This window comes from Falco peregrinus, chromosome 2 (assembly GCF_023634155.1).
Source record: "Falco peregrinus isolate bFalPer1 chromosome 2, bFalPer1.pri, whole genome shotgun sequence".
NCBI lineage: Eukaryota > Metazoa > Chordata > Aves > Falconiformes > Falconidae > Falco > Falco peregrinus.
Window position 1 is genome coordinate 79,220,017 of NC_073722.1, and position 72,089 is coordinate 79,292,105.

General features: G+C 41.2%; 2 protein-coding genes across 7 annotated transcripts in view; both read left to right on the forward strand.

The window, feature by feature from the left end:
• Positions 1 to 1,939: 1,939 nt before the first annotated feature.
• On the forward strand, positions 1,940 to 53,990 carry GLRB (glycine receptor beta). Of its 2 annotated transcripts, XM_055797980.1 has the most exons (10): positions 1,940 to 2,053; positions 3,425 to 3,578; positions 15,372 to 15,478; positions 18,170 to 18,237; positions 25,005 to 25,234; positions 28,061 to 28,143; positions 30,841 to 30,981; positions 34,374 to 34,526; positions 41,000 to 41,292; positions 51,300 to 53,990. In XM_055797980.1, exons 2-10 carry the CDS (start codon positions 3,457 to 3,459, stop codon positions 51,594 to 51,596), a joined length of 1,494 nt encoding a protein of 497 aa, XP_055653955.1. In that variant the 5' UTR covers positions 1,940 to 2,053; positions 3,425 to 3,456; the 3' UTR covers positions 51,597 to 53,990. The 2 variants fall into 2 exon arrangements, with proteins under 2 accessions (XP_055653955.1, XP_055653956.1); XM_055797981.1 differs by lacking the exon at positions 34,374 to 34,526.
• A 16,617-nt stretch (positions 53,991 to 70,607) lies between these two features.
• Positions 70,608 to 72,089, forward strand: part of GRIA2 (glutamate ionotropic receptor AMPA type subunit 2) — a 96,486-nt gene continuing 95,004 nt past the window's right edge. For all 5 annotated transcript variants that reach the window (XR_008746039.1, XM_055797318.1, XM_055797315.1 and 2 more), the window contains exons 1-2: positions 70,608 to 71,082; positions 71,456 to 71,596. Coding sequence is in view for 4 of the 5 variants with exons in the window: in XM_055797318.1 (XP_055653293.1) it covers positions 70,995 to 71,082; positions 71,456 to 71,596 (229 nt within the window). In the remaining variant the exon portion in view is untranslated. The remainder of the gene's footprint in view (positions 71,083 to 71,455; positions 71,597 to 72,089) is intronic.

Consider the following 72,089-nt stretch of genomic DNA (forward strand, 5'->3'; position numbering starts at 1 on the left):
GTCAGGTATATTTCACTTTCATTCGCTATAGAAAGATACTGGCTGCTCCTATTTAACCTGAACCTGAGGGGTGGATGGTATTCGTTTATATTTTATGCATTGTCCTGTTGAGTTACCACAAATATTCATCTGTCCTTAGGCGTTTACAAGCGTAGCTGCATCAGGAAGCACCTGCACATGCCAGCGGGTTTGCAGACAGCCTGAAGGGTCAATCAGGTGCTTTGCGGGACGCAGCACGCAGAGCGCGGGGCCTGCCGGGGCTGCAGGGGCTGCCGCTGCTGCTGCCAGCAGTCCTTGTTCCTCTGCTGCTGCTGTACGGCCTATTGGAGATGCTTGTTCTGCTCTACCGTGTTAAGGCTTTCTTGACACAAACAGGGGAGATCTCTGTCCTCACGTCTTAGTCATATTACCGTCGTATTTTTCATGACTCTATCCCCAGTGTCACAATACAAATGCAGAAAAATGGAAAAGGGCAACCAGTGGGTAGCTGGTCTCAAACACATTTATGCCAGTCCTCCTAGAACAACTACAGCACCCTCGTTTGCATTACTGAGATAAAATTCAAAAGGGTTTTAAAGAAATAAGCTTACTTTTTCTTTTTTTTTTTTTTTTTTTTTTTTTTTCCCCATAGAGACAGTGTTATGGGAAGCCTCTGGGCTTTGCTTTCTGTTTCAGGAAACAATTTCACTTTGTTTAATTTGCAAGTTCCTGTGGTTGAGCTGGAAAACTGTGTCTTGAGACACCTGTGGCCTTCAGCTGGCCCATGGCAGGAGATTTCTGCATCATCCACATGCATGTATGTGCACACACACACACGTATATATGTATATGGCAGTATTTTTATACCACATGGCAGCAAATTTTGAAGGGTATGGAATTATTTTCAGTTTGTCTGTGATGCAGTTACAACAGGAACACCACTCAGAAGGCAGAGCTGAGGGTACCTGACCTTTGGGTATTACAGAATCTATACAGTGCTTGCTGCCTGCCGTGGCATACGCACCAGCTCCTGTGCCCACTTACTTCTCGTCCACCAAAGAGGTGCCTTTCTTCTTTTTTTTTTTTTTTTCTGCCATATTATAGCCCAAACCCCAACGGAGCTCCACAGAGAAGCATGATGAGGATTACAGGATGCTGCAGAGAGTCTCTATTACACTTAATCGTTGGATCCATTCTGAAGAATAAAAGGTATTCTCCCGGTGGTGCTGCTCTTCTATCCTGCTGCAGACTGCAGCTCTGAAGCGTGTACTAGGAGTGATGGGAAACAGGCTGGAAGATAAAGAAGACTTCGAAATGGTCTTGATTTTCAGTGACTTGGTCACTAAAAAGAGTGTGAGGCATGTGGGGGGTGGTCAACTAAAATGGGAGGGTGGGTATTTGCTAACCTGCGACTACTCGGCTTTATAATGATGTCTGTCCATTTCCAAAACTTGGGCCAAATAGCTGCTATAAGCAAGAATTCCAGCAAGTACCTGTATTTCTATAAGCTTGAGATACCAGAAACTCCAGAAAGGATTGTATGTATGGAATTTCCCTTCCGTTAGGTCTCTTCATAACGCAGCTAAAGTCTAGTGGAAAGCAACTGGAAAGCCAACACCCTTTGCAACAAGGACGCATGTCCCCCAAACAAACCTCCTAGTTTGTTCTCAGGGACGGCCTGCCGTTTAACTGCTGGCTAAACACGTACATATAGATATATACAGGTACATACAGCCCGCGCAGCATCGCACCCCACCTTGCGCTCACCCTGCTCCTGCCCATCCCACCCTCCCCGCTAACACTGGCTTGCCCCGCACAGCTCTGTCAGATACGCTGGGCACCGCAGAACGCGCCCTGCTCCGCCACAGGCCGGGGAACGCGCCCCCCGCCCCTGCCGTTGCCCCGCCCCCAGGGGCGGAGCTGCCCTCCCCCCCCCCCCCCGCCCCCGCCCTCCCGCCGCCGCTCGCCCAGCGCCCGTGTGTGGGCGGGAGGCCAGGACATGCTCACTGGGAGAGCGTCGCGCCGCGCCGCGGCTACCGCACATGCTCCGTGGGCGCCGAGGGCACCGTCGGAGGTAGGGGCTCGCTCCGCCGCCGGGGCAGCCGCGCTGGCGCGCCCACCGGGCCGCGGCGTGCCCCGCCGCCGGGTGCCCGCTCGCCGCCGGCCCTGGTCGCGGGGGCGGTGCGCGGCGGAGCTGGCGGTAGGCGCCGGGCGCCGGCGGTGCGGGCCGCGGCGGTGGCGTCGGCGGGGCCGCCCGTGCGTGCGGGGCCCGAGCCCGCGGTGGGGCGGCGGGGGAAGGGGCGGCGGCAGCGGAGCGAGGAGCCGCCGGGCCCCGTCAGCACCTCGGCCAGCGGCGGCGGGGCCGGGCGGGCGGCGGGGCTCGGGCTGCTGCCCCGAGGGCAGCGCGGGGCCCGTCCCGCCGCCGCGGGAGGAGCGGGCCATGCCGGGCCCCGCCGATCGCTCAGTCCGCTGCCCCTCCGGTGCGCCGGCAGCGCGGAGGCCGCTCGCTGCGGGGGCCGGTGGGAGGCCTCGGACGGGCCGGGGAGGCCGGGCCGGGGTAGGGGCGGCGGTACCGGGCGGGGGGGGCTGCGGTTCCCGGGGGGCCTGAAGCATCCCGACGGTGCAGGGAGGGTGAGAGAGGCATCCGCCGCTCCTTGGGAGGAATTAAAAGCGATTTCAACAGTAGTGTGAAAGGCAGCTGGTGCTGAGGCACCTGCGAGGTGTCCCCTGGCCCGCGGGGTGCGGGGATGACGGGGGGGGGGGGTGGGCGAGGCACGGGGAACCCCGGGGTGCGGGGTGTGCACCTCGGCCCCCTGCGAGGGCAGAACACTGAACCGCAGGCGGTGTAACGGGTTGTGTCTAGTCATCTTGGCAAGGCCCTGCCCGTGCGGGCTCCACAGCTGGAAAACTTCATGCGAAACAGTAATTTGTGTTTCAGTTCTGCGCAATAAAACTGAATCTGCAACCCCTTCTCGTAGCTAGCATGGGAACGGATGCTGCTTTCTCTGTTAGAGGCCACAGAGGGCTTGCTAGCTGGACGGGGGGGTCACATTTAACCACGTTTAGTGCATCCAATACATGATGGTTTTGGTGATTAATTCTCATTCCAGGTTTCTGAGGACTTTGAGTTAGGCAGACTTTGAAGGATGTCACGTTTGTTTCTTAAACACACTGGAGCAAAATTGCACTTAAATCTGTTCCTCAGTCTCAGTTTCCTAACTTTGCAAAGCTACTTCACTCTTCAGGAAATCACCTCTAAGTTTTTTCCATATCAGAGGCACACCTCAACAGAATTTCTTCCAAGGCAGTTAAGATCAAACTTTTAAAAAAAACCAACAACAAAACAACAGCATAATAAACAGTTGTTTACGTTTTGTAGGTACGTGTTCCCATTAGCCGTATCTAGCCCTACTAACATAAACCTCTTTCTTTTCTTTTGCCACAGACTGGAGGTTTCTCTGAAGCTTAATCCTCAAGATGAGGTTCTTACTAGCAGTTTTCTTTTTCATCTCGTTCTCCTTATGGGTTGAAGACGTCTATTCCAAAGAGAAGTCTTCAAAGAAAGGAAAGGGGAAAAAGAAGCAGTATCTATGTCCATCGTACGTGCCTTGTTTCTTTTATTCTTTTATATGATGGCAATCCTGCCATATTTTTAACAGTGGAAATTATGTGGCAATTGAAGTAGAAGGTGATGCATTCTGCTGAAAGAATGGGATTTGGGGTGAGAAATGGAGGAAGAGGGTTTAAGCAGCATCATAGCTAAGTTCTGTCAATGACTGTTTCTTCTGTAGCAGGTCCGCTGCTTTAATGAAAGGAAAAATCTAAGCCATGGTAAATAGTTTCATTCTCTGGGGGGGATTCCAGTCCAGTGTCTTGCTCTTTATGTGGAAGGAGTGATGTGGTCCTGCAGTGCTGTGCTGCTTGGTGGTGTGTTGCAGGTATACTGAGAAAAGCAAGGAGGATGCAAAGCAGTCGTGCTGAAGTGCAGTTTCTGGTTAGCTTAGTTCTTAAAGAGGAGGATTGTCCTGTGCCTATTCGTATTGCCTGTTGAACAGAACTAAGGTCCTCAGCATCTTCCATCGATGATTACAGTGCTATAACTTTTATGGAGGTGGATTGATTGTTGCTATAAAGCGTGCCCTTATGGAATAATAAGCTGTCTGTAACAATACAGAAATTAAAATCTGCGATTGCTCAGCTGAATAGAGAACAAATTCTGGACACCCATGATTATTTGATGTTAAAAATACTTCCTCTTTCTAACGCCTACCATGTTTGAAGTTGTGATCCATAGGACAATGCAGAAGTTTTATTTGTGAGTGCCTTTTTTGGCATTTTCTTGGCCAGTCTTGCTCATCTTCTTGGTGTTATGGTGTAAACATCTGAGGAAAAGATTGAATGCATATAATGGCTTGCCAATAAGTGTGGAAAAGCACTATGTCTGAAATGATGATAAAATTGTTTAGACAAATTTAAAACACATCTTTTCTTTGACCATAAAAGAAGAAGACTGGAAGGTGAGACTGACTATTTAACATTAATAGACTTCTTCCACATAAATAAATAAAAAAGTAGAATAACCAGATGGAAGCAATGTTTGAATAATACCTTTTCAAGTTTCCACTCTTCAAATATGGACAGTGATGTTTATTTGTAACTCGAAGTTTCTAGAGTTTCTACATATGGTAAATCTTCCCATTCTTTTTTTTTTTTTTTTAATGTCAAACCTAAAAAGTTATGTATCTTTGGATTTGAATACAGTAAGATACAAGTCTCAAATATGATCGTGGCTCATCTGAAATGACCCCTGCCCATTCTTTCCCCTTTGAATCGTTAAGCTGAGCTCTGACTGGAGCCTTTGGTCTGAGCTAAAAAAACATGAGGATTTTAACCAGGAGAGAAATGTTGTGATTGCCAGGACAGGCATCAGGATGAAAGTCCCCAGAAAGTGGGTTACACAGCTGGGAACTGAATCTTGATCTTCCTTGGTCTTGTCAAAGCAGCCAGCAGTTCTTGACTTGGCCTTAATTAAAATTCAAAACACTGATGTCATTTTATCTAGATAAGTGGGTGGATTTGGTTTTTTGTTTGTTTTTCTCTTAAGCACAGTATTTCTTGGTACCCTGTTCTTTATGATACCAGTTGACATTACAACCATTAAATATGAACTCATTTGTCACCAACATACTTGAAAAGCATTGAATAAATGATATAATTTTCAAAGTGATATTTTTGCATTCCAGCCAGTTGAAGCTTTCCACAGATTTGCTAGTGGAATCCAGTATTTGTCTGATGTATCATGTGTACAGTGTTGCTAGCTAGAATTAATTGCAGTAGCAATAAACCCTGTTGGATTTTCTGAATAATGAACAAGTTGTCTATTTCTTACTTGGCTGAAGTTCACAGCTTGAGAGACAGCCACTTGTAGCAGCGGGGTTGCAGGACTGCTGGTTTTCTGTGGTTGGCATCTAGAAGACCTCTCATGTGAATGAGCAATGAAAGTCAGTCCTGTCTTGCAGAGAAATTATCTAATGTCCTCTTAACTCGGGCTACTGATGGCAAACTTTCAATCATCATCGCTTTTTGAATAATCTTTCACAAAACTTTTTGACTTGGTGGCACTCTGCATTATAAAAAAGGCTGCCTGCTCTTAATAATTTTTTTCCTGTGAAAAGAAAATAAGGAATCTTTCCTCAGAAATAAACCAGACCACAAAGCGGTGGAGTGGGAATTAAGTGACACTGTAAGGGTTGACCAAAAATAGTACCAAAGGAAGTGTTTGAATAAAAAATTGCTAGTAAAGCACGAAGGAAATCTTCTAGAAGAATGCACTGTGTCTTTTTTTAAAGAAAATACGTAGGATTGTGCATAGTTTTTAAAATTGAATGGTACAAATTCCTAATGAAAGCATGTATTTATAAGTTAAAATCTTAATCTGTCTTTAATTTGCATAGGTTATTGGTGCAATAGAATTTAAAGCTTAATTGTAACAAATTATTGCCTTTTGTTTCCTTATAACATGTGAAAAGCTAAATTTTACCTCCTCAAGAGAACAAAAAACCCCGCTAGTAATTATATAAGGAACAGTCTTCTCTTTACAAACTTTATAATGAAATTCAGATGTATGCAAATTATTTTCCAGCAAAGATTTATACTGAATGTGATGTTACTGCCTGAGTTTCTTGGTTTGATGTCAAGAAATGCATGCTGAAGTCCCAGGCCAGTCTTATAACCATCCATTTGTTTGTATGAAAACTGAGCATACTTGAACTTTTCCTTTTATGGCTCTCCACAACACAAGCCTTTTGCCAAATGCATCCCTCTGGCATGAAATTAGCTACTATTAGAATAAGCTGAAAACAAGCTGATTAGAAACCCCATTAAAAGTTCATTATTGTCTCATAAACAGATACTTCCTTCCTTCAATTAAGAAAATTCTATTTTATATCTTACAGCATTACGAATAATCACAAGAGGGTTTGCTCTACTTCTCCATGCATTGTGTGATAGTGGCTTGATTGACTGTCTTCATTTGTTTCTAAAACTGTTTCTCCCAGCTTTTCTGTCGATGGGTTTTGTGAAGCTGATGCTTAATCACTTGGTTCTTATTTTGATTTAATGCTTGATCAGAACAGCTGTAAGATTTCACACCTTACATTTAGATCAGTTTTCTTTTTACCTCAGGCTTTCCAAATGAGACAGAGTAATTATACTTGTGTCTGATTCCTGATTGTTGATTAACAAAGAAATTGATATATTAGGCCTAAAATCCTATAATAGGGAGTTCTGCAGCATAAATCTGAGAAACTGGCTTCCACAGATGCATAGTGCAGTAAAATAAAAGCTTTAGTGGAACAAAACTCTTGCCTTTCATCTCCATAGAAAATATATTAAAAAAAACCAAACCAAACAAAACCCAGAAAACCCCAAAAGAAACAGGTCCACCTCTTCAAGAAAAAAAAAAAAGAAATTTGTGTATTACAGTCTTCTGTTTACAAAGGTTATTTTGAAATTCACTATACTGAATACAGATGATTTTGATATAGCTACAGATGGATTTAGTCGCTAGATCTGTTTCTTGATCAAAGACTACCCATCAGCTGTATTACCTCTGTTACTTAATTCCTGTTAACTTCTTCAAAATTTCTCCTAATACCTGAGTTTGGTAAACGTACTGCGCAGCTGTGACTTTTTTTCTAAGAGCACTGCTGAAATATTTTTTTTTTCCCTTTTATTATGTCATAATAAATACTTCAGTTATTTTATGATATTTGAGCTGCTGCTGTTACCCCCCAATCCTTAGTCACCCAGGAGGTCTCTACTCAAAGCTACGTGCAGGATCTGTGGACAAATGACATCATAAGGAAAGCGAAGTTTGTTGGTGGCAATGTTATAGGAGGCATAGAGATATAAGAGTGTCAAAGAGCAGATAAGAAAATCAGTTACAACTGCGCTTGTAATCACAGTTATCCCTGTTAATTATAGTTTTAGTGTGACTCAGCTGTTGGCTTGCACGCTGTTCGGAAGGATCCCACAGCGTCCCTGATGCTCCAGCAGTGCTAAGAGCGTAACCTCAGTCACGTTCTTTTGTCTGGATGTCAGGACGGTGCTCCTCATGGTTATGCATTTGTCCATGTGAAGATTTATATCCCTGTGGATGATTAACTAAATACTGTGTGCTATCTATAGAGACTTCTTTACTCACGAAGCAGGAGCACGGATCATATTTTGGCTTGTGTTCAATACAACGTATCAGCTACTTCAGAAACGGTGAAATGGCCCTCTAAGCCCTCCATAAAACATGACTTGTGCCATCTGCCAGGGCAGAAGCTTAGGAAGGTCACAGATGCCAAGTTTCAATAAATGCTGCCTTTTAAAAAATAACAACAACAGACAGTGGAACTAGAGAAAAAAGCCTTTGATGTGTTTAAAACCTAAAAGTTGTGTGAAAGTCTGTCCTGAAATTTCTCCTGGTTAACTTTCAGCTTCTGGCACAATCTTCCCATAAAGACTAAAGTGGAAGTTCAAAGTGTATCTTGGATCTTCCATGCTCTCCACCTTCTTCTGAACAAGGACTTTTTTAAACTGTTTGAGGCATTTTGGGTGTACGTGGCCTCTCTATCTGTAGTATGTGATCGTCCCTGAAATGTAAACGGCGGGAAAGTGGAATCATCTCTGGCTTCATTCCCATCTTGTAGAAGACACTGTTGATAGTCTGTGAACATTTTCATTTGTAGGTATGATGGGAGGGTTGATACAGTTTGTGGGAGAAGATGGAATGAAGTTGAAAGAAAAGCCTGAATTTGGCTGTGGAGGCAAGTTACATCTCACAGTCATTCTGAAGATAAGTACATTGCAAAGCCCAGGTCTGCTTCCTATAAAAATTCTTTTGCCCCATAGTAACAGCAGTTGGTCAATGGTTTAATTATTCTGTAGCATGTAATTCTCGTGGAAGGCTGTGATCCTGGACAGATAGGGCCACATTCCAGAAGGTTTGGGAATTTGTTTTCAGAGTGATACGTGCTAGGGAGTAAGAGGTAAAGCTATATAAGCAAAACCTAACTTCTCTTGTAAGACAGTAATTAACTGTGGCAGGCTGGTTCTTGTTCAGTAATTCTTCCTTTGTGAGCCACATTTACTCCATTCTGAACACTGTAGTTATGAGACACTACAAGTGTGCGCAAAGGTTCAAGACTTTGTATTACGTATACACCCTCCAGACTGAGAAAAAAACTTGGATCTACAGGTTAAATGACACCCCCCTAAACCTAAACCCAAGGAAAACCATAGGTCTAAATTCGGTTCTCAGATCCACCGAATGGATCTTTAAAGAAAAATTGTATAAAATATATCTCCACTTAAACCACCGTATAGGTGGTTAGATTTTACCAAGATCTATGTGCTGTCACAGTGCTTACCACATGTGGAAGAAAGACTGGGACAAGGAAGTGATGTGGATAAATTATTTTTAAAATATCTGTAGTTCTGCTTAAACATGTGAATGCTGATCATGTTTTGTGTCTGTGTGTGGTACCAGGACACAACAGGATACCCATTAAGCACAAGGGTCACTTAGGTGGTGACACTGGTAGGATGCAGAGATGCCTCAGCTAGGAGCAAAGAGGCTAATTTTAAGAAATTGAAGCATTGTTGTGGGCTTGCTGGGAGCAGTACTGGTCAGGCTGGATGAAGGCACCATCCTAAATAGGTTCTATTGGTTTGGGGGCTGTCATCTCTGTGGTGGGCAGATGAATCAACTGGCTTTTCTCAAACTTAGGGAATAACAATGCACTTCAGATTACCACATAAACACTCCTTAAGGTGTCCACCCCACAATTCAGGGTGCCCAATCTGGGTTTCTCTTTCAAATTCTGCTATGAAGGAACCTTTCTTTCTCTTTGTTTACCACACTGCGTTACTTCCACATTTAGGTACTGAAGTTACGTGTCTAATTTTAAGTCTTTAGCTGTCAACTGCATTTGTGAAGACACATAAACAGTTACTCAGAGTTCCATAGTTTTAATGTAATTGGAGTGATACACTTTGCATTGGAGGCACTGTAGTTATTCTTCCTAGTAATAGAGACGTTACCTGGTATGGTTTGGAAAGGTAGCTGTTAAGCATCCTAGAGATTGTAGAGATCACTCAGAAGGGTTATATCGTATCTCATTGCTTTGTATTAACCCAGTTTTATGCTTTGAGTAGTTATATTCAGAAAATCAAATTTCTGCAAATCAGAACACTGATAGTTCATATCAGGGAAACTGTACTTACAATACATGGTGGGGTAACACATACTCTGTTTCCCAGAACTTAGTTTTACCATTCTCAGATACGCACTGCCATGTTATATGACTAAAATGTCAGTTTCCATCACATAAAGTAGATAAACTGTACTAAAATCTGTTTTTTCAGCATTATATAGGGAATTTTGCTGGAGATAACAGTGTGAATCAGAATACATACTTTTATCTGACACTGAACAGGTTGCCTGGAGAAGTTGGTGCCCCATCCCTGGAAGTGTTCAAAGGCCAAGCTGGATGGGGCTTGGAGCAACCTAGTCCAATGGAAGGTGCTTGTGGCAGGGGGACTGGAACTACATTATCTTTAAGGTCCCTTCCAAACCAGTCTATGATTCTGTGTCTGTCAGACAGTAATTTAGAACTATGCAAAGCAAAGCTTAATGATAGATTACCCAAGCTGTGCACTCTAAGCAAATGCCAGCAATAGAACAAGCATGCTACCTGACTGTCTGGGCTGCAGTGTACTATAAGATGGTTGCGAATACGTCCGTGAGATGTGCTTTGTATTTTTTTTTCCTGATTGTCACGCCATAAGTAAAAAGTACATATGTGTTCTCTTCTAAAATTAGAGATGCTTCAGCATAACGGCATCTTAAGACTAGTAATCAGGGCTGCAGGTGAATTAATACAACAGCAAAGTTTCTGTTTCCCACTTGTGTAGAATATTGTTTATATTTTGTTCTCCAGTCATCTGCCTTTAGCACTGTGTGTCATAAGGACTTGTAACTTCAGTGAGCTCTGAGAGACTACACGTCATGGTAACCTGTAGAGCTATAATGTCTTCTGACAGTTTTGCTTAACATGAACAGTATGAAGCTATATACTTTTAAAACCAAGTGTAATGTATGCTTCCTTTTGCCATGTATACCTGCTTATCTAAAATTCTGGATTTTGATTAGTGAATTATGAAAATAAATATCCATTGCCATCAGTTGAAAATCTTAATCACATTTTTTCAAAGGCAGAGATAAAATGTGTAGAGCTGCATTGGAAGAGGAAGATATCTGCTGATATGCTGAGATTACTGCATATCCTGTGAAATACGGTATTTAAAGTAATTCTTTTATTCATCAGTGATACCAGAAGTAGCCTCCCAAAGACGAGAGAGAGGCCAGTCATATCACACAGAGATGTTATGCGAAAAGACTAACTGTACTTTGTTTTCTTTTGGGCTTTTAAGGACACTTTGCAGAAGTGAGAACACTTCTGAGAATACTGTTTGGGTTTTTTTGCAGAAAAAGAGAAATCATACTTTGGGTTTGGGGTTTTTATGTTGTGGTTTTTGAGTTTGGTTTTCTTTTTTCCAAAATTGTCATTTAGGCAAAATTCTGGATAAGGCAATTTCTAGCTTTACTGTTACTTGCTTTTAAGTTCCCTTTATAGCAACTGTAAGGCTTCTGTTGCCTTACCCTTTTTTATTTACCGTATCTTGTGTAGAACTTGTTGATTACTGTGAAGGCTTCTACTGCGTTTCCACTTCCTAATGCTTTCCAGCAGTTCTGCGTACATTTGATGCAAGCTGAAATTAATGTATTAAAATTACAAGGCTTTCTGCAACTGGTGGAGATCTAAGGGGCATTTTAGGCTAGTTGTCAGCTTTTCACGAGTGTGAAAGTTGTAGGTTGAATAAGAAAAAGTGGTAAGTAACTTCTCACTTGGTGTGAGTGTTGTTATGTGGGAATCAGACAGCCTGCAGCAAATCCATGTACTGTTCTTGTCAGGAAAGGAGACCTGAGCTCAAATGCTTTTTCTTTTATGTAGTCTATACATTTCCCTACCATTAATTCATTCCAGAATGGCCAATTGAGCACAGTGGTAGTGGTTTTAGGTAAATATCTTAGCGGCACAAATAGTCCCAAACTCTTTCTCCAAGCACCTAACTCATTAAGTCATTCTGTTCATCACTCTGAAAGTGGCGTAACCTCTTAACTCAGCAAAAGCTACAGATATGATTTATTGATTTGCAGTTGAAATTTAGGCCTTTTGATCAGCAAGGGTCTCTGAAGACAATCCAGTCCTTGTAATGATGTCACATGAATGCTATTCAGTGATGGCAGTTCAATGTCAGCATGCTGTAAAAGATCACAGTGAATAATATATAACTGATACTCAGCAGAGCTTTTTTTTCCAGTAGCTATTTTAACCACTTTCAAATTCTTTGAAATTCAAAGTCACCTTTAAAAAACAGCAGTTACTGACTCTCTGTATATCTTCTCCAAACTCAAAACAACAGCTGTTGCATTTCACTTAGTTCTTATATAAATGAGGATAAACGTGTGCACATTACACTTGTGTAAGTTCAAAACACTATCCAACAACTTGCAGAAGATGTGATTGTGTTGTTCTTTACCAGAAAGCAGTGCTGCCACCCGTTCTTCCCATCACCATCTGCCCAGTGCAGTAAATCTCCTTTGCCTAATTCATGGATGACCTTTGAACAAACAGCCTGAACAGATATTTGTATTAACATACTTCTGCAGTGCAACTCAGATCTCACAAAACTACCGCCTTTTTCCTCTTACTTGAAGAGACAAATAAACCTGTCAACTGTATTTGGCTTTCTTTTGATGCTTACTCATTTAATTTTTCAGACTCTTTCCTCTTTTCCTCATTGCATTTTACAAGCATCTGTATTTAATTTATGTGTTCATGTTATCCTGTGTGGTTCAGATTACCATCATCACTATTTAATGAACTTCTTTGTATAATCCATAGCAGAAATTAAAAAAAAGTAGGATTTAATCTTGTGCATTAGTTGTTTGGCTTTGTTTTGCTATTTCATTAATACTGGGCTTGTATGGTTTAGAAAGAAATCCTATGGTGTGTGTTAAGGAGACCCTTGTTTTATAAATATTATACCTGTAGGCATCTGATGTAGATGTTTGAGATGTTAAGATGTGCAACTTGCAAGGAAGCAATGCCATGAACCTTTTTGTATCAGCTATAATACAGTGTACAGAGTATTTGCCTGCCTTTATAATAGTAAATGAACATTCTTTTCTGTCTCGTTTCTGCTATGAGATGGAAAATAATCTTAAAAGTTTTACTTTGTTTTCCAATTGTCCATGTCATGGTAACTGAAAAAAAAAAAAAAAGCATACAAAAGTGGTTTTGATACTTCTGTAGCAACCTGTTCATTGGTAAAGGTCATCACTGAAAACTGAACACAGAGCTCAAAACTACAGAAAAAAACCAGAATTGAACAGAACATTTCAGTTGGAAGGGACCTACGGTGATCATCTAGTCCAACTGCCTGACCAGTTCAGGAAATAAATTAGTTCTTTAGCATGATGATACAGATCAAAGTCAAATATAAGAAGCTATAAACACAACCCAGGGATAATTTTTTGGAGGTGAATTTATCAATTATTTGAAGGGGTTAGAACACTTATTGCTATTTAATCACTCTAATATTAAATTGGCAGAGGTTTATGGTAGACAGAAGAAGGACATGCTACTGGAAGTTAACATATCTTACTAAAAGTAAAAAAATCCTTGTTTTGTTAGAGGACCATTTACCTCTGGATGAGTTGTGATAGAACAAGTTGTTTGCCTGTGTGGTTCTTAAATGTCGCAGAGGTTTTAGTGCCTTTGCAAGAGATGGGTGAGGAATTACGTACTGCAGCCGCTTAATGTTGCTCCACATTTTCTTCTCATCTTGTGTGCTGTGGTTTAAGCTATGCTCCTGCATACAAACATTTTGGTAGCTACATCTTTTGGTAGCCTTCAGAATTCACACTAGTGCTGCTGATGAGTAGTAAGTAGTCTGAAATTTCAGGGAGGGTTGAGATGTTATTTACTGTTGTAGCTGAGTTCAGGCATGCTTTTGTCCAGCATGTATAACATCAAGCAAATAAGTAAACAGATATCCAGCTTTAGGTTTCAGAAATACCTGGAATACAATAGGGAAGACAGAAATATGATTTATTTTTTTCTGAAGGATAAAATGCTCACAGAGTATCAAAGAGACTATGATAGAATAAAATACAGTTACATTATTATAAATGGTTACGTGGTTTTAATAATAGGGATTATTAAATAAATATTTAATTCATAGTTTTACTTATAAATATTTTAGCTGTTAAATGAGGAGATTAAATCTCCTTGTGAAGGCCTAGTAAGTGCTACCAAGTCAGCAGATCTTGCTCATTTGCTCCTGTTTTTTCCTTCATGGTTTGAGTTAAAACAGTTGATGTTAAAGGTGGGGTTATTCATAAAAGCTGTGCAAGGGCTAGGATCTGGTCTCATACCCATTTTTCAGTGATACCATGCAGTGACATTTTACAGTGATATCATGCAATGGTGGCAGTTATTTATTAATTAATTATTTTCCCAGCAGTCAGTAAGGAAGATGCTGAACAGGAATTAAAATCAGGAGGTCTGGTACATTCATGCAACTTTGTTTTTTTTTTAAACTGGCCAAAAGCCTTTGGGAGAGTCCCAGAGGACATGAAGGAAACTGAAAACTGAGAAGAAAACTAGCAGTGAACCAAGATGTTATAAAGAATAACTCATAGGTCTGTCAAGCTGACTTTGATACGGGAAAGAATAATGAAAAAAAGAAATTAAACAAGGTAAAGGAGGCAACAGCAGCTGATACTGATTATGGAAAACATACAGGAAATGAGCTGGATCATTTTAAAAAATATGTTCATACATTTGTTTGCTAGAGGTAGTAGTGTTGATGCATATAACTTATGCCTCTGTAGGGTGTTTGTCTTATTTCTCCATGGCATCTTGGTTACTAAATTATAATGACAAAGTCAGCAGAGTAGTCACTATAAAATGGGTGGAAAAGTGTTTACAAGACTGGAAAACATTACTGAACAGGTTCTACAAGCAACATACAAATTTATTTACGTGACATTATCAGCCTGCTAGGTGCTTGGAGTACCTAGGGTGGGGACTGATGCACCCTTATTGCTTTTTATTACACTCAGTTTCACGTTACTCTTGTACCTACGCTTACCTGTCACAGGCTCTTTTTAGTTTTAGCGATTATTTTAGTTTAACCCTCAGCACAGTAACAGCAGGGCAAATGGAGGTATTTAAATTCCCCCTGCAAAAGCAAAGGAGAGTCCAAGGCCTGGCTTTCTGTAATAAAGCTGTAATTAGCACTTGACCGTGAGATTATGCAGTGGATCCGGCGCTGGGTGGAATAGCTGGTGCTGGCATTGGCGGAGAGGAGGCTGCCAAAAACCTCGGCATGGATTGGCACCTACAAAGTGCCCGTCAGTTTATTTATGTTCCTAAGCTGACAGTCACTCAAAATAGTTCGGGTGGCTGCCTTCTGCTGCTGAAGAAATCATCTCCCTCTGGATATTTTGTTAGTAGGGAAGGGAACAATTAGTGAATTGCTGTTTATTTCCAGATTTACAGATAAGCTTTAGGAGACCATTCGCATTTGTTATAGTTTCTTGGAAAACACTGCAACATCACAAGGAAAGGAAGACTGTATAGTGTGGAACCTGAAAATACCGAAGATATTTTGCTCATGAAATGGCATGTCTGGCATGTCTTTAAAATGACAAGTTTAAGTACACAGTTGTTTCTATCTTAATAGTAACTAATGCACTTTTTTTCTTACAGCCAGCAATCAGCTGAAGACCTTGCAAGAGTACCTGCAAACTCTACCAGCAATATCTTGAATCGGCTGTTGCTCAGTTACGATCCCAGGATAAGGCCTAATTTCAAAGGTTTGTCAGATATCCCAGCCTTTTTTTTCAATCTTTGGAATTTAACTGTTGTTGTTTGCACACACAGAAAATTTATGTAAAGATAATATTCACAACCTAAATTTTAGGTTTTGGGGTTTTTTTGGTTTTTTGTTTGTTTTGTTTTTTTTTTTTTTAATGGAAAATTTCCTAGATAGCATGAAACTGCAGAAAGCATTTACCCTTTTGAGCTGCAAGGTAACATGTTAGGAGTTCATCATCATAACAATATGTGATGCTTTATTATTATTACTATTATTTTATAAAAGCTTTTTAAAAGTAGAATAGAACTTTTAGAATAAAAATTTTAAATGTCTTTTTATCCCTACATTCTCGTTAGACTTTAGTAGTATCTCTGCTTCACAGTATTCTAAAACATCAAAATTCTCTGCAGACATCCTTTAAGGTGACTTTATAAAAATTGGGATCAGCAGTATCACTGCTTAGAAACCATACAGCTGTTAAAATCCCTTAAAGATATGTTAGTAATACAGCTTATATACTTTGGGATTTCAAATGCGTTCTCTGCCTTTAAATATCTCCCTTGTATCAGATGATGTAGGAATCTTCCATGTAGGCAAACATGATTTCCTTACATGTGCAGAAAAGGTTGGAATAAATATTCTCTGCAAAACCTCTAACAACTCATACAGCTGTAAGTTACACCTTCCAGGAATTAAATTATTTCCCTGCTGGAAAAAGACATAGACAATTTCATTATATAACAGACATAACTGATGTAAATAAATTCTTTCATTTTAAAACTTACATGTAATTATGTGTACATTAAAAGATACCTTGTTGAAGATGTCCCCGCTCATTGTAGCGGAGTTGGACTAGATGACCTTTGAAGGTCCCTTCCAACCTGGACAGTTCTATGATTCTGTATTTTAACATGCATATCAATAGTATGAGAAATTTGGAAATCTATAAACTTTATTGTGCTTTTGAAGAGACCATTTTCAGATGTTCTGTTTAAGTTTTGTAAATGTATTAATCTCAGTTTCAGCAAGTGTCCCACTTCTTTCATATTCTCTGTAGAATCATATTTATGTTTTCAGCACTGACCCTTGTCACAAAGAATAAATGTCCAGCCCCTGCTCTACCTGTTCTTCAGCATGATCAGCTTGAAATCACAAAGCATGTTGCAGATTTCTTTATATTTTTGATAACCCTGCTGGCAGTCTGGTAAGGATTAAGATGGAAGGAAAAGGGAGGACATGTAATGTTAACTTACAAGGAGGTGGAAGAAAAAAAAACATTTTCTGACAAGTGGTTTGCCCACGTTAAAACATTCCTCACACATCAGTGAGTTTCTTGGACGGTACTTCCTATTTAAATCTGGAAGAGAAAGCATGCTCCTGACTACTAGTGATGTCATGGGTGCTCTGTCACACGTCGGGCATTAAATAAGGTAGTATGTGTATTGCATAACCAAAAGTGTCACACTTAGCTAGTCTGATTTTAAAAAACCCACCACAAACTGGTTTAACTGGAAAAAGCGAAATTTCGTCTTAGTCATTTTCTCATGAACCAAGAGAACAAGTTTGAATTTATGTATTAACTGTACACCAAAATATTTCATGCAGAGAAGCAAACTGTTAGATGAGGCATATATTACTTTGTACTGTATTTGCTTACTCTGTCAAAGTAGTTTCATATATTCTTATACCTCTTTTGTTGCTAAAAATAGGAAGAAACCCACTAAATGAAGTATTTGTAACAGTGGAAATGAGATCAGATGCAGGCATCTTGTGTGCATACTGACACTCTCAACATATAGGTGCTAAATAAAACTAGCGGACCATAATTAGTTCTCACAACCATCAGGCCCCTTCTCCTTGCTTCATGATAACTCTCCGTTAACACCAGATTAAATGACTGCCAATCAGTTCCCCCAGGGTGACAGAGGGCAGATGTAGCAGCTGTCACACCATCCCTCTTCAACTACAGGAATCCTGGCTGTGGAAAAGAGGAAAAAATCCAGGCTGTCTTAGTATCTTCACAGCTGCTGGCTTCTAGAAATTTTTCTTGGCAAATTCGTAACCATTGTAAAAGGGAGCAGCTTTCCAACGCTCTTGCACCGAGTCTAGATAGCTGAAAGCTGCATGCAGTAGTTTTTATCTGACTGTATTCATACTTTACGGTTATGTACTTAACTTGCACAAAGTAGCCTCTTACAATATAAGTAAATGTCTGATCGTAAATCATAAACGGGTAATTTGGGATGATAGATCATCATTATGACCTTGACAGTTGAAAGTATGTGCTGCCAGAAAAGTGAATTGCCTCTGTCCATTATGCTGTGTGCAAAAGTAATACTGGACTGTGCATTCTGTGATAACAGAAAATCATGGAATTTGAAAATTATTCAGATTTATGATCTGTGAAATGCTTTAATCTTGGCACTCTGGACTAAGGATTTTTTTTTTCTTTCTGTTTTCTTATCACTAGGTTGAGAATTTTTGTGATTTCTGTTGGCTTTCAATGGATATAGATTAAACCACAGCTTTTGAAAACTGTGTATATACTAACTTGATGAGATAAAGTTGTATGACTGTATAAAAAAACATTTCACATTGTGGTACCAGTAAAAAGGAGCTTTAAATGAAGGATAACGTGCCTTTAATGGATTGTATAGTTCACTCAAAATCTTTTTTTTTTTTTTTTAAGGAATTCCAGTCGATGTTGCAGTCAACATCTTCATTAACAGCTTTGGGTCAATTCAAGAGACAACTATGGTAAGACTGAAATGAAATTAACATAGCACACGTGGAGATTTTCTTCTTAAATTAAATTTCAGGCTGACGATTATGAACTATAAAGTAGAAAGGATTGTTACAATTGTAGATACTGAGAACTGAGTTAATGGGGTTAGGTATAGACTAACTGTGCTCTATGCCATCAATCTATTAATCTATTTCAGTCTATATTTGTCCACAGATTTTTATAGCTTTTAGAATCTGATGTATGTGAAAGGAAATCCATGGTTTCTAAGATGCAAGAAATACATTTATTTCCATAAGTTATTAAGTTCAGGGGAAGAACACATTTGGTAGTATGAATCAAATAATCATCCTGAGAGTTAATATGTAGGTTGTTTTGGATATTACTAAAGAAAATACCAGGACTGTATGAAAGAAAAAGAACAGACATGCATAAGGCTGAAGCATACGGGTTCTCTGTTTTATGTAGATCTGAGGATAGGAGTAAATCATGGAGGGATAGAAGGAGGAGGAGTGAAGGAGTACACCATCAATGATCATACTTTTACTCCTGTTTATTTACTGTGTGACAGAGAGAAGCTGAGGAGTTTCTGAAAGTGTGTTTCCAGTTTGGTCAGAAAATTTCAAAATGTCAATAACAACACCAAATAGTGTACATTACGATTTTGACTTTTTTGTTTCTTTAGGAAATAAAATCTATTTCAAAAGAAGAAATCATTTCAGCAAAGCCCTTTCCGTTATTTCGGGACTTGAAGATCTTTTTAGCAATGGTATTTCCAACAAATACCATTAAAAATATTGCCATAAAAATGTATTTAATTGTTGAAGGTGTTCTGAACCGATCAGAATTTTTCTTTCCTATAAAAAAGAGGGGTAGACCATGTCTTGGCAGTATGTGGGAAACCACAGACAGGGCATGCACGCGGTGGGAGTTCTGAGATGCTCCCTGAGCATCCCAGTTTAAAATAACTGGTCATCTGCTGCATCCAAAGCATTGATGCAGTTCCCAAAATCAGGCTGCTTTTTTAAAATACTATGACTAAGGCAGCATTCCTACTCGTAATGGCATAGAAGCATAAACCATAATACGGCTGATAAATAATAAAACACTTTTTGTTGGTGGTGGAAGCACCCACTTAAAACTCAGAACCAGCTTACGTGGTACCCAAAGACATTTCACTAGGACTGTGGAGCCACTCAAAGTTAAACATATGTGATGGCTGAAACAGCTTTTGAACAGCTTGGCCAGAATTTTCTGTTTCTGGAACTAAAAGTGAATAAAGATTTAGATTTGATTGCAAATGATAGTAAGTCAACTAATGGCATTAGTGGGAAGTGACATTGAAACAAAGAATGTAAGTGTGCCAAAGATACCTTGAGATTTATTTCTGAAAACAAAAGGGGGACTGAAGTTTAAAGAGGGGCAGGGAGGAAGAGCAGGAAAGTAGGAGTGAGATAAGTGTCTGAGATGGCAGGTATATTAGGCCAGATGGCCCTTTCAAGTTTCTGAAATTTATTGCATGCCTTAAAAAGTGACTTTTACAGAGGCTTTTTTACAATTGACCCAGAAAATAGTAACAAAACATGAATAGAAGAGGTGTGCTTCCCCCCCCAAAACAAAATTAAGTACGCTCTCTATAGCAATGTTTGCCTGCCTGTCTGTGATTTTCTGATATGATCACTTACAAATTTGCCAGGATGTTCTTTAAGTCATGTTCTCCTCCGTATTTCAGAATTTCAGACATGATCCTTACTTCAATTTATGCATTTAGATTTATACACCCAGCTGATCACCATGATAGCTCAGCATGTTTATGTCAAGTTTGGATTACTTCTTGATTGCCTTAATGTATCACTGGAAGCACTAACAAAAGAGATGGTTAATCTGTTCTCCCATATATAACTTGGGAAACTTTTCCTGCTGCAGTGGGCATTGGGTCCTGTGGACATTCAGGAACCACTGCTTTCTTGGGGGTAGGCTGGTACTTGTCTTCAGATGGTCTGGGCAATGCAGCAGACAGTAGAAGCGAGTCCCTTAGACTAGAAAGAAACTTCTGCTTCTGGAATCACAGAAAAAGTGTTTCCTGGAGCTGAGATGCCAAGTCCGTGAAGGATGAGGGGCCTCTTGCATTCAGAAAGGAGAGACGTTTGCAGGCAGCAATGGAACTGCTGAAAAATGTTCCGTGGTGCTGGAGAGGAGCGTGGCTGGCTGCACTGTCTGCATCCCTACTGCCTCTGGCGTTGGTGTGAACCGAGGAATATGGATTTCTTGACTGTCTTTAAAGTTACCAGAAGGTACTGAACTGGTTGGAGTGGTGTCATTACTGACACCAAAATTTGTGAAATAGTGTATTTCTGAGTCTTTCAGTCGATGAAGTCTCATGATGATTCTTGGTTCTGTAGCCACTTCTGGCTATAATAGCTGAATTTATAGGTTTTCGCAAAATATATCTGTGGGGGTAAAGCATCCTCTTTTAGCCATGCTAAAGGGATGATTCCTTCTTCTGGGTGATGGAAGGGTGGGCAAGAATAATCGTGGGTGACAGGTGACTGGGAGTGAGGTGGTGGTAGAAGGCCCAACAAACCAACGTGTAGAGTGCCAGTGAGGAAAGGCCGATCAGCATGCTAATCTTCTGCTGTTCAGAAGGGTGTTGAAAGAGATCAGAAGGAAGAATCTTCAGCAAGATATTTCAACATCGACAAGTTGTCAGGTATCGCTCTCTTAGAGCACTCTCAGAAGCAGCCAGCTCTGGGGTTAATGTCTGGAACTTCTGACTAGTCAACAGGCTCCCACAGTGTCCCTCGCCTTAACATCGTGGTGGCTGGTTCTGATGGTTCTTCATGTATTTCAGGAATCCCACAAAATTATTTTCAATTACTTTTTCCTTACTGTCCTTTTGGTCCCATGATGATTGCATTCTTAGCTGTGCAGCTGGCTCGTCCTCAACAAAGAGCAGAGATTGCGTCCCACTGAAGTAGAGTCTATTTAGCTTTAAGAGGGAAAGGAATTTCTTCATCGAAAACAGTTGACAGGTTTGAAGTATTATTGTTTTGAAGCAAGACAGGATCCATAGCGTGGATCCTGTGCCCAGAAGCCTGTATTGCTTTAGTCAGTCCCTGGTGAAGAAACTGAAGGGCAAACGTTTGCTCTGTGCCTAGAAAGGGTAGTCTTCATGTTGTGTTGGTGAATGCTCACAAGAGAATTGTGACTTTTCATGCATGTGTCAGACAAGTTACCTGGAAAAACTAAACAATTTAACAATTAGTTAAATACAGAGAGAGTAAGAATTTGTACAGCTAAAATGGAGAAGAACTTATACCAGAGCTGCTACCTTCCCGTGAGCTTCCTTTATCTTGAATCTGTAATTTGTTTTCTTCTAGCTCATTAAACTACTTGTCTAGGATCCCCATGCTAACTCTGCTTCTACTTTTGCAGTTTTTGGTGGTTTTTTTTAGACTGCAGATTTGTGGGATAATACAGTGATTATGTCACATTTAGCAACTGTTACAGACTGGATCACCAGCCAAGGATTCCTAGGGACGGATCCTTTCTGGTATAAAAACCTAAAGGGCTATAACATTTTAGCTGTGCTGATGATCTGATCCTCTGTCTACAGAATCTATATTCAAGGTTTGTACATGCAGCATAATCTTTCTTCGCTGGCTGAAATGGCAAAACACCACTTTCTCTTTTTCCTTTACTTTAAAACCTTGCAGAAAGGTCTGTTTAATATTTATGTATATAAAGGAAAACTCTGTTTCATTATTTTAATATTAAAAATGCTATTTTCTACTTTATCAAAAGACAGCACTATCATGCTTCCTTTCTTTGTATGAGTGCAGTTCGTGTAAAAAGGAGCTTGTCTGGCCATATGCCCACTGTTTAGTAGGCTGCATTTGAAACATTTCTTAGAATGCCTCCCCTTTCAACCTCCCTGAAAACAACTTGCCTTCTGTTGGAGTTTCATGGGAAAAGAAAGCCCTGTAGAAGACTTTTGTGATTCTTTTTACCTGCCAGGTCCTCCTAGCTCTAATGCTGATGAATATCTCTTCCACCCCCCACCCCTAGTTTCAGGCTTTTTAATTTCTATTTGACTCTCCTTTATTATAGAATGGCAATCATTCTGCAATATTCAAGAATGTTTGTCAAATTTATAGGAGAAAGACCATGTGCTTCATGCAGACAACTTCTTCAGCCCCTAATTGTAGTGCACATACTGAATCTTAAAATTCATTGCCCAAATTTGACAGGACTGGTCGCAGACTTCTTTCGAAATAGATTTATACCAGATCATAGTCTATACTGCTGCCAGGTGTTGTAATAGTTCATATTCTAAGAAGCAGCCCTTCTGCACGTCATCGTCTGGCTAGCCACAGTCTTGTATCCTGACACCTCTTGGCTTCCTTGTGCATTTTCTTTATTGCCTCAAGTATGCGGTGGATTTCCTCTCCATGTACCCCCTGTCGCAAGTCTCTGTCAGTTCGGTAGGTCTGAACCTGCTTCTTTTAGGTTAACGGGATTTGTCTTCCATTGACTTAAATAGGAACAGAAATAAGTTCTTAAGACGTCACAACATCCAGTTGTTTGCTATATTTAAGTTCATTTGTGATAGAGCAAGAAAGGAATTAAAACAGCATCCATCTGATTTTACTTCCAGTTCTTATTTTGCCAGTGCATTCTGCTTTTCAGTGGTGTAAACGTCTCCTTCTTCTAAATGGGTAAGCTGAGGGCAAGTGTTGGATGCTGGTTATCATTTGCCTATGGCTTTGTGAGGGCGTCCTGTTTTGTTTATGGGAAAATTAATTTTGGTGTGATGAATAATGTGATGGTTGTGGGCACGCACAGTATGCAGTATTTATCTCACATAGTTTAAAGTAATAGTTTTCACTGAGACAAGAAGTGCATATGGAACGGGATCTTCAGCGAGAAGCAAGTAAAGTAAATTTTCAATTATATACTTATAATTGAAAAGATGCTTTCTGAGATAATGACCTGAATTCCCTCCTGCTCTGAAGCTTTTCTGTGAGAACCTTCCAGTACGAAGTCACTTCATATTAACAATTATTTTATATTTCTTGTTTACTTTGGCAAGATAATATAGGTCTTTGTATAAATAAGTCAGACCGCATATATTTTTTCAAAATCGGACTGCCAACAAGTAACATGTCTCTCAGAACTCTGCATATTAATAAATATCATCTCAGTTCTTTCTACTTCATTTTGATGCTTTGCTCCTCTTTACAATGCAGTAAGGAAAAGTATTAGGCAGTATAGTGTCATGAAGAAATACAGGGGCTGATCTGACTGGTGGACTGGGCACAGGAAAGCGGGCCCCGTATTCCAATTACCAGGGTAAATCATCAGGGTAAATGATTCTGCGTGAGGTCTTAGCCAAGTGCACTCCATCCTGTTGAAGTCAACATGACTGTCTCAACATGGCACTTGCTCTGGACTGTAAATGTACACAATGTAGTAAGTACGACAGAAGAGAACTCACGTATCAACAGAAAAATGTGTAAGAATGCATTAATGTGTAAAATAACTAAAATTTGTTTGGTATGCAGAATACATTGACAAATCAAAAATATGTTGAGGACCTTCACTCACAGATTTCTAGCATTTTGCTATAAATGTAAAGCAGTAGCAGTGTTTTCACTGCTCTGAAAGCCCTTAACCTCAAGGTGCTTTGTGGTGAGTGAAAAAACAGAACGCACCATAGAAGACAGCTAAGAAGACTGGAGACAGACGTTATCTTACATATAGAATTTTGGTTTATTTGGGGTTGGTTTTGTGCTTTATTTAAACACCACCTTTATTCATTTTCTGTATATGATCTGCCTACTTATACATAAAAAAGAGGCTCTGGCTTAAATGTAAATGTAAAAAGCAAAAAAGACTTAGAGGTAGGACTGAAAAATCATAACTGACGTACTAGGTCAGATTTTTCCTTTGGATGCACACAGCTTTCAATAAGGACAGAACGTGTGCGGGTATTGTTTTGCCCCGAGACACATGCTACTCCAATTGCCAAAGGCAAAATTAGTGCATGGCTCTACTACTGTCCACCCTTGATCAAGAGTCCTGCTGAATCCAGAAGGAAATTTCCTCTGCGTAACGCCTTTTTTTGTCTCTTTGAGACTTATTCTGTGTCTGCTTTCCTAGATGCTCTTTCAGTACTCGTATTGCAAGCTGGTACCGGTTTTCCTCAGTTACCAGCACAGTCCCAAATCACTGTTACAAAGTGTGAGGCTGTATTCTGTGTGTGCAGTGTAAAATCTGTGATCTACCTGGTCCGTTTTCCGCTTTTGCAGGGTGATGTTTTGCCATCAGTGTGCCAGTTAACCAAATGGGGAATTAAGCTGGAGTTTAAACTCACAGGATGCCCTGACAGGAGTGAGATCGTGTCTGCGGCTTGCAGCAATTGAGTGGAGCCAAGCTATCACCTCCCTCTGCCCTGCTGCTTGCTTTCCCCATGCCTAGAAAACAGGGGGCTGCTATCCAGGGCATGCAAAAAAAAATGGTGCTGGGGGAGACCATTTGGTCCTTTTTTTAAAGAAAGTTACTATATTGAAAAGATGAGTAAGGCATAATTACCTATTTGTAGTAAAGGCTATTAAACTCTAAGATTTATGTTATTTGAATAGCAATTACTATCTTTGTGGTAGAAAAATGAGGGCATAAATTTTTTTTCTTTTCGGAGTCTGATAGAATTGTTTTCTTTCTCCATGGGTTTTTGGCTAGACTTTTGGCTAGTCTAATAATTATTTATTCTTCCCATCAGGATTATAGAGTCAATATCTTTCTAAGACAGAAGTGGAATGACCCCAGGCTCAAACTGCCCAATGACTGGAGAGGTTCAGATACGCTGACAGTGGACCCAACTATGTTTAAATGTCTTTGGAAGCCGGACTTATTCTTTGCAAATGAAAAAAATGCTAACTTCCATGATGTCACACAAGAAAATATCCTTCTTTTTATATTTCGGGATGGAGACGTCCTAGTCAGCATGAGGTATTTTATGGATGTATTTCTGCTCCTTTTTAAATTGCTTGATATGAGATATATGTGCTGTGTTAGACTTAGTAACGTAATACAGTTTATGACTAATGCTTAGGTTTATATGACAGTTTGTAAACAATACTACAATAAATTAAATGTGTGTAAAGTCAGATGAAGATATTTTAAAGCATGTCAGTTGGTAGCACAGCAGGTACTTGAAGTGTATGTATGTTTCTATGTCTTGTTAAGCTAACACATTAAGTAAATTAGTATTACTAGAAACAAAGTTTAAACCATTTTGATAATTGCTTACATTCCTGGAAGCGTAATGAAATGGATAAGATATCCGAAGTAAAGACATTGGCAAAACAATATTATTTGCACACCGTTTGAATTTCTATGTCATCTGAAGAAAATTATGTTTACGTACTAATGATATAGGGAGGGGCAGAAATTAAAAAATTTTTGAATATAAATGTTTTGTGGAAGTACTGGGATATAATCCTGATTAAGTTCTATACCTTACTGGATATGGATTTTCCCAGAAGACCCAAAAATAGTTTAATTTCGTTGCAATTATGCATACCTTCTTGTGGTTTGACTTGGTTTATCAAAGGTATATATACACCATGCCATAAAACAGTCATCCAATGAAAACAGCAATTTGGGTGGTTAAAAAGGATCTTATAGTGAATTACAGATCTAGAGAGCTTATAAACACAATGATTTGTAGAGATTATGCTCAATTTCCTAACGGTGAGTGAGTTTTCTTCTGGTTTAAACTGGAACATACTGCCCTGATACAGGAAAAATGATTACCCAAATATACTGCGATATTACCATTAAGAGGGAACCACTTCTGAAATTATGGTCACGTGAGCTATTTCCTCCTGGAATAGAAGCGGATAGAATAAGAAAGAAGATGGGAGAGTCTGGGGGTTTTATTGTCCATTCCAAATCAGGAGGAGAAAACTCAGTCACAAGACTTTTGCCGACAGTGATCAGAACAGAAAATATATTGGGCAATCAAAGCATTTCATTTGGCTTACTCTGAAGGTCCTGGTTCTGATCTCAGTTGTTTCTGTAGCAAGTTTTGAAGTCTGTAGGTATCAGTATTTCAAAATTAAGAAATCACTTTCAGCTATAAGAGAAACTTCCCATTTGGAATAGAAAATGTTAAATTAAACATTGAAACTGTTTTTACATATTATTCCAGGTTGCATCTATTCCTAAGTGACCTTAATTCAGTCAATAGGTTAGGTTTGAACATCGAGTGAATACTCATAGAAGTGTTTATAATCAAAATAATCTTCTCTGAAAACCTCCGAATAACAAAACCAAATTCAATAGTTTGAAATTATTGTTGTCCTCCAAAAATATTCTGATGATTTTAATAATACACTGCATTCATAAATGGTACGTGTGCAGATAAGATTAAGTTTTTTGAGGCACTGTGGTTTGGTGACATGCTACTAAGATTTTCGTTTCTTAAAATATGTAATTGCTTGCCTTGTATTATTAGTTTACAGAGATATTATCGCATGTAAATGAAAGACTCTCCGGTTACCAAATTACATGAATGACAAAATGCATGTGAGAGAAAGCTCTTGCCTGCATAAATAGTTGAGAATTAGGAAGGTGCTCACATGAGGGGAAATAAGCAGTAGAGTCCCACGGAAAAAATTTTTCTGGGTCCTGTGCTGTTCAACATAAATCATCTGGAAACCTGTGGATTGACAGGCACTTCTGATGATGGCAAAATATTCAGGATAGTAAAGATAAGAGACAACACTGAGAATTACAAAATAATGACTAGGCGACAAAGTATGAGATGAAATTCAAAGTAAATAACAGAAAGTTATACATGTGGGAAAAAATATTTTAATTATACAGAAGAACTGATTGGCTTTGAGGTGGTTGTTACCAGCTAGGAAAATGGCCTTTGGGTGATAACGGCCAGTTCTCTGAAAATGTCAGCTAACGGCTCAGTACTGGTTGAGAAAGTGAATTGACTTCTGGGAAGTGTTAGGGATTAAAGAGAATGTCATGTCACTATAAATTCATGCTATACATGCATCTTGAATACAAGGTGCAGTTCTGGTCTTCCCACTGCGAGAAGGCAGGTGAGGGTGTATGGGATGTATTAAATGTATGAAACAGCATCCTTTATAAAGAACGGCTAAGCAAGGCAGACATTTTTCACCTTCTTTTCCAGGGAAAGAACTATAAGACAGGCTCAAGATAGGTAAAAGGAGATGATTAGAGTGCGTGCAGCTTAGCTATGGCATGCCTTGCTGCGGGATCCTGTGCATCATCGAAGTTTAAACAGATTCCAGAAAGCAACTGGAAGCAAAGCAGCTTCTTGGAGGGAAAAAATGTGTTGAGGTCTCTTAAATCTGAAGCATCACTCCTGGTCCAGGAGGCCCTTGAGGTGCTACTTTTGGGAGGCAGCTAGATATCTGGCAAAATACAATTTCCTGATTGCTGTAGTCTCATATTCTTCTTCAGGAGTCTGCCATTGGCCACTGCTGAGACAGGACTCTGTTCTGTGTGGGCCTTTGGTTTGGTTATTCTTATGACCTATATGTATTTTGTCTTGTATTAGTAGGTCTCTAATTTGTGAACTACTGTGTGTTTAAAACTCTCCGTAAATTTTATTCTCAGAATACTGGAAATAGCTCAATTTCAAACTGCTACTTATTATAACTTTAATGAACTTTTTTCTGCTCTTTTAGAAGCTGGAAATACCTGTGATTTATTACTTTTTTTTTTCCTTATTGCCACATACTGCTTACATGGCAGCTGACACTGTTTTAAAATTCCATTTCTGTATTTCAGATTGTCTATTACTCTGTCATGCCCTTTGGACTTGACCTTGTTTCCTATGGATACACAGCGCTGCAAGATGCAATTGGAAAGCTGTATGTAAATCAGTCTGTGCATAAAAACAGTTGCCTTCTAGGCATGCGTCAGAATCCAACAAAAATTTATCAATTCTGTATTGTTCATGTCAACATTTTTAATGAATCTTGAAATTAATTATCACTAGTTCCTACTAACATACATTTCGCTATCAAAAATGTTTCTTAAGGTTATGGCACCATGCACTCTGGTTTTAGCTTGTGCTATCAAAGGTAATGACAACTGATAGGTTTTATAAAAACACTTACAATAAACCTAGTAAAATGGAAACACGTATCATTTGGAGAAAGACCCCATAGTTTCTCCATGTAGTTTTGACTGCCAGAACCTGTGCTGCTTTGTAGACTGTTGGGGTCCAGTTTATCCCCTTGCATTGATGGTGCGTGGTATTGCTCGGAACTTTTGATAGTGTGCTGAAGGAAAAGGATTTGATGCTGATACATTGAGAGCATTAACTGTGAAACCTTTTGAAAGGGGTTTCAAGATGTGTTGTGGATGTAGTCAGGCATCTTTCCCTTACCAATCCTTCCCTGGTCTGTAGGTGATTTGATCATAAAATCATAAGAAGGGGAGGCCAACTCTCATCTCTGACAGGCTTCATACCGTGCTGGAAGTGGCAGACAAAATGTTTCTGAAACCTATCTTCTCTCCTGTGCCCCAAGTACAAGGGTGCCTACTCAAGTACAGCTGTTTCCCAACACAGTGATCCCTGGTGATCCCACGTACGTGGTAATGCTGTTTTCCTGAGTAAGGACAAGTGTGAAGCAGAGAGGAGGAGGGTGGCCCAGCCCTGTAACACAAAAGCTTCATTCAGCTGTTACTCCACCAGGTCTGGTGGGGAAGGTTAGGTTAGAGAAGGGAAAACCAAAGCAAAAAAAGAGCAAGATTAATCAAAGCTGAGCAGAGCAACCCAGTGGGGTTAATAATAACGATGATATCAGAGTTTTACAATTTAGGTTTTGACTACCAGCATTTACTTTTAGAATTGTAGTATGTCCATAGTAGTTTTGCCCATCACTAATCTGTGTATACATTAGCTGAAGCAAACTCTCATGGTAAACCTAAATCTGTTTGGGGTTAAACTGGAATTACACAGTAATATTAATGGAAGTTTGCTCGAGCTTTCTCAGTCTGGATTGTTTTACAGGCATTGCAAGGTATAGTTATTCAAGGAAGAACTAGTCATAAAAAATTTCTCAAAACCTTTATTTAAACAACCTTATAGTTTCTCTCCATGCTAAGTTGGTATGTTCAAATTCAGGAGGAATTTGCTCCTATGGAAAGACAGTGTGCACTAAGCTTCCTTCTACCTTTTAGTTCCGTTGTCACAAGTAAGAACGGTACCCATGACCTCCTGTCTGTCTCTCCAGTTCCAGCCATGGGCTTGCTTTTCCTCCTGGCCATTGGCAGTTTAATTCTACTTCAGTTATTTTCAAATCAGTATTTTGTTTTTAGTTGCTGGATTTCCGAAACAAAAAAGGCCATCAGTTTTTACTAAGCTGTTCTTATATCTGCAGTTATGATCTACAGTTCTACACATTCTCTATAGGCAAAATTTTCACTGTCCAGTAATTGTTATCATAAAGGGTCTTGGCAGTTTTGTCATTTGCTGTATGTTGTAAGGAGGTGGGACTGATTTTATGAACAAAACTTGAAAGCAACTAATTGTTCTTTATATTATCTTCCATCACGAAGCATTGAGACATTGTGTTTTTTATTAAGTTGTGAATCTTAGAGCAGTTAGATTGTGAACAGCTTACCTTTTTTAATTGCAGCTGTTCGAAGACTAAAAAAACCCTGTCTAGTGCCTCCAGAAAAAAAATGGTTCTTTAAACATTTTTCAAAGACTTTGACTTGCAAAACACTGCATTCCAACTCCATCTTTTTATGTGTCCTCATCTCTGTTTCTATTTAAAACACATTATCTCTGTTTGATTTAAATTAATCCTTAATAAACAGAAGGTGGCAGAAAAATGGCATGTAAAATCATGATTATTATTATTATGCATATTTGAGCAATACTGCTTTGTGCTTGAATATTGTTAGCTTGACTGTCACTGCCTCTCGCTTCGTGGTGGTGTATACATCACAGTTTAGACAGTCAGATGTATGCTGAAGTCTGTCCGTACATATGAGATCATGAAGGCACTGAACTGATTTTAGTAGGACTACACCTCTACTTAAATTCCTGGTCAAGTATTTCTTGAACGAGAGTGCTTTCATGAATCAGGGCCTTTAACCTGAAAAAGCTAAGCGGAAGGTTTGTTTTACACAAAACCCAGTATTCATCACAGTAATTGTGTTAATAAGTTGTTTTGAAGTTGCTAGGGCTTGTGAGTGCTGTTAAAGTTCAGTATAATTTTCATGCTTTGCTGAAGTAGAGTATGAATAAATATGGAGGCTTCAAAGCTGTGGAGAATAATGGAGCTTTGCCTTCTTTGTTTACATGGTAAAGACTGTAACAAAAACCTTTTAATTGGTGTAATATTGTTGGTAATGTAATGTTCCACCCACCAAGTCCTAATCTGGGTTTACATTAAAATTCAGCTGTGGATTATTTCATTTTTGTATTTAATTCTCTGAACCAGAAATAGAGAGAAATAGAAAAGTAACAAACATATATGCTAGATTTTCTTGCAGAGCTTACTCTGATTTAGATGGTTCTTTAAATGATTATTATTGGGTTTTTTTTGTAGTTGGCTATACAACTGATGACTTACGATTTATCTGGCAGTCTGGAGATCCTGTACAGCTAGAGAAAATTGCTCTGCCTCAGTTTGATATTAAAAAGGAGGATATCGAATATGGTAACTGTACCAAGTATTACAAAGGCACAGGTAGGTAGCAATCTCCTTGATACAAAAACTTTAAGCTGCCTTCAGTTACTGTTTGTAGTTAATGGTTAATATTCCAGTTCATGTCTTACATTTCATGGGATAAAATAAATTAATTTTAAACTAACAGGTAGTTCACATAATAACTGTCATACGTGGTTACTGCAAGCTAACTCAAATGTAGAAACATCTAGGTTGAAGAAGAGATTAGATGTTTGTCTTGGTTTTGTTTACATGTCTTGTGATCTTACTACCATCATTTTGTTTCTATAATCCTTATCCCTGTTTATGCTTGTAAGTGTCAAACTTTTCTGAAAGGATGTTTATGTAGAATTATGCCAGTTGCAGGAAAGTAGGATAATTTTGGTTTTCTGGTTTGACTTTTGTTCCAGAAGTGGATAGCAGTAGAGTGTAACTGCAAATGCTTTGCCCTGCAGGTTCTTCCTTTCTTTAAGTGTTCTGGAAAGTCTGTCATTATAGAAAGCTGCTTACAATCCTCAGCCCTGAATTTATTTAATCCTATGATTATTTTCTGAGTGTGGGCACAAATTTATCCAATGGTTTCTGTACTCTGGCTTCTCAAAATTTATCTTTTCTACCCCGATTGATTCCTGTCTATAATGATAGCCAAACTACAACTACTGACATACTGTGGCAACTGCAAGTCTTCCTACAACAACAGAGGTCAGCGGGGTGTATTTGTCAGTGCTCTTGATCTTGGGAATAGATCTCCCATTAAATCTCGATGAGGACGGCTGTGGTGCCACAGCTTCTGAGGATCCTCTGCAAGTTTCCCATTGACTATTCAGCTGCAGTACATTACTTGCAGTTGCTCCTGAGCTAGATCTGAAGTCTGAAGAGATCTCCAGTAACCTTAGTAGAGCTCAGAGTTAAGGAATTTAACTTCAAAAAGATAATGAAAATTGGAATGGCATTTGTTTAACTGCAAAATGAGTGAGTTCTTAGCCTAACTACATAATTCAGCATCTCAAGTGATTCACTATCTGTAAATAATATGAAATGAGCTCTCCTCAGGAAAATTCTGCATTTGTGAAAGCAAAACCAACTGGCAGTGATTGCATTCAAATCTAAGTTGGGGTATGGTAGAAGCTTACTTAGCAGAGAGAAAAATGTTTTATTCCTAATTAAACAATGAATTTACTGAAAAAAAACAAGTGATAAAGTTGTGAAAAAAATAAAGGAATGGATCTTGTAATTCTCAAATAAAATTCATAGAAATGGGAAAATTGAAAAATTTACATTGTATTTTAGGGGAAAAAATAAATACTCAAGATTGTTATCTTGTTATTGAGCTTACCATGACCATTTTGAGTTTTGCCCTAAATCTAAAATTAAACGGCTAAAAAATCCTTAGATATTTTAGGTATTTTTAGGAACCTTAAAGAAAAACCTAATAATTTTACACTTTACTATGAAACAGGAAAGAAAATCAGTAGTGTTCTCTCAAGTTTCAGCACCTTGTGACCACAAGTTGAAATGATACTGCAGAATGCTCAGTAAAAAGGTCACGTTGTCTGTGTGTGTATGTCATTTGAACATGCAAGAAAGAACATGAGGGAACCATCAGAGTGGGTGGAGTGACAACAAGAAATTTTTAAAAAATTTCCTAATTCCTTTATTGCAAATCCTTTTTGTTTAAAAATTAAGAAGATCCATGTTAATCATGTGATCAAGGTTGGAATTAATATTTCATTACTATGAATGGAATATTTTGGTACTCAAATACTTTTAAAGGGTGTTTTCACTAATCAGTAGTTGTTTGAATTACTTTAAATTTTAATGTTCAAGGTATTCATAAAAACAGATTTTGTGCATGTAGTTAAAATTAACTCAGTTAAGGATTTTGTCAGGTAATCAAGAGGCAGTGTTGCATGTAGAAGCAAATTTTCAAAATTATGGCTTATGTAGGAGAATCCTGCCAGTTGCAAAGAACTTAATCTTTACTGCCTATTTATGTCAAATAATGTTTTGTCATACCTACCTAACTAGAAAGAGGGTCAAAAAAATGGGGCGACTTTCTGTGGCAGTAAAGTGAGTATTAAAATTTGAAAATTGCCTGTTCTCTGTTTATCAAGTATATAACAGATCCGAATAGGTCCTTGGGAGCTGAATGGTGAAGGCAATAGTTACTGTTCTCTGCCTGATGAAAGATGATTCAAAGGCATATAGAATGCATTTCTGGCATAAGGCAAACAAATAATGATATTGAAGGTCATCCCTTATTTGAAAATAAAACCTAAAGGTATCTGGAAACTATTCAGGAATTATAGAGGGGATATTTGTCAAACAGATCATTGAAGAGAAAAAAATGAACTATAAAATACCGTATCGTGTCTTCTAAACAGGGAAATTTTTCCTTAATGTTTTATTGTTTTTTTGTTTTGCTTCTTCTGTGCCCAAACAGTGCTTTTAAGATGATTTGTCATTCTACAGCACTTTACTGTTAAAACATAGAATATAAATAGATATATTTTTGACAGATCCTATCTTCTAAATCGGCTTTGCACTGACTTGATTGACAGATATAGACTGATCTGAATTTTGAAATTGTTGTAATGTAACATAGGAATGCCTTTTCCTTGTGATAGATTAATTTATGAAGTTGTTTTTATAACACTATTGTGTTAATATTAACATAAAAATGCCAGTTCTATTAATTGAGTGAAAATATGAACAGAATTTGTCTTCTGGTTATTGGACTTCCTGATCCATCTGTTACCTGCCGCAAAACCTCTAGTATCTGCAGCTTTACTTTTTGTTGGAGTTATCTTAACAGATATGTTCTGAAATGTTTGTGTGCTTTTAGATCCTAATTTTAAAACATTTGAGGCACTGTTCCTTGTTTTCAAAGTGTAGTGGCTTTAGACCCTTTTTTAAAAAGTCTGTACCAGTTTTAGAAGTCACCTGTACCAGCGTTCAGTTCTGTGGGAATCTCCGCTTAGAGACACATTCAGATCACTTCTTTCCATTCTAAACTGACTACACCAATATTTCTTAATTCCATCTTTTGCACGATTAATGCTAAGGAGGATTTTCAGATGAGCTTAAGCTAGTATGACCACTAGAGCCTGTTGGTTTTATCTGGACCGCATCTTGAAGCCAGCATCAAGATGAGAGTTAGTTTAACTGCCTGGTGCTGATGTGCTGTGGCTAGAGAGGGGGTGCCTGGTAGAGCACAGAGGGTACCACATGCCTGCCCACACCTGGCGGTTATATAGATCTGTGTTTTGAACATGTTTTTTTTCCCCAAATGGAACTCTTTGCCTTCATAAAGCAAATCAAATCATTACATTTTTGCTCTTAAATAGAAAAAGGCCTGGAAGATATGGATCAGAAGCAGCACATTAAACATTAATGCATTTATTTCTTTAAAGGTTATTACACTTGTGTAGAAGTAATCTTCACTTTGAGAAGACAAGTTGGATTTTACATGATGGGTGTTTATGCTCCTACACTGCTAATTGTTGTTCTATCCTGGCTGTCATTTTGGATCAATCCTGATGCAAGCGCTGCAAGAGTCCCACTGGGTAACCTGCGTTTACACATACCGTCACGATCCGCTGTAACGCCATTGAGCCATTCTCGGTTGCTTTGATAACATGACACCGGACACTGAAAGCAACTTCACTTCCATTATCCACTCATCATTTTCACTGAAACCTCCTCATTGCTAGTCCAGTAAAATCCACCTCCACATTAAGACTTCACTTGATAATGGTTCCCGTGTTCCCATGATAAGCACACTGTCTGCTCCTCTCAGCCCAGACAAATCTGATCTTATCCATGTACAGGTGATGCTACAGACACTGGCAATACGCAGTTCATAGGAATCTGAGCATTTGAATAATCAGTAAGAAAGCAGGATGATGAGTAAGGCTCTAAATAGTTACCTCTTGGAGCAGTTTTTTCTGAAGATTAATAGAAGCAGAATGATGTCTGCAAAAGAATTAGCATCTTTGTTACCTGATTAGCTTTATTTCATTAGAGTCAGTTCATAGGAGTCCTTCAGCCTTGTGCATTCAGGCTGCTCAGCAGAACACAGTAGGGGCCTTCATTTATTATGAAAGAGTAGGACACAAAGTTAATCAAAACAATATTCTCTTGACTAATTGGATTGTACATGGGACTGCAGCTGTGGGGTGGCCAGATTTACTGACCCCAAGAGCTCAATGAAATGCAGAGCCAAGCTCTTGCACCTTGACACTTCTGTTTGGATTCCCTTCCCCATGCCATGACCTCTTTGTCCCCCTCCTTTGGACTCCCTGTGGTTCCCTTTTCCCTGGCACTCCTACCTCCCTAGGTCCATACTTTCCAAATCTTTTCCATGTCCCAGGAGGTTCAGGGCACCTGTTTTCAAGACCCCAGGGGTGCAGTTGCAGAATCCCTCCAGCCACATGCCTTGCTGAGAACCCTCTCATCCACGCTTGGACCTCCACACCCCCACAGGACCTGACTCCAGTGCAACCTCACATGCATGAATGCGTGTCAGTAACACTGGAGACCCTTGGGGTCAGGACCTGCCACATCCCCTTACCAGTCTGTGGCTGTGCTCTGCACAGTCCCGCAGCAGTGGGTAGCTGAAATCCCTGTGTTAAAGGCCAGCTGGAGCAGGAACAGTGCCAGGTTTTGTTGGGTGGAAAAGCATCCACGTACCCCCTGGCCTGAGCTTCACTGCTCTCGTCTCAGGTCATCTGCCGTGCTTCCTTCTCTGCCAGTGATGACAGGCAAAGTAATCTAAGATCTGCAGAACCCCCACAATTTAAGTGGGATGTTCAGGTCCTTGAATGCATCCAGAGGAGGGCAACAAAGCTGGTGGAAGGGCTGGAAGGAATGTCCCATGGGGAGCAGCTGAGGACGTTGGGCTTGTCTAGATGGGAGAGAAGGAGGCTGAGGGGTGACCTCGTTGCTCTCTGCAGCTCCCTGAGGAGGGGAAGGGGAGAGGGAGGTGCTGAGCTCCTGGGTGAGGAGCTTTATACTGGACACCAGGAAGCATTTCTTTACCAAGAGGGTGGTCGAGCGCTGGAACAGGCTTCCTAGAGAGGTGGTCGATGCCCCAGGCCTGTCGGTGTTTAAGAGGCATTTGGACAATGCCCTTAGCAACATGCTTTAACTTTTGGTCAGCCCTGAATTGGTCAGGCTGTTGGACTGGCTGATCGTTGCAGGTCCCTTCCAACTGAAATAGTCTATTTTAAAATCTGGAGAACTGTGACTGGAGTACTACTTTTGCCTTTTGAGCCACAGCTGGCTACCTTGCTATAACTGAATGTAACAAACCCACTATTATATTTTTTTGTCTATCTTCTAAGGGTCTATTTCAGAATGCAAATCAGGGGTTTTTTTATTCTGACCTCTAAAAATATTAATAGTAATTTAGGGAGGAGTCACAATCTGTATTAGTTTGATAGCAAGTAACAAATATCCCTCACCTTGAAAAGTAGCAAGGATGTGTTCCACAGTGCTAAACATAAGACATTTTAAGAAGAAAAAAAAAAATGGGGAAAATGTAGCATGTATTAAATTAAAAAGATAGAAACCAGAACTGGAAATGTTTTTCATCTAGTGAGCTCCAATGCAATCAAAGCTTGAGCTGTATTTCCACTTTTATAATCCTGCACTTCAAATAGCCAACCAGTCTGTCTTATTAATTATATATTAGATTTATAAGAGACAGTGCTGATTTATGTAAATTGACGTCTTTGTGACTAAATAATGCATACTTATTTATCGTTGATTTGCTTCATTTATTATAAGTGCTCCTTTTATGTATTAGCATTTCTGAAAGAATGCATTTTTAAAGTCACTAACCATTGGCTTGGTTATGTGACTTTTCCTGAATCCCCAGAGAAGCAAAATAACTCTAAATCTGACCATCCTCAAGTCATGAGTCAGTATTTAGTAATGCAAGTTGTTAACACTGTCAGTAGGGTAAGATTTATGTTTCTCTGGCTTGCAGGAGGGCAGCAAACTAACTCTTCTAGCTACATCATTGAAGAAGTTGACCTTGGAATCTAACAAGATTAACATTTTTGTTCGGAGTGAAGGATGTCTAATCCCAAGAAACTGTTACCAATGGCCTGAACACTCTCAGTGGCTAGATACAGGTCTCGCCAGATCAGAAGCTTCTTTAGATTTGCTTATGAATGAATGCAGTTGTCCCTAGAGTTAAGTATGGGGGGCCACTGCTCCCCACGGCAAGGCAACTTGGAAGTTTCCAGGTGATTTAGGAATACGAGACACTTTGCAAGCCAGTAAGCAGAGTATATTTTTGTAAACTGATTAAAGTTCTGGGAAAAGAGTGTACATTTGAAGAAAAATCCTGTGTCCACGTAGGAACTAAACAAATTGCAAGCCCTATTTATCCCTGTATCATTTCACCCAACTTGATCATCTGGCGGTAGGGAGGTCCCCAAAGGACTAGTATCCTAGCAGCTGTGGCTAAGCAACGTAAAGGCTGATAGCACTGTATGCTTCTGTCTAATTAGATGCTGGTGTTTCACCTTTTAATGAGCCAAACAGAGGACTCTCCAGTTCTTTACAGGTGGAAAGTGTTCCAGCATCCATTTAATAAAAAACAAACAAACAAACAAACAAAAAACCACAACCTTTCCTACCTTCACTGCTGTGTGATCCTCAAAGGGAGTAAGATCATCTCTGGAGCTGTAGGGATCTGAAGGACATCGGACTTCTGTCCGCCCGCAGTGGCCTGACAGTGTGAAGCATTACTCCAAAGTTCAGGCAGGGCTACAACAGGTTAACTAAAAGCTTGGAGTAGTGATCTGTGATGTATTTCTCACACAGAAAGGACAAGCAGACATGCACCCCACCCCCATCACTCCTGTCCTCAGATCTGTCTTCATTCTAGGCATTTCATTCTATAAAGTTGTAACAAATGCAGTCTCAAAGACATAAATATATATGTATAACTGTAGTTTGAGGAAGGACTGGCAAGATCATGTCTTTTCGTTTAAAAAGTTTAATGAAAGAAAAGAATGTATAAGAAGATACCAAATGATAAGGAAAGCAAGACAAAATATTAACTTGGTCAATAACATTTGTGAGATGAAGCCAGACATTTTTAAAGCAGTAATATAAACCAGAAAATACTGTTTTAGACAGCATATAATTAACCTGTGGAATTCACTGCCAGGAGATAGTGCTGAGGACAGTAAGTTTGATGGATTCAAAAAGGGGAGATTAATTTATCTGGCAGCATGTGCTGAAGTGCTTTGCTGGACTGGCACTTTCAGATGTTATCCACATGTAACCTTAGGTAGTATTTTTAAAATAGTAGCTCTGTAAATCATGCTTTAGGCTGTGAGATAACTAACCTTACTGATAAACTAAACTGTGCCATCAAGAGGGATACTACACTAGGGGAAAAAATGCGGAGGTATTTCCTGGAAATGCCAACTTTACTTGCAGGTATGGAGGAAGGAGCTCTGTCCCTTCTCTTTAGTGCTCCTTGAGAAGAAAAGGGGCATTTTTTCCTTTTTTTAATTTTTTTTTATTTAATTAGATAAGTAATTTTGCAGTTAATTTGTTCATTCTCCTCACTCATGTTTGAGGCTTGAGCTTTGGACTGTGTTGAGTAGGTACCTAGTGCAGCTGCTGCCAGATGTGCGATGCACACCAGCGGTGCTAGGTCTCCGAGGCCGTGCTAGCTGTGATCTGGCAGCAGATGGCTGCTTAATAGAATATTTCTGTGCTTCTATCTCACTTTATTATTATCTTGAAAACCTAGAAGTTTCTCAGACCCTGAGAATGAACTTTTTATCCTAGGAATCCAGACGAATGGATGTTAGCGGCAGGTCACTGTGACCTCAGTTGCTCTACTGAACAGATCGATGAAAGCTCCACTAAAACCTTCTCAGCCACTGGAATTTCTAAGTTGGTTTTGTAGAATTAAATTCTGGATTGTAAGATCTATTATTTTAAGCTCTACATAGTGCCTGTACAAATGTTTTCAGCACCAGGTATGATAATAATATTTGCCTATTAAGATAATAAACACTTTTAAAGTTGGTAGGAAAAAAAATTACAATATCTGAGATGTTGAGTCAGTCCATATCATTGTCTAATTGGGTTAATCAGCAGGAGGGCAGAGGCTGCCTGTCAGAAATCTAGCACAGACTGCAGTCTGCATGGTACTTGATACCGTACGCTGTTGGAGAACAAACGGCAAGCTGGGCATAGGCAGAGGGGCTCTCTATAGATTAAAAGGCATTGCAGCCTTATTTGTACTTGTTATTGCAGTTCCTTATGGTCTGTAATTAGTGTTTATCGCCAGACAGCTGGTGTTGGTCAGTGAAAATAATTTTTGTAAAAAGGGGACTATTCTATGCTCACTTTTTATCCATATGGGAACGTTTGTACTTGAACATTTCAGAGACAGTAGATGGGGAAAAAAGCCAGAGTGGACGCTGAGGGTTCTCTGATTGGTGTTTGCCATGTTGTTCTGACCTGAGGTAGCAGATCTGGCCATTCTATATTATTCTAATGGACAAAAAAAATCCAGCTTTGCAATGATACATAGATTCTACACATTTCTAAATAAAACATCATAAAAATTTGTATTTTAAAATTGCATGACTGTAATAATTTCTTTATATTTTATTTTCAGTGTTTTAAGGTCTAGAAAATTACCCACTTCAAATGAATACCAAATAAAGTATCATAACAATCTTATTAAAATCCAAATGGGAACACTAGCAAAAGAATTATGTGATATTTATGATCAACTAGATTTGAATAATTTCATAGACCAATACAGATACTTTCAGTTTTATTAACATTTTCACATCCTCAGTTACTTAAAGTGGATCTGAAGAAAATGATCTCTGTATGAATTACAAAATTTTTCTTTGGAAAAAAAATATGCTTTGTATAGCACATATGACCAATATAAGAAACATAGTTAAGACTGAGTATCTCCTTTTGGCCAACATTTTCTGTAGACATCAATTACATTTCTTGAAAACCCCCATTTATTACTAAAGATTTGTATCATTGGTGCTCACAAAACCAAAATGGGACATTCTGAACTGGGGGGTTGAACTAAGTTTTCCTCCCATGACAGTCATTTCTGAAGTTAGTGTTTTTCCAAATGTAGCTGTTCGTGCTGCTATTTCTTTTTGATAGGAGCCCATGGGAAAACTGTCTTTAAGATTGGGCTTGTATTTTGTCTCTTGTGATGTGAGCCCAGTGTTGATGGGGACATTTGGAAGAGAAATACTTGTTGAAACCCAGTTTGATGATGGGTGTGACCTTTCAACAGCCTTTGCAGATGTAGGGTTGGGGTTTTTTTCATTATAAGGGCTTCCTGAAATACCCTTTATCTAGAAAGCTTCCTCTAGGTCCTGGAAGCTCAAATAGGGAAGGGTTGTAGACCCTCAGTCAACTCAGTGTTTTCGTCTTCACAGTGAATTGGGAGCACAGACTTTTTAATGGGCCGGTGCAGCCTTGCTCTTCAGCAAAATCTTCCCTTTCATCTAAGGTTTTTGTATCACACTTGTGGACAGGCCTTTCAGGGAATTGCTCCTGCTTTAGCACAGTTCAGATTTCAGGGACAGCAGTCTAATTTAAAGGATTTGGAATCTTTTGGTTTAAGTATCATATATTTCTCTTCCATCTTCCCAGGCTTAGATGCACGTTGTAAGATAAGCCTTTGGAAAGCCCATTTCCCAACTGTGTGGTGGGTGATGGGGCAGGAGAACCACAGCAACCAGCACAGCCTGACTTATTTGCTTCTCTGTTTATAAAATGAAGGTGCTCATTATTAACAATTCATCATCAACTGCGATAACCTACCCAAGTATTCAGTGTAACTTGTTCATCAACCAAAGGCATGTGCATTTGGTATACCTGCTGCACCGACCACATTGTGAAGTCCCATTCACTGTTACAAAACATCATTCAGTGTTGTCTGTTTCAGAGGAAGAGCACAGCCAGTGACAGTATGCGTAAGGATTCTTTAATCAATACATTATTTTTCTTTTTGTAGGTATTTTCTCAGTGCTCAGCTTGGCATCTGAATGTACCACTCTTGCCGCTGAACTTCCCAAAGTGTCCTACGTGAAGGCCTTAGATGTCTGGCTGATTGTTTGCCTGCTCTTTGGGTTTGCGTCCCTGGTGGAGTATGCGGTGGTTCAGGTAATGCTGAACAATCCAAAGAGAATTGAAGCTGAAAAAGCAAAGATTGCCAAGGCAGAGCAAGTGGAAGGGAAGGGTGGAAATGCTGCCAAGAAGAACACGGTGAATGGCACCGGGACTCCTGTCCACATCAGCACTTTACAGGTAGGAGCTGCAAAGCTAACTATGCAAAATCAGCATTATCCTCCATTAAAAGAATTCCAGGAATATACTGTTGTAATAATTTTGGAGAGCGCTTAATCTTAGAAGTGAACAAGATGTTAAAAACATGCTGGTAATTAATGGCTAGCAGTCTGACCAATTGGTCCCTAGTGATTTGGGGTCAGATGTACTAAATGAAGAATTTGTCTTTTAATATCCTAGCCCTATCATTGTTGCTGAGCTTCAGGTAAATAAAGTAGCAGGCAGCTTTACAGTTGCTATTTTTCTCATAATAAATAGCAGCTGTCAAACCATAGCTATTCAGAGGACAAGACTCTCGGCCAGTATTTGCCGAGAGCTTACTCAAATAACACCCCACTCATTGCTTTCCCCGGGATGGCCACAGCTGCAGCGCATTGCATGTCAAGCATCTCTGAAGCCAGGGATCCAGAAGTCTTGGCATTTGTAAAGAAAAGACAGGTCTGTTTGTCTGTCAAACACTCCCTGCATTTGTGTTGCCAGATCGAGTTTATGGGTCAGATCTCATTATACGGATAAAGACAAGATGTACGTCTTCACTTAGGCCAAAGTTTTCCATCACGTTGCTAAACTCTCGGTGCTGTAAAACTCCCCTTTTGTGCTGCAGGAGTTACCAGACACGCAGGCCAACTGCCCGCAATCCTAAGTGATATTTATTCCACAAGACGAAAATCGTTCTGCTACGATACGTAGAATGTGAATTTGGCTTATAGCTTTCAATGACTCAGCAATTTGGATGTATAAAATAAAGCTATTAGGCCAGATCCAAGTGGTAATATAGGTAGCATACAATGCAACTTTAAGGCTTCTTTAAGGAGGGAGTACTTTATGCCAGAATGGTGGAAACCCTGTCCCAGTATCAAACTAGCATTGCCCCATAACTAATTACCCCAGAGCCGAGGAGCTACAGGTAGCGCAGAGCAGTGCCCTTAACTACCATAATTCTCACCTGGTAGAAGAGTCTCCTGGGAGCTGTATTGGGCAACCAGGCTCAGCACAGAGCAGCCCCGTGGCTGCTTTGACTCGTGTCACAAGCAATTCTCGAGGCCCAGGCAGTGTGGGAGCCAAGCAGAAAGAAAGATGGCTCCGCTACGGTTGTGCTTCCCCTGAACTTAAATGTGATATTTTTGTGTTCAGCAATTTGCAGGTCCAAAATTCAGCTGTTTCTTGTGACAAAGTAGTTGTAACAGTCCAGCAGAGCAACGTCAAATCTATTTCCATTTCAAGTACTTAAGTGTAAGCGTTCAGCTTGATCAGTGACAAGATTAACCAAAGAACTACAGTTTTTCAGTATTGTGAACAAAACCAAATCACTAAATTACTGATTCTCCTTGGTGGGTACACCCTTTAAGGTGCTTGCTGTTGTCATAGCCATAAGGAGAATAAAATCATAACTTTTATTACCTATGCTATCCTTTCATCTTTTAATAACTTTTTTCAAGAAGACAGCTTTGGGTGTACAGTGCATATGAAGACTTAGAGGAAGGGGAGTCATCCACAAAAATTAAGCAACGTTCCCCATGAATGGTGTCTAGCAGTAGGCTGAATGTTTTTACAATTCAGACCTCAGTCCGCCCTCCAAAAACTTGCAGTCCCCCCTCCATGATCTTGCAATGTCAGCTCCAGCATCTTGTGTTTGACCTGCACTTTTCAGGGTCTTTCCAGTTTGTTATGAGACCTTTAGCATTCCAATACCTATAACCTCTGCAACAACAATCTGGATTTCTGATGATCGTTATACAGATGGTTACAAAACATTTGCTTACTGAGACATATTGGAAATATGTATTCATTGCTTTGAAAGCAATGAAGCTTTTCAAAGCATGCTGCAAAAGACCCCTCACGTGGCTGAGTGGTCTCCTCCCCTCATGGCTAGTGATCCAGCTCGGATCCAGCCACCTGCTGTGAAACACAGCCTACCTGAGGAAGGGTGTCCTGGGCTGGTGATTTCTGGGAAGATCACCAGGCTGAGATAGAAGAAGATCCCAGACCAATGAATCACTTGGTATCAGGATGTGGTAGGGCAGTGATGCCAGATTTTAGATATATTTGAATGCTATAAATCTACCGAGCTGAGCACTCCCTCTTTGAACCACCTACTGGGTAGGAGTACTTTGAAAGTTCTCAGCCCTGGACAAGCCTGTACTAAACTCCTAAAACAGAACAGGTCTAAATCTTTCGGTAGCTCTGACTCCTAATCCAAAACTAACCCTGCCCCACGAAATTTGGATTGCTCCCATACAGACCTAGTAATGATCAAGTAGAGAACGCATTTTTCATATGGCAAATATGCAAGGGAGGGAAACATTAAAGAAACAGGTAATGGAAAAAAAATGTATGTTGAAAGGCATAAAGAATATGAAACAAAAAGAGGCCAGAGTGCTGTCCCAGAACTTCAGGAGCTGTTTCTCATCAGGGTTGAGTAGGGATTGTGTGTGAGGAGAGAACAAATACTGGGCTAAACACCTGGAAAGACTTAGATGAACCAATGTATAGCTTTAGGAGAAGAGGACAACTTAGAACTGCATCCATGAAACACAGGTGCATCCCATAGAAGTGTTCTCTTTCCGCACAGGACATGATACCAAGGCAAAAGTGGCTGAGGTTGTAGCTGGCAATCTCACTGTAGCTAGGCTTGAAATGGTGGATAGACCAGACGGGACTCAAAGGTAGAGCCAACAGGAAGGACCTGGGAGCAGAAAACTCCAAGTGGTGCAAAACAGAGAGCATGAATAATTTCATTTATAAGTGTTTCTCCAGCTTAAATGAAGCACTTATGTATTATGAGACATTAACTGAATGGTGGTGATACAGATTTGTAAGTTATTAAAGGGCAGCCAAGTTTAAAAAGAGAAACTACTTTTTTTTTTTTCTTTTCTCACATTTAAATGCCCATAATCCTGATGCCAGGCCAGTTTGCCAGCGTTCCACGAGCAGCGAGTTGCACTCTTCCTACCTCTTGCAGCCATGCAGCATTGCAGCAGTGATGCCCTGCAGGAGGCTTGGGGCAGGGGCCAGTATGTAAGATACAGGGGGGTTGCAGGGGTAGGAAGATCCCAGGTGTGGGAAGGATCAGAGGGAGCGCAGGGAAGCAAATGGGACAGGCAGGTGCCCCTGGTTCCAGCCCCCATGGAACAATTTACGTGCTTGCACTATTTGTGAAAGATAAAAATGGAATCTGGTCTGGAGGCTTGGCACGTTTGATATTAGTAAAATGCAAGCCGTAACAAAAACACGTGATTATACTTAAAAATACAAGCAGCTGTTGTTCCTCTTTTATGACAAGAAATTGGGTAAAGGGATCAACTTTTCAGTATACCCTAAACATTAAAAGCTTGATGCCATTCATAATTGAGGGTGAGGACAAGAGATCTCCTGTGACAGAACCTGCAAGGGTCCACCTGGAAGTTTCCAGCAGAAAGCGCTTTTGGCACTGTGTCAGTAGAGTCAGTGATGGTGACTGATAGTCACCAGCAGCGACAGTGAAGGTGGCAGGATGAAAACGGTACTCACAATTTGCCAGTCACCCAAAGATGGAGCAAAGCTTCCATGGATGCATAGCTCCGTCTCCTCTCCACCACATCCTGGATACTGGCTGACGTAAAAGCTGTATGTTGCCAGCACACGCCACATTTCCAAGTCCATGCTTTGTGACTCGTGCCCCCTCCCACAAAACCCCTTGAAATGTCAGTGCCATTTTAAGCCCAGAGGTTTGCAGATATGACTGTCTGATTAAAGTCAAGTGGTCCATCTGGCAAGATCACCCTGAATCTGTAGGGGAAAAAAGAGAAAATTCAACATAAGCACTTCTGATGTGTTTTTTCTAAGACTGACAATGTCTATGCGTTTACAGGCGAGACACCATGAGAAAGTACAGTTTGGCTGCCTTAGCTCCTAGTGGCTGCAATTAGAAGCTGTTCTAAGCAGAGGAGAAGATTATGCAAACTGGTGGTAACTGCTGGCACTGGCTTTTTACTGGGAATCTTCAGTAGGAGTTTGAGTGTGTTTCCTAGCAATGCAACATCATACAGTGAGAAAAACAAGCAAAAAGGGAAATGTTCTGAAGATGAATCAGTTTCTTTTGCTTTCACTGGTGGTGCGATTACAGGGAGAGATCGCACCGTTAACTCTAACAGCATCCCTCGATTTGAATAGTCACATTTTCATCAAGCCCATTTATAGAAGCTGTCTCCCACAGATAATGTGCTTATGGCTGGAGAGAACATTTGCTAAAAGAATGTCTCTGGCAGATGATGAATAGTGCTATGCAAGTGGTGGTAACAGCTCTAAACCCAGTTATTTTTAAAAAGAAGTGGTGCCTTATCTTGCCAGAGCCACATCTCCTCTCTGAAACCTGATATGAGTTATGTTCATCTCTACCAATTCACAATATACCTGACCAGTGGTGATGACCTGTGGTGACCTATCTTCCCCTATTGTCTTTTCCCCTCAAGTGGCACTCCAGACTCAGCTTTTTCATGTAGAACCACCAGAAACCCAGTTTACATTTTACCTTGTACACAAAACCACAGGCTGCAGCCTATTTTAATAGTTTCTGACAGCATTTCAGGTACAGAGTAGGTACTTTCTGCTCTAGTGACTCACGTATACATCCTTGAAGATAATTCAGAACACCGGTGTAAAAAGGCCCCAAGCAATCTGCTTTGAGCAGGGGGATGGACTAGATGGTCTCTAGAGGTCCCTGCCAACCTCAGCCATGCTGTGATTCTGTGATACTTTATGTATAAATATTTTTTGCGCGGTACTTTGCAAGGAATATTTGGAATGTGGTAGCAAATTCCTGCTGAGCTGCACCAGAAAATACACTCAGTCTGGATAGACACTGATACTAAACAGTCATTACTTTATTGATGTTCTACATCTATCGTTATGGCAAGAGCAAGAGAGGAGCACAAAACAAGTGCAGGAAAGATAAATGAGAGTTTGTTAGAAAACTCCTCCTTCATCCTGTGTGGAAGATTTACTCACTGGCAGCGCTGGTGCCAGATCTGCATGCCAAAGAGGTTGGATGCAGCAGGGGAGAAGGTTTTAGGGCAGAGAGGATGTGCTGTGTAGGGCAGAGGATGCGGCGGTACAGTCGGGAGGCACTTCAGCCTGAAGGATGCATGCTGAGCCGGAGAGGCTGCCAGAGCTACAGCATGTTTGGAGCTTTGCTAGAAATTATGGGCAATCCCACTTCTGCTCTCAAAAATTCTTGAATCCAAAATGAAGGCGTTTTATATTGCACTTCATCCTGACAGATAAAGAGGACTTGATCGCAGGATGAACAGTCAGTTGGAAAGGATCTTCATTCTATTTGCACAAAACAAATTTAGTCGAGTTCTGGTACTTTTGGAGCTGTGAAAGGAGATATTTCACAAATCTGAAAACTCTTTTTTCTCATCTGGGTGGAAGAATTTATACAAAAAATATAAATGATGCTGGTGAGCTATATAACAACGTTCAAAACAACTACAGATCAGAAGGAAAGCAATACTAATTTAAAAAAAAACCAACAACAGTACAACTGAAAACAAATTCCCAAAGATGGAAAACCATACCCAGCTTCAAGCATTTCTCTTTTTTTCTCACTGGCAAATGGATAAGTTAGTAGTAATCAGTGTAAATTGAAATCCAGAAAATAGGTGTAGGTAACAAAAGGGATTTATGGCTAAGCATAATTAAGGGCAATAAGAAGTTATCATCTGCATGTATAGCCAGAACACAAAAAACAGTTCTAAGAGTATTGATCCAATGCTAGGTAGAGATGCTGTAAGTATCAGAAATTAGCAGAAAAGGCAAAAGTGTTGAACAAATATTCTGCTCTGTGTTTGGGGAAAAGCCAGATGTAGTCAATCAGATGATGAAATAGCTTTAATTGACAGTAGCTAACAAGGATGTTAAACAGTAGCTATTAAAGATAGACATTTTACAATTGATATTTCAGCTTAAGTTGCATCTAGGATTTTTTAAAGAGCTGGTCCATGAGTGCTGTGGAAAATTGATGTTGATTTTTTAATAAATCCTTTAAAACTGGGAAGGTTCCAAAAGACAGCAAGAAGCTAACTTTGTGCCAGTATTTTTAAAGGCTAAGTGGCATAACATGCATAATTATAAGCTTGACATCAATCAGTGGAAAATATTGCATAGCTAACAGGGGGCTGACTAATAATTATTATTCATAAGTATTAATTATCATTAATGTTATTCATAATTCAGCCCCATGTTAGCTAATAAATTTAAATGGGTCAGTGAAATTAAAGCTGATCTATGTGTTTATTGATTTAATCAAACTATTTTTTTAAAAAGATTACAAACTAGCTTGACAGAGGTAATGATGTGGAGGAAAGAAACTCTTTAAGAACATTTGACTTGGCTTTGTGTGTCGGCCTGGTTACATCATTTGAATTATGCAAAATCAAGGTTATATTTGTTACCATCTGTAAGTACCAGCAGTTAATCAGGCTAACTATAGTCATGCCTCGTGACTGAAAATTGAAGCCAAATAAATTCAGGTTAGAAATAAGGTACATATGTTTGTGGGGAACAAGGTCATGGAAAAAATTCTCCATCCTGGATGTTTTTAAAGGAAAATCTAGTGTAACAAGTTTGGGCAGTAAATGTGGAGAGTGATGAGGAGCACCAGAAGCAGGAGAGGCGACGATGGGGAGTTAGTTCTCCCTCCCTGCCAGTCTGCATGCGCAGGCAGCACTTCTTTCTTCTGCTCTTTCCCCATTTTCCTACCACATTATTCCCTGAACTCTGCAAACAAAGGCTTTCTCAACCGGGTACGGCCCCGTTGCAGCAGCAGCAGCAGCAGGTGCTGAGCTTGGCAGCCAGCAGCGGTCTGCCTCGGCTTTGTCAAGGGATCATCCCAAGGGGCCTTCTGGCTTCTGGGAGTCATTTTTAGGTACTTCTGAGCTGTTCATCAAAAGGCAGGTGGCCTGTTCAACTTACCAGACCTCAACAAGGTAGCCCAGTCCTGAGACGAACTGGGTCTGTGGTTTGGGCCAAGCCTCAGGAGCCACATTGCCTTCCCGTGCCGTCCTTGACCCCCCCACCCCTGCGCCTGAGGGATGAGGAGCAGCTGCCCAGTGCCACTGGGGACATGGTGGGGCTCAGCAGTATTCCAGCAGCCTTCCCTTCCCAAACAGTGGCTCCCCATCCCCTGCAGGGGAGAAGCCATCAATCTGGTGGAAGCATCCTGTGGGCTGGGTCTGCCCCACGGGTCGTGATGCTGGGGCAGGACAAGGCAAATGATATCAAATATTTTCCAGGGCCACGTTCTGTGTCAGGATGAAGTCAAAACGATGTAACATTTAGCAACGTTTTACTTTCTCTGCGAGTCTTCAGCGTAGTACTCTAAAATCCTCTAAAATCAAGTCCTGTGGCATCATTTTCCACAGAGATGGTTCCTGTAGCCTTTGGTAAAATTCAGGAATATCATTATGCTTCTAGCACAAGGCAGGAAGAATAAAGAGCAGATACACTATTTTTCATGTATATTATCTCACTTTGCTTAAGGAAAGCTGTAGGTCAACTGAAACGAATTTAGATTAAAACAACAGAAATACTGGAAAGCTGAAGAGATGTATGAGAAGAAATTGAAAACTATGGCTAGGCAGCAACTGAATGTAGGAAACAGGAGCACATTAGATTTGTAAACCTGGGGAAATGGAAGAAATTCTTTTTAGAAGTAACATATACTTATTAATGAAAAATGTGGTTGCTGTTACAAGGGAAATCGTGTCACCCTGATCAGTCAGTGCTCCAGCTGACACTAAACTGAGCGGCACTCGGTGTGAACACACTGCCAGCAGTCCCCTGCTTATAATGCAGAGGTGACCTGGACACCATTCCCTCAGCTCTCTGTCCTGGAGTGGATGGGAACCGACTTGTAACAGCTTTTTGGGCAGCACTTTAGATACTGCCGTCGGAGCAGAAATACTCTGTGTTGTAAATGAGAGTGCTTAGGCTATGACTGGTGTTGCGGAGTCACACAGTATGTCGCTGGTAGTATGAGGAATGGGCTACAAGTTTGCAAATCTAAAAGGAGGCTTAGAATTTCATATAGGTTTCTATTTCTTGTGATGGCCTTACTAAATCTTACTGGTTTTGACCATGGGAAAAAATGTAAATTTCCTGTGACCCTTCAGTTCACATGCACCCCAGCCCTGCACATTACCCTCCCGTTGCACAAGGCTCTGCTTTGTGTCTGTATGAACCGTATCACTGGGTGTGATCCCACTGGAAGGAACTTCTCAGATCCCTCACTGACAGCCCCCCGTCACTCAGGGTCACGCAGTAATCATGTTCACACGTGTCTCAGTCACCACCTTACTGGACAGTTTGCCCCAGCTGCTACAGTGCTGAACACCGACCCAGGCTGTCCGTTCTTTGCTGACTGGGAAACAGTTGCAGGAAATTGCATGTATAGTTTTGCCTTACCGTCATGAAACACCTGTCTGGTTTTTCCTTTTTACAACCTGGAATCATGATTTTATTGTGTAACCTGCACCTTAAGTTTTAGTGCATTGGTTTCAGAACTGAGTTTTCCTCAGCCATAAGTCTGGCAGATCTGGGGAAGCGTATCTGCTCTTCGCTGAGGGAATAGTGCCATGCTTCTCTTCCACCTGGTGCCAGAATCAGCACTGTCAGTAACTGGAGTAAAAGCCCCAGTCAAAGTTCAGGTCTTTTCCTGACTGCCCCAGTTGTTTTCATCCCAGTTACCTTGGCAGTTGTCATAGAGAAGCTAATAATATTCTCCAGAAAGTTTTTTATTCATCTTTAAGTCTGGTACTGCATCTCACTATTATGATTTTAGTTACAAAATGTGATGATGCAAATATTGCAAACTATCAGCCTAAGACTGCAGAAGGCCAGAGGTGGTGAGAGCTGAGAGTAAAATGCCTGAAGGCGTTGCGGAGGAGAGGTGGGCTGCTGGGACGGGGGGACGGGCAGCTTTTGGAAGAATCAAATTTTAGTGGATCGGTGGCTCCAGGAACCCGTAGTGAAACTTAGGTTAATGTTAGTTGCCCATGTGTATAACCTGATTTGTGAACCGGCATTTTTTCAAACTCACTCTCAGGTTATATATGTCAACAAATGGCATTATTAATAATGCAGATCAGTTTAATAATCTGTATTCTTTTTTTTTCCTTTTTTTTTTTTCTCCCCCGCTTTACATTAAATTAGTCTAATTGAAATAAAACTTTGGGAGTCATTTACCCAAGTCACAAAGCCTCGTCAGTTCTCCCCAAATCCATTCAGGCTCCTTGAACAGTGTGGGGCTGGTCTTCCTAGGGATTTATTGTACCTCAAATAGAAAGTGTATAAAATCCAAGGAAGGGAATATAGGAACTTCCCCCCCACCCCCTCCAAAACACTGGAGTTTGAAGGGCACCAAATACTTTTTTTCTTGCACATTGTCTGTGCCAGTACAATTGTCTGGCCTAAGCCTTGTCACTGTGTGAGGTGGTCACCCTAGGGTGACATAAAGGGTCTTGAGCTGGCTACTATGTAGAACTAGAATTGGCTTTGTTGCAGCAAACGCTGAATTTTAGGGTTAATTCTGACTACAGCTTCCAGGCCTCAGAAAAATGTAAATATTGAATAGTATCTGTCCTGCAGGTTCTGCACAGAACTGATTTCCAGAAATACTCTCTACAGAAATATTCTTTCCCCTTCTATCATCTTAAAATGGAGTCTAACTATAGCAGGTTGCACAGCATGAGGCACCCTGTGCATGAAAAATTACACAATTATGAATGTTTGGATTAGTTTATATGATTGACTGATCATCCTTAAGTACTTTATAATGCAGCCATTCAGCAAATTAGGCTGATGTGATGTATCCCTATCAACAAGTAATTTCCTGTATGTTTGTTTGCGGTGTTCTCTAGCAGCTGCATTAAGTTTGTTAATGAAATATGGTGAGTAGATCATGATTCCCCTCACTCTTTATTTCATAGGTTGGTGAGACCAGATGCAAAAAAGTTTGCACTTCGAAATCTGATCTGAGATCCAATGATTTCAGCATCGTTGGAAGCTTGCCAAGGGATTTTGAATTATCGAATTATGACTGTTATGGGAAGCCCATTGAAGTCAACAATGGGCTCGGGAAATCTCAAGCCAAGAACAACAAGAAGCCTCCTCCTCCCAAGCCTGTCATTCCATCAGCAGCAAAGAGAATCGATCTTTATGCAAGAGCACTGTTCCCTTTTTGCTTCTTGTTCTTCAACGTCATATACTGGTCCATATATTTATGATAAACCTTTTATTTATTTTTTTCATATGTGTAAAATATATCCCATTTCATTACCCCTTCCCAGTCATGAAGGCCACTGTGTGAAATTATTTGCATTTGCAAAGCAGTATGTTGCATCTTGATGCCATGCGATTGTACTGAACATATGGCATCTGAAACGTGAATGAAAGCATGACACTGCAATGTCTGTGCTCCGACCAACATTGTATATAAATGTACAGCATACATCCTGCTTTAGGAATATATATGAAGGACAATGCATACTACATTATAAAGCTGAATAACGCTCCTCAGTTATTAGTAACATACAGAGATTTAAAGTGTTTCTGACGATGAAACTGATGTGCACGTTGAGTATTATTAAAATCAGTATTCTAGTATATGTAGTATTTAACAGCTTTTCTGCTGACTTCCAGAGGGAAAAAAAAAACAACCAAACATCTTGTTATTGTATAATTTTAGATGGCACTGTTGAAGAAAAAGCTAAGATGTAATTCACATTATTTAGACTTGGTAAGTGAAGGCAGCATTGAACAAGCTGATCTTGTCTATGTGAAAAAATAAAGATCAGAGAATTACTAATTTTGTAAAATCAGCTTATTTAGGAAAGAAAACCCAACAACTGTATCCATCAAGGAGGCACACTTAAGTGTGTGAGAATATGCTGACAATAAAATATTGGGCCAAATTTTGACTACTGTGTCCTTAGGCACAAACTAGATACAATAGGTCAAAACCAAACAGGCCACTTTCTAGACTAGAAGTATCAGGAGTTTTGAAGAAACATCACAAGGTGCAGTTCAGTATCAGGTTATGTTATACTTTTTTACATTTCTCTGTCCTCTGGCTCACCTTCTGTAGCATCTGGCAACCCTGCAGTACATGTCACATTTTTGTTGTGGTTGCATTGGATACATCTTACTTGATTTGTTTTGTTTATCCCCTTGAAAGCTTTCAGTTTAAACAAACCAGTTGTTGTCAAGATGAAATCCCATTTTCATCAATAGTTACAATTTTTTTGTTTGTCTGTTGTAGCACGGATGACCAAAGCTAACACCTAGCCACCAGTAGAAATGAAGACATGTCCAAAGATCATAAAATATGACATGAGCCCTTGTGCCTCTGTATTAATTAATGGCTGCCCTCACCAACTCGTTGATTTGGCTGCTACTTTTTGGAGAATAAGGTCCTATGTGTGGTCAGTCTCTTCTGATAGGAGGCTGCTCTCCATTTAGCAGAGGAAACCCTATGACATGGAGACTACCTAAACGTGATCTCCTCAGGGCGCGTAGGGCAGGACCTGTGGCCTCCTGTGTGTGCCAGGCACATCCCTTCATAAGGGCAAGTCACGAGGTGAAACACAGGCAAAAGAAAGCTGCTTGTAGGTAGATATCGGAGTAGTGTGTGTTCCCTTGAGAGTGTGCCATAGAGAAACGTAACTTTTCTTGCCACTTGTAAAGCTGGGGCACCACAGTTAATTAAAATATGAAAATAAGACAGTTCTCACTAACTTGGCAATTTATTAAAGGAATTATAGTGGCTTATTGGCTCCTCATATGCTAGGAGGGGACTGAATTAAATGTGTGAAACCTTCCATAGTGCAAAAACCCACTTGGGCTAAATTTCTGGCTTATCCAGGATGTGTTGAGCCAATGCAGGCCGCAGAGGCACTGCTGGATCACTTGGGTGTTGCCCACCATGTGAACGTTGTCCACATAGGATGCGCAACCAGAAGGTCAAAAGTGGGAACCCAGGAACAGCGAAGCGTGCCAGCCTGGCTTCACTGGGCAGCTGTGGATTTGCTGTGGCCAGGGTTTCTGCTGACCTCTGCCACTTTGCGATCAACAGCCTGGTTGCGATGAGTCGTGTTGGGTTGAAGAGATCTGCTCTTCAGAACATGGTCATGCGCTTGCCACCGTCTTTCTTGTGGAGACTGCAGTGAACCACTTCGCCAGGTGGCCACAGTTTGTCCTTTGGATTTTTTTCCGATCCAAGGAAATGGAAGGGAAATCCCAAATATTACTGAGCCACACTGAACCGGGCAGGGAAAAAATTATGTCTTTAAGGTCTAGTTCAAAGTTTCAATATTTCTGTCTGTTGCAGGTATGTACAGAATTGTCAGAGACTCTAAGAAGCAATAAGGATAAGTCAAAGAGAGGAAGTTAGGGAGGGGTAATTTTTATATGTACAGAGTGCTATATTTATAGATATTATTTATTCTCATACTTGTATTTTTTCTTACAGTACTGGAAGGCAAGAAAATAATTACCTTATGTTGGAAAATGTATGAATTTTGGAAGATAATTTTCTTGTTAGAACTCTTCTTAAATGATTTATCTGTAATTAATGTCTACATTCTATCTGTATAATCTCAATTATAGGTTTTATTGTTGAATTATTCTTTGTTCCTTCTTGCTTTCCTGCTTACTTGATGGCTTTTGTGTTTTATCATGAAACATTTAATCAATAATACACTGTAATTGCTTTCCAGCTCACAAAAAAAAGGAAGCAAAAGGAATGTGTATTGTTACAATAAAGGCTTTTCATTCATTACAGCACAAAAACTAAGGACAGAAGCAGTTTAACAGCAAATTTGAAACAAAATTTAAAATAAACCAACATGAGCTATAAAGTATTAATTTTCTTTTTACTTACACTAGATACTTGCAGTATTTGTATTACCTTGGAATATATTAACTTGTCCTACTGAGCAGTAATAATTGATTTATTTTATTTTTCTTCTTTCCACTAAAGGTCATTGAGAGTTTTGCATACCATGTCACATTATGGTCCTCCAGCACCCTCTAGTTGTAAAATTCTGCCTGTTGACTGATTTGCAGAGCGAGGTGCAAATATAAAGCTGTATAGGCAGTAAAGGACGTTACTCGATAGTGATAATATGAAGGGGGAAAGTATTAATAAAAAATAAATGGGCATAAAATCAATGGACAGCTATAGAAACTTGGCATGCAGTATGAATTTAAAAATGTAGAAAGTAAGGCATTTGAGTAGTAGCAAAGGTGAGACTCATGAAGTACATACACATTAGTAGCTAGATTAACTAGTCATGATGTTTGAGCAAACTGCATTACAGCAAAAATCTGTTTCTGAGGGAGACACCATCTGTGTTTCAGCTGACATTTACTTGAAGTTCTCCTGTTTACTGGAAGGAGAGTTACAAATTTTTGTTCTACCCTTAAAATAAACCTCAGTATTTTCTAGGCTCTTAAGCATGAAGGGGTAGTGTCCAAATCGTTCATTCCTTTCTTTCATACTGTCATTGCCCTTTAGGGATCTTACCATTTCAGGACTTTAGAACACATTCAGACACTGCCTCAGGAATTTCCAGGGAGGTGAATTAATTGATTTCTTAACTGCATCCACACATTTAAGCTGTGTGGTAAGGAGGGATGTAGCTTGAAAAGTCCATCAGCTGTTATGCATTAACTCCCTCTCAGGGTGTTGGAAATGTGCTGTGTAGAGCAATCCGCATCTTACCTCCTCACGCGAGTTCAACTCACATCTGACACCCGGGTTTAGGAGCAGCTCTGTAGTGGGTTTTAGCACCTCCTTTTTTTTTCAGTCTTGTGTTAATTGTAGCTGAGATGGTGTCTGTGAACAGTCTGTCATGAGCGAGGAAGGCAGTTGATTTCTGTAAGTGCAGCATACAGAAGATTGACCGCTTGGAAACATTGCCAAGCAGCTTTCAGTCTTCAAAGTCTTCAAATTCATTTGGACGTGGCAGCAGGAAATTTGTGGGTAGAGGGAGGGTCTCCCCAGTGCCCTACGACCCATCAAAAGAGCCAGTAGTAGCTCTGCCTTTTGGGGTAGTTTCAGTGAGCGCAAGCGCAGGGGTCGATCCAGGTGTATAATCATTTGGAAGGAAATGCACTTCCAGGTAGTCTTTATTTGAAAATATTTCACTCTAAGAGAGACGATAACTTATTTAAGCACTATGTCGTAGCTGTTGAGGCACTCTATTAAGAGACGTTATACTACAGTTGAGACCATTGGTCTCTTCTTTAATTAAAGCAGCTTACCGTTATGGTTATTGGATGACTCGTGCTGAGGATATTTATAGAATAGGTAGCAATAAATTATTTATTTCCAAGGGAGTGCAACCTGAATATATGCAATGTCAAGTGATTTTTCAGGCTATAGAGATAGCTTAGTGCTGAAATGAGTACAAATGTGGTGCGTAGCAGATAAGGGAACGATAGGACGCTGTTACTTAGTGCTTTGGTATGCTAATTCCAGGATTAGAGAAGATAATGTGGGAAGAAAAGGAAAGTCAGATACAGACAGATTGAATAATAGTTTTGTTTGTGCCTAAAATTTAATTTGTGTCTAACAGTTTAATTTCTTTGTATAGTAATAATGTAAGTTACCTTCTCTTTGTATGACCATAAAGAATTACTTTTAAAGAAAAGGAAAATTAAGCTCTGTGGTGCCAGAAATATACAGAAACCAGTTCTTTTCATACAAAGCTCTACCCTTGAAAAAACAAACAAAAACATACAGAAAACAAAATGCAGCTTTAAAGATATTAAATTCCCCCCATTCTGGGGTTGCCTATACCATTGTGTCAGACCAGGCCCGACCAGGCCGGGCTGCCGGCAAGGCTCCCTTGCATGTTGGCTTGCTGGGGGCAGTCACCCACCCCTGCCTGCCAGCACCTGCCCCTTCCCATCAGCGTGACAGTGCCAGCAGACAGTTAAAAGAAGGATTACACGGCTATTTTGAAATCTTTCTGAAAAACCCTTCGTTGCTATGAATATGTCTACACCACAGTCACTAAAATGTCTGCAGCTAATGCAGGTTTATCCAAATTAGCTTTAAGCTAGCTGACTTGGGGACGGCTGGCAATGTAGCCATGGCAACGGCAAGCTCCGGCTGGGAAGCCTACCTGCTGGCATAGGAAATGGGAAAATATACTTTGGTGTTAACCCCCACAAAGCGGTACGCTGCCCTGCCTCTTACACTCGAACAGCTGGCGTGAAGTTGGCTCGTGTGGGCATTTGTCAGCCAGTGCCTGCGAAATGGGGCTGTGTCCGCTGCACTGTGTGCTAGAACTGCATTACTGCTTCCCAATGGTGACGTGAAAGATGCCAAAGTTGGCCCAAGAAAGATGTGAAATATTTTCTCCATGGGTCTCGATGGCATCCAGCATTTCTGCTCTATTTAGTTGTGTGTACTGACCAGAGGTTCACTGGTAGTGCCAAAAATGCAGCTAATTTTCCAGAACCGATGCACGTGTAAAGGAGTGAATTGGATTTGCCCATCTGAGCACGAACAAGGTCATAAGACTATCCCTTTTACACTTAAAAGAGCTATTCTGTTTAAATTCCCTAATAGTGGATATTAGATCGTGACCTTTTAAATGAATAATGAGACTAAAAACCCTAGTGAAACTAATGAGTCTTAAGACCATAAAAGTCTTTTTTAGCTTCCACGTTGTCTGTGGAGGTCCACCCTGGGTTTGAGGGGCAGCAACTGCTTTCCCACGCAGTTTCTTCACATGTCCGTGCCCGCCGGGGGTCAGGAGGGCAGCATCGGCTGACGCCCCCTGACAGGGAAGGTTTTTGGGGGGCCTTCAAGCCGGTGGGTCAGCTCTCCTTTGGAGCATCAAGGTCAGTCCGAAGCCTGCCTGGCACCATTGGCTCTTGCAGAGAGACCCCAGGTACATTAAGCACATACCTTTTAGTACAAGAAAATGAACAGTCTTTCCCCTTACTGCCTGAAAGCATGATTCACAGTGACAGAAACCCACCGGCAAGGCGACGTGGGTGACCGAGTTTCTGTCCCACCAGGCAGTTGCTTAAGCAACGTGAGGTACTTTGAAAGGAAGCAGGATGAGGACTGTGGACTGGGTAACTCTTTTCCGCCTGATGAGTTCTTCAGGCTGTGGCAATAGATCGTGTGGGGGTTTTCATACATATCTGTGTATGTCTGTTTCTTTCTCTGAATATCCACAGTGGGAGTCATTTTTCACTTGAAGAAAACTGAAGAGATTTTTTGGCCCAAGAAACCCTCCAGATCAAGCCGTATCGTTGCCCCCTGCAAAAACCTTTCAACTCAGAAGAATCTTTCTCTAGCGCCACAAATAGCATGAAAAATCTCTGCTGAAACTGCAGCTGCTGCTGAGGAAAACCTGCGTGTAGGCAGTGCCTGTGCTTCCACCCGCGTTGGCTGTAGCACGTCGTGATCATCAACAGCACTGCTCAGCTTTCCCCTTCTGCGAAGCGCCCTGCAATACGCTCCAGCTGTCCCACCATTCATGTCCGTGCAGCCAGAGTAGAGGTTGTGCCTGGGACTGATGGAGCTCATGAAGGCAAGCCAGTGCTGGTGTTCAGGAAGAGATGAACAACAATATATGAGAAAACCTGGGACTCCCTTGTTTCTCTAATCTTAGCATCATCTATGTTACTCCATTTCAGTTATGTCCCTTTAACGCAAAATATTATATTATTTGGATAAGACCTCATTACGTGCATCATGTTTTGGAATTAAGTGTATTGAATCATTAATTTCTCATCAAAAGCAGAATACAAAAAAAAAAAAAAAAAAGTAGTCCATGTGATGTTTTTTTAAATGTTGATTTCCTCTATTAACCTTAAAACTTGCATTTGACCCAGAGGCTACGGAAATACATTTCTCAGTGTTTAATAAGCCTTACATTGTCATAACAGATTTATCAGTGTCTCAAGACAGGCTCGTTCTTTCAGATTAATTTGTTTGTTTCTTTGACTCCCAAAGGCCAGCTCATTGGAAAACATTAATTTGAAGACTGGCTGTTTCAAAGGCACAACACTGACAGGAACGGCCTGTAAAGACTAATGGGTTTGGCCAATACCACTCCAGCATCGTTTCTGCTTTTGACAAAGCCTGTCTTGCTACCTGCTCCTGCTTCTGACAAATCCTCAGCCTACTGGAGGGTGTAAAATCTTCACAGGCTTTTGAAAATAGCTGTCTGATTGTGTCAGCTGCCGAGGCAGCTCTGCTTCCATTCCCCTTCTGGATGTGCTTCAGGCTATTACAGAAACAATCTTCTTTTTCCAAGCAAATACAAATGATATACAGCATCCACCATAAGCTATAATCTACTTCGTGGAATTAAACTTTAGTCTTTATGTATTAATTCTTCATATTTTCAAGCTGGTTGTCTCCCAGAGGTGAAAACTTTGAAAATAAATAAATTTCTTAAATGAAAAACGAAATGTGCATGACAGCAGAGGAGGATTGCATTGGTCCTGCTTGTTTTCTCTGGACTTAAAGCCCTTTTCTTGCTGTGGTGCAAAGCCCAGAAGGCTTCAGAGGATGCGCTGCTGCTGAAGCCCTTGTGCGTGCCCGCGAGGCGTGGGCAGGGGGCTGACCCCCTCCCTGCACCGGCCCTGCCCTGGGAGCTGCACGCGATGCAAACCGGCCAAAGGGACACGCAGTGAGGTTTCCTGAGCCCTGTGCCCTTGCAGTGGTGTCTTCATCACATTCTCCACCTGATGAGTTTTCTTGCAGCAGAGAGGCACTTGATTTAGAAAAACAATGACGATGACGCCATAGTAATATTCCCAGACACGGCAGTTTCATGGGAGTATTTTACGCCGCTGCTGTAGACTACTGAATATTGTGAATTTTAGCACGGGAGTTTTTAAACAGGAAATGCATATCCAAGTTGGCAGGACTTTATTATCTGTTACCCGTAAGTGTGGCTTTATTGCTTTATTTATCATGTGCTTCCATATTGTTCCCATTTCAGGAACAGCATTTTAAATCAGGAATTTTTCTAAGCATATGAATTATTAAAGCATATTGTGGTTTACCCTATTTTTCCCCACAGGAATATAAGAAAGAGATAGTGTATTTCACATTACAGTGTTCTTGCAGCAAGTTTACTAATCTCTGTGAAAAAAAGTCTTGATGAAATTAAATAGGTGGAAAAAAATTTCATGGAGTGTGCAAATGAAACAGCCAGGAATAAATCCATTTATGCAAGACTCATGCTGAGAGTCTGATGAGCTTTGACAATTGGAATAAATTATTTTGGCTGAGAGGAGATTCCAGCCTTAAAAGGCAGGACAACACTGATTCTTTTGACAGTTTCACTTCTCAGCTGAGAAGGAAAATAGAGCTTTGTAGAAAAGACCAGGTAGTCCTGTCCACCCCCACCCCACAGCTGCACCTGACCAGCATGCTGTCCTGTGGTGTGGTCTTTCTGCCAGTTCGTGCTGCAAGAATTCAATCGATGAAATTATCTTTTCTCCGCCCAAGCAGCAGCAGGGCTGCTGTGAGCTGAGTGGCACGTGACAGGACCGAAGGCATGGCTCTGTGTGCAGCCTGTTTGAGCACCGTACACGGCTGACGGTCCGTGGCTAAACACGATATCCAGTAACTACAGCGATCCAGGCGCCCCTTCCCAAGCCTCCCGTGCCAGTCTGGCAGGCGAGTCCCTCTGTTTCCTTCTGTTCCCCTACATCAAAGGGCAGACAATGACAAGGTGCCTTCTGTTGCACCGAGGGCCTGCTGTTCAGGTTGGGCATGGCTGGGACAAAAAATAATCGGTTGCTATATGTTGCACGCTGCCTTAAGGCACTACTGTAATGCACGCAAATAATAATAAAAATTATTTCACTCATTATTAATACTGTATTCAATAGTATATGGTAGTGCGATCTATATTTGCCTTCTCCCAGTCTTAACATTTCTGGAAGTAGTCTGGCTCTGATTTCAAGGGCCTGATATTCCCCCTCATTTACGTTGGCTTTACACTGTGCTTCTTTCTGATTTACTCTCAGAGGAGGATCAAACCCACTGCGTGTACACATACTTTCCTTTAATATTACTCCTTTCTGATCTCTCAAAAGGATTCTTAAAAAATAACCTCACAGTTCCTCAGATCCAAATTCCACAAAATAATCTGCAGAATAACAAAGGAAGAAGTTGTATCTTTTGAAACGGTACATTTATTGATCTATAATTTAATGTACATATGCATAAATATCCATATTTAATATGATGGCATTCTAATGACTAAGTCTTCATAAGAACAGCTTGTCAGGATTTAATAACACTGTTTTCCCCTTCCATTATTTTTATTTTATTTGGCCGGTATTTTCCAAGTACATCCATATCATACAATGCATTTTTCCAGTTCCCTGTAAAATAAATCATCCCCTGCCATGGCACAGAGTGAGCTATGTGGGCTTTGGGGTATTAAATCCCATACTGTAGTACGGAGTAACTCCTTCGATTGCAAGTTGAGGACAAGTGTTGTCACACGCAATGTAATGGATAAGTATTTTTTGTGATTACTTGGTAACCAGTATTTTACTAGATTGTTAGTACTAGTCATGCTATACAGTAATTAATGAAATAGATTAAGCCGTTTGCTAGTAAATAAATTAATAGAAGGGATAGTAAATTATATGGATATTTCCTGGGGTTTGTTAGCTAAATCCTTGAGCTGGGAAGCTTGCACTAGGTGGTACAGTCTCTCCTTTATGGGACGATAGCCCACCAGCAGCGCAGATGTAACCACTTGGGCACTGGTTTATATACAGGAGTTGACAGTGAATGCCAGGCACCCGTCTGACCCAGGTCTGCTTACTGCCTTCTCTGGGATGGAGTGGAAGCCCAGCACTGCCCTTCTCAGAAAGCAGGGGTTTCTCATGGTTGACATCCAAAACCACAAGATTGTGGGAGCCCATGAGGAGTGGTGTTTTCAATCCATTTAACTTCACTGTCACTTCATGGGATATTACTGTAATTTATTATCCAAACGTGCCACACAATCGTTTGTCAATAACTCCAAATTGTCTGTTCATTTAATGAGGCACTGTATTGAGATTAGTTATAATTAATAAAATCATAAAATAATCAGATGACGAATGGAGAAAATGCCACTCCACAGCATAGCATTTATACTACAGGCTCTTTTTTATGTGCAGTGCTGCAATGGCTGCAGAGAAGTCAAATTGCATTCTGCTATCTTGTTCAGCAGTAGCGCTCAGAGCGGTGGCGAGAGCTGTGATTTTCCCTAACTGCCTCAAATAACTGAATTCTTTTTGCTGTAAAGAAAATCTGAACTATTGCTGCTATTCTGGTATGAAAACATGAGTAAGAACCGGATGATTCTGGATACACATTTGAGGCGAGAAGTTTCTCATCTCTTTATATTTCCCCTGCTTTTTCTAAAGGAGGCCTTTTGTGTTTTGGGTAAGCTCATTTCATTGCCTTTAACATTTATTTCTCCAGCTGACCATTCTCTAAAACAAAGGTCTGATTTTGTTAGTACTACTAAAACGACAGGGACACCAGCAGAACAGAGGCAAATTCCGAGAGGGTTCGCCTCCAGAAAATGCATCTCAGTACTCATAGTTACTTCAGATTGCATCAGTGAAGACTTTTTATAGCTTTAGTCATAGGAAGTAAGTTCATTGGATCATATTAGCAGGTCTGTTTGATTTAACAGAAAGGCATAAACACTGTATTCACAGTAGCTACGGCTGGTACGGACAGGCTGGGTACAACCAGGAGTTGGGGAAGAGGAGGGATCCCTGTAGGAGTGCACCTCCTGTTGGCCCATGTATCCCCAAGCTGTGGCGTAAATCCTGACTCTGTCTGTAGGCTGCTTTCCTTTGTAGCTGGTTTAAAGTCAGGACGGTGATGCTTTGAAGTCCAAAGTTAGGCGGCTGTTGTACTATCATCTTTGAGCTGCCCTTGAAGCACCGTCAGCTTGTCTTTCTTTTCCAGCCCCTGCTGCATTCCTAGCGCCAGGCACGCTGACCTGTACTGAAAGGAAACCGTAAATTTAAAATTGTTCAGAACCCAGCTGCCTTGCACATCGTCTCTGTGCGTACACCTTATTACTGCAACGCAATTAGCAAGGAATAATATAGGCAAGTGTCAGGTTAAATGATGACTACATAGACTCTAATAATGGCTAGCAGTTAATCTGTATAACTTTCCATTGTAACACAAATGAAGTTTCAGTAAAGACAAGCAGCTTTGTCTAGGTTGTCCTTGATGCCACAGATATTACAATCAGAAATTTTTAGGCTATAAGCTCTGCTATTATACCCTATATTTAAAGCAATTATGCAGTTAGAAGAACATTATTTTCTGTGCATTTACTATGATGTAGATGTATTTCTAGTCCAAAGTATGTAATTAGGCACCTCATAAGAATTGTTTATTTTTTCTTACATTTCTGGTTTGGTTTTTCTCCTTCTGTAAAAGCTTGTCATTAACACCACACTATCACAATTAAACTCTGGAAAGATGTGCCGATGCAGAGGTGAAAGTAAAAATATCTCTTATCTGTGCTGTGAACTAGTTCTGGGACTGAACCACCAAAGTGGTTTTTCAGAACTAAAAATAAACTTCTGTTGAGCACGACGCTATACATTCCCGTGATAACTCGAGTGAGCTGTTTCTTGACAAGATGATTTTCTCAAGATAAAAACTATTGATACCAAGGAAGTAAACAGTGAACCCAAAAGATACTTCTGTTGCTGAAAGATCATAATGATAAGGATGAGAGAGCTGGTGTTTCAAATCACAACAGTCCTTTTAATCTTATATCTTATTTTTTATCTGATTTTTCAAAGAATAGTGTGAAACGCCTGAAGTGGGTAATTGAACAAAACAAAACAAAAACTGTATCTTTTGGATATTTCCTGAAGAAAGGAATTATTATCTTGTTTCATGCAATTCTATCTGTTCCTCCAACTTACTTTATTTTTAACGTTGCTAAGTGCTTCAGCTGCACATTATAACTTCTACAACAGCTTAATATGTCACTTATTCATGTTGTAAAATACGTTATTTTAACATTTCATCAAGTGTTTTTTTATGATTGATATATTTTTTCTATTATTTTTTATTAAAAACATAACAGGGAACATTGGACTGATCAGTGTTTAATCTCTTATGCTGAAATTTCCCTTTATTTTCCTAGTGACAAAAGCCTTGACCAAATTATAAAACTATAAAAGCGATCTAAATAAAATGCACTGTAATAACACAGCCATTTTTGAAACCAAACCTGTTGTAAAAAGAAAGGTTGGTTTGATTTTTTCTTTTTACTTCAAAAAATATTTTTTTTTTAAAAAAGAATAAAATACGCAGCTTTACACAATTTGCTTATAAATGGTCTCCGTTACATGTGGACACATGAAACCAGGTTAGACTGCCAGGTCGGTGTGGAGCAGTTATGGCTGTGACCAGTGGTACTGGTATAAATGGAAACGGATGCCCAGGTACCTTCTGCCACTTCTGTAAGACCCTTACCAAAGCGGAAAAATGGAGGTTTCTGTTACTCCCTTGGTGACCATGGTGAATTTTGTTGTACTTTGCTGTGGGGGGAGCAGAAAAGCAGTCTGTTACCGTCGTATATCTTGCTGTGTTAACAGCCACCCGAATTGCCTGTGCTGTACTGGGCAGCCTGGAGGTGGGCAGCCCAGCGCCCAGGGACAGAGGTGGCACGGTGCCCTAGCCCCCTCCCCTGGGTTGGCACCTGAGCTGTTGGCCTCCAGGCCAAAAGCAGGGCTAACGCCAGCATGGCCACTGCAGCTCTCCTGCTCCTTCCGAGGGCTCTGGGCCTCGAAGCCTTGTGCAACCACAACAATGAGAGCGCACAGACGCTGTTCCAGACAAGAAGTTAAGCAGGAGAGATTCACTCCTTCACTGTGGAACATTATGAGAAGCAGTCTTACTTAGATTAAGGATTTTAACGTAAAAAGTTAGGGATTCATTAGTTCTGCTGCGGTGGAAAGCACCTTTGCAAAGCTTCTGTGAATGCTATCCCGAATCCCGTGCGAGGTCATGGGATTAATAATGAATTACAGTGTTGACGAGCAGGGCAGTACTGCTGCCAGGACTTCCATTCTCTACAGAAGTTCACTGTTCATGAGCTAATTTTACCTTGTCAGGTTACAAAAAGAAGTCAAGTCTCTGAAGTTTTTTGACCTATTCAAGATTCGCAACAGGTTCAAACTTGGAAAAGATCAGCTGATCTCTCCCGGTTCCTAAGGCAGGTGGGGTAAGCATATATTTTATGGCTAGTTTTTTATGAATGAAACATTAAATTGAGAACGTGCCTGCTCTGTGCTGAGGATGATCATTACACGGTCCATTTCCCACAGGCTGGTATTTGTCCAGTATCCTTGTTCAAAATCCTACCACCGCACGCTCGCGGTGGGGACAGAAACAACCTCCTACAATATCCACAGTCAAGCACAGCCATAAGGAGTGTTTGAGCAGGCATATACACAGGTTTTATGATCACAGGCACATACCGGCCTTGGGTTTCAACCTGTCCGTAACCTGTGGATCCGGAGCTGCTCCTCGGTGTCATCACTTGGGATTCTGAAGATGCGAGATCCCCGCGTGGTGCTGCGATTGCTGAGGGAGAAAACACCTAGCTTTCAGGAAATTGCTTCTGTTGTACAGAAAAAAGGTCCAAGTCACAAGTGAGTAGAAATCAGAAAATGAGTAACAACAAAAGTGTATCCCAGATATGTCAACAAAGAGCAGATGACAACATTCTTGTCAGCTTGTATTTTCCTTTTAACACTTTCACGTGTTGTTTAGGAATGCAGGGAACTGAGGTGGAGAGGTGATTTGACAAGTACTGGTGCTTTGACAAGTATCATACCTCGGCAGAATACAGTCCACCAGTATATGAAATCTGATGTCTTCATCATCTCCAAAGGGCTTTTCGTTATGAATAAGTAATACATTTCTCACAGGTGACAGAAAAGATTGCAAGGCGAAAGAGGAATTTCAATGATTAAGAACTGACCTGAAAAATGGGCGTAGGGTTCGTATTTCAAACACAGACGCTGGCATGGAAAGAGGAATAAGAACATGATGGGAATAAAAAACAGCGCTGGAGTCAAGGCTGGCATTGCTTGTGGAACAGATGGGAGAGGTGGCAGATGAAAAGATAGAGGATCAAGGCTGCTGTTGCAGTCTAAAGCAAAAATCTCGACACATTCGAATTAGCTGTGCTCTGCAGGGGGAATGGGGATGGTAAAATCAAAATAACAGGAGAGAAAATAAGATTCTGATGGCGATACTTTGGAAAACCAGATGGAAATCAGGCAAGGAAGGAGACAGCAAGGAAGAAGAGAGGTAGTAGTTAGGCAGGAAAAACTTGGGACAAGGATAAGAAATGTATTCCTTGGGACTGAGGCAAAGCAATGGAAGTTTTTTGTACTGCTGGAAAGAAAGGGAACATGTTGTCAGACAAGAATCATGGATTTACATGCATAGTCTAATTTGAAAGTGTTCCTTTCATCTTTTTCCTGGAGCCTTAATAATGTAATTTGCTATAATCTCAGTAGAAAGATACTGAACTAATCTATAGCAGATTTTCCACACACACAGACAGTTCAGCATATAACTACATGATTTTATCAGCAAAATAAATATAAGGTCTCTTGCAAATAGCAAGAATGCAAGTAGCTTAGATAAATAAAGTAAATCCCAGTTCGCTATAAATTTCTCACGATGGTTAGCTAAACTAGTAACACACTTCACTGTCACAGCTACTCTGCAACAAAGGGAACTTAAAGTTGTATGATTATCACCAATTATTTCCCATTAGTTATACCACAGGGTAGTGATGTTGCTTTTTTCACCATCAGAATCACATAAAAGAAGGTGGCATAAGCTATTCCTTAGCGTGTGTCATCCCTGGGTATATGTGCTGTTAAAGGGAACAGTACGTGTTTGCTAATCAGAAGAGGAAGCAGAGCGAGCATGAGAGATCAGAGTGTACTTTTTATTTTTAAAAAGACTCTTAAGATCCAGAATGAACATATGGGACTAAACAATTTAAGAAAGATATGGAACTCGAAACTTTCATTTGTATTTTTTCTTTATTTACATTTATTGGTGTTGTCAAAATTTCTGCAGATTTCAAAAATCCAAAGACAACAATCTTTTTCGAAGGAAAGAATTTATTGATAGGACATAGAATGACAGGATTCATACACTGGTACAGCATTTTTGCATCCTACAAAATCTGCATATTTTAAGCTCTTTTTTGAATGAGAAAAAATAATGAAAATAATTCTGAATATACAAAAGCCAAATATTGATGGCATCTAAGGCCAGAAGGGACCACTATAACAATTCAGTCTGAGCTTTTGCCAAGGGCCTTCTTAGAATTTAACTTTTTAACAAGGACTTCTAGAAAAGAATCTGATTTTAACTGAGCATTCTCCGGGGTTGAGGAATTCATCCCAATGCTCAGCACGTGATTCCCATGGCCAATGACACATTACTAAACCAGCAAAACAAGAAATAAACTCCATTTGTAATCTGAAGTTGATTAATAACAGCATTCAAATACAGAGTTTTTTATTGCATCCATCTCCTCAAATGCTTTATGTTATCAGCGTTACTTTCTTGAAGCATGTACTCCATGCCATCTAGTCATTCCAAACTACCTTTTTGGTAAGTATATGCAGTGGTTTCCAGTCCTTCAGTCATTTCCAAGTTTCTTCCCACGTCTCCTGTGCATCTGCTAAAGACATACAAACATTTAGTTGAACTACAGTCACTGCCTCAACCAGCATTGTGCCAAGATGAATTGCTAAGGCAATGTATTCCTGATAAACTCACATTTATTTCTGATTAGCACATACATATCCCTTTTTAGTTTCCTCACCAACTTCTACCTTATGTTCAGAATATCGTCTGTTAGAACCTATTAAATAAAATACAGCTCTGATTGAATCCTGCATTCTTTGCAATAAGTAGCAAATCTCTCCTGTACTTCTATGGGATCAGGATTAAGCACTTAGCCTTTTTAGGGGTTTGACATCTTATTATTTGATATCTGGCCTTCTGTCATCTGTCACTGCTTTTACTGTTATTGCACTGCTACACTCCTATCAACAAGTGATTGATGCTTATTATTAACGGTCCCCCTGTTGATGCTTTGTTTGGATTCTGAACTAATGCATTTTTATCTGAGTTTTTATCATGGATTTAGAAGAATGCATATAGGAATGTAATCTTCTGTTTTAAAGACTACAATCCTTACTTACCTCTTTCTAGATTCTTTTCCTTTCCTTATGCAAAAGTATTGAATGTGATTCCCAGTAATGTAGCCTGATTTTTTTATGCACAGTTTAATGAGTATGTCTATTCTTAGTACACGGTCATAAATTACTATCACCTATAAATTTTTTTCCTCCTTTGCCTGCTTGCACCTTTTCCATTAGCATAGGACTGTTATAAAACATAGAGAGTTGAAGAAGGCCTTATTTTATTATCAGCATTTTCCTTGTTATTAAATTCTGATTAAACTGTTTTCTTGCTGATTGACTACCCGATGCTGTCTTTTTGTAGTTACTCATCTCAATTGAAACATTTTGTTTTTCTCTGGCACACCAACAGCAGAATATGGCCATATCATTTGACATTTCTTCAACGTGTGCTGACATGGTGATATAAATCTGGAAGATTACATGCACATACATACATAGACATGTTGTACACGATGTGTACATATACATACTTGCAATTCTGTAATGGAAAAATATGCATTAGAAAATCAACAGCTGAGGTGGTATTAGCTGTGATTGCCACGGCAGTTAACTCAGCACAAATAGTCTGTACAAAACCCCCAGCTGTAATTGGTTATTAACTGTTTACTCAGATCACTTTTATTTTACCTACCTGCTATGCTATGTTCTATAGGTCTTTAACTTGAAAGGTGTGGCAAGGACACCATCACGACAGAAACTGGGTTCAGGACCATCTATAAACTGTTTGACTTGGGTAAGGTTGCTAAGGTTGCTCGTTGTGTAGTGCCCACTACCTTGGGATCCAAATTTAGTTTAGCATTTACCAACGGTTTAGTATAAAATATAAAATAACATTTTCCTATCTAAGCAGATAAAATGTGCATCACCATGAATTATTCTTGCTGTATCTGGGAAAGGTCTTGATGTGCATGTGGAATAGCACTGCTTTCTAAGACACAGCCCCACGCCCCCAAATGAAACCAAATACATACACACACAGAGAGTTTAGAGATCTAAATCCTCCCCAGAACTGTGAAGACAATTAGTTCAAAAAATGGGATTCATCTAGATTTCACTTTTATATTTTCCATCATCTTAATCACACACAGAGAGTTTAGACATCTAAATCCTTTCCAGAACTGTGAAGACAATTAGTCCAAAAAGTGGGATTCATCTAGATTTCATATTTATATTTTCCATCAACTTAATCCTTTTTATATTTTAGCTTGTTATGCAGCTGTCATGTAGATTGGCAAACAGGATTTTTTCATTTATTATAAAATATTAAAGTACAATCTGGAAACTGAGATCTTTGCTGCATTTTAACCATGTTTTATATACAGAAGGGGATTCTTTAGACCTGGGTGTAATGTATGTTTCTGATTGAGCTGTACTCTTGTTAAAGGTTGACAATATTGCATTGAAGTATTTATTAGAAGTAAATAATGGTACGTCTCATTATCAAGGGCACAGTGAGGGGTAGCTGAACGCAAGCTTTCCTCTGATATCTTAATCTATCGATTGCCACAATGACACCGTTTGCCTCTTTCATGGAATTCAGCAGTAGGTCTTACCATGGAGCACAAAACCTGACTACCAGGAGGGACCAGGCTGGGGGGAGAGAGCAAGGACGGTCTGTAGTAACTCTGCCATTCCACCCAGATGACACCATAGGGTCTATAAGCTCATGATGCTGAAGCTCACTCTCTTTTAGAGGCTCATCTCTTTTGTGGTGAGGGAGAGAGAAAATGAAACAAATACAGGCAGAAACTAGTACAGAATTTCCTGGTGAAATGACTGAAAGGAAACTAAACTTGTCATGAAATAGTGATGGTAAAAGGCTTCAAAAACTAAACTTGTCATGAAAAAACAGTGATGGGTAAAGGGCCTCAAAGTGCCTACTTCTATGTGTTCAGGATTTGTACTTATATTGACATCTGGGCATCTGAAGCTTCAAGGTCCTTCTTTGTATCTGGAAGGAGAAACAAGAGAATGTAATAATTAAAAAGGAAATGCAATGCAAGATCAGTATCCTTTCCTACATGGATATTCCTCATCTTTAGTAAAAAAAAATAAAAAATTAAAAAAACCCATATGCCAGCAAATGATCATTTAATAGCAAATTCATTGTCACAGTCACAGCATCACTGCACTGCCTGTTCTTCTGTAAGATACGTGCGTGTGTCTGTGTGTATCCCTGTGCGTGTGTGTGTGTGTGTGGTGCATAGCAACAGACTTTGTGCCAAACTGAAAAATGTTAAATTTAGCTTGCAGTAATAATATGTCTAGCTAATATAGCTGGAACCCATCTTGGAAAAAAAATCTCTGTTGTACATGAAAATGAATTATCTGAACAGCTTTAAATCTTCATATATATTAACTTTTCTGGTTTGGGTAGAGCAGTAAAAAATAAGCTTTTCAGTTGTACCTGGAAGGTGGCTACATTCGAATATCAGCTGGGTAATGACTAGCGAAAAAAATAAAGAAAAAGCTCCCAACAAATCGAAGGGTTCTGGGCTTTGGTGGGGTTTTGATTTTGCATTTCAGTTTTCCAGCTGAGCTAAGACCCCGGCTGTCGGAGAGGGGAATCGCCATGTGGTTGATTCCTGTCTCCGAACCTGCCCGGGGAAGGCAGCGCGGAGCGGGGGCTGCCCGCGGGCAGCGCCCCCCGCCGGGGCGGTCGGGCCGAGGTGCCGGGCTTTGGGTACGCTCCCTCGGGGGGGCAGGCGGTGGGAACACACCCCCCGCCCGGGGCCGCGGGGTCGGGACAACTGGGACCCGGCCTGGGGGGGCGGGGGGCGCCGCCGCGGGCACCGGCCCGGACCCCCGCCCCCGCCGCGGCGCCTCTGTCCGCGGTGCTGAAGGTTGGCGGCGGGGCCGCGCGCCGAGGGGCGGGGCGCGGCGGCCGAGGGGGCGGGAGGGGCGCGCTCCCGCCGGGCTCGCCGCTCGCGCAGGCGCGCCGCCGCCTCGCCGGGTGCGCCGCCCGCCCGTTGGGTGCGAGGGAGCGCGGGCGAGCGCGTGTGAGGGCAGGGCCGGGCGGCGGGCGCGCTCAGGCAGCGGGAGCACAGCGGCGCCGCCGCCAACGGCACGCGGCCACCCCCCCAGCCCTCCCCCCCCTTTCCCCAGCCGCTTATTTCCGGGGCCGGGACGCGGACCGGCGGCAGCGGGCACCGTGGGCAACGGCTTCTCCTGCGCCTGCCGCGGGGCTACCGCCCGCCCGTCCCTGCCGTGGCCGGCGCGCCCGGCCGCCGCTCGCCCCCCGCACGGGATCTAATTCGCTGACGAGCGCGCTCCGCGGAGGAGGACGAGGAAGAAGAAAGGGCTGTTTCCGTGGCTTTGTGGATGCTCTACTTTTCCTGGAAATGCAAAAGATTATGCATATTTCTGTCTTCCTGGCTCCTGTGTTGTGGGGACTGATCTGGGGGGTCAATTCTAACAGCATCCAGATCGGTAGGTGCCGGCATGCCGGGGGACCGCGCTCTCGTCCCGACGGACCTCCCGCTCCCTCACCCCCGCCGGTGTCACTCAGGCATTCCTGCCGTGTCGCCGCACGCCGGGCCCCACCGCGGTACCCGCCCGGCGCCCGGGGGTGCCTCCCCCGGCCCCTCGCCCTCCCCGAACCGCGCCCCCGGGGCTCCGCCGCGGCGGCCGGGCACGGGACGGACCCGCAGCCGGCGCCGCTCCGGCAGGCTGCCCGAGCCGGCGGGGCGTACCAGCACCGCCGGGCCCGGCGGCGGGAGGGGACGCGGCCGCGGTGCTGCCCTGCCGGTGCCCCCGCCCGCCTGATGCGAGTGCGTGTGTGTGTGTGTGTGTGTCCCTGCAGGGGGGCTGTTCCCGAGGGGCGCCGATCAGGAGTACAGCGCGTTCCGGGTGGGGATGGTGCAGTTTTCCACCTCCGAGTTCAGGCTGACCCCCCACATCGACAACCTGGAGGTGGCCAACAGCTTCGCCGTCACCAACGCCTGTGAGTAACGGGCGCTGCGCACGGCGCGCGCTGCCCGCCAGCCTGCCGTGGCGGCGGGGGCGGGGCGGCTGCGCGCGGCGGGGGCGGGGGTGCGCGCGGGGGCGGGTGTGGTGGGGGCGGGGGCGCCGCCCGCGGGCAGGTGCGGGAACGCCGGGAGCGGGGCGCGGGGCTCTGCGCGCGCCTCCGCCGCCTGCGCGGGGTGTGAAATGGTTCCTGCCGCCCCCGCCCGGCGGCTCCCCGCGCCTTACGTAAGGCTGCGCGGCCGCTCGCAGCGCCCCCGGGCTCCGCCGCGGCTGCGGAGCCTTCCCGTTAGCCGGCGCGGGCAGGGCCGCGGCCCCCTCCCGCCGCCGAGTCGAGGGGGCGCGGGGCGGCCGGCCGCGGGGCCGTCTGCCGTGTCACGCCGCGCGGTGCCGCGGGCTCCGCCTCGCCGCCCCGGGAGCTCCGCGCACCGCGGGTTGGGGGGCGGCCCCGCGGCCGGCTCGCTCGCCCCCCG

What these genes read in the sequence shown, in the direction of transcription:
- GLRB (XM_055797980.1), top strand. Translation starts at nt 3,457, where the DNA reads ATGAGGTTCTTACTAGCAGTTTTCTTTTTCATCTCGTTCTCCTTATGG. An exon ending in CAATTCAAGAGACAACTATG is followed by an intron (nt 18,238 to 25,004) that starts GTAAGACTGAAA and finishes TCTTCCCATCAG; the next exon opens with GATTATAGAGTCAATATCTT. An exon ending in GACGTCCTAGTCAGCATGAG is followed by an intron (nt 25,235 to 28,060) that starts GTATTTTATGGA and finishes TCTGTATTTCAG; the next exon opens with ATTGTCTATTACTCTGTCAT.